At 43.0% G+C, this 72,089-nt stretch overlaps 1 pseudogene; it reads right to left on the reverse strand.

Moving 5' to 3' along the window:
* Nucleotides 1-14,271: 14,271 nt before the first annotated feature.
* On the reverse strand, nucleotides 14,272-27,693 carry LOC121578644 (annotated as a pseudogene).
* Between the last annotated feature and the right edge of the window lie 44,396 nt (nucleotides 27,694-72,089).

Here is a 72,089-nt window from a genome sequence, read left to right on the forward strand (position 1 = left end):
TAATCTTGATGCTTGATTGGCCTGACTGAAACATGGCTTAAGCCTGATGAATTTGCTGTGTTAAATGAGGCCTCACCTCCTGGTTACACTAGTGACCATATTCCCCGTGCATCCCGCAAGAGGCGGAGAGTGTTGCTAACATTTACGATAGCAAATTTCAATTTACAAAAAAAAATAACGTTTTTCATCTTTCGAGCTTCTAGTCATGAAATCTATGCAGCCTACTCAATCACTTTCTTATAGCTACTGTTTACAGGCCTCCTGGGCCATATACAGCGTTCCTCTCTGAGTTTCCTGATTCCTATCAGACCTTGTAGTCCACTAGCAGATCATATTCTAATTTTTGGTGATTTTAATATTCACATGGAGAAGTCCACAGACCCACTCCAAAAGTCTTTCGGAGCCATTATCGACTCAGTGGGTTTTGTCCAACATGTCTCTGGACCTACTCACTGCCACAGTCATACTCTGGACCTAGTTTTGTCCCATGGAATAAATGTTGTAGATCTTAATGTTTTTCCACAAAATCCTGGACTATCGGACCACCATTTTATTGTCGTTTGCAATCGCAACAAATAATCTGCTCAGACCCCAACCAAGGAGCATCAAAAGTCGTGCTATAAATTCTCAGACAACACAAAAATTCATTGATGCCCTTCCAGACTCCTTCTGCCTACCCAAGGGCGTCAGAGGACAAAAATCAGTTAACCACTTAACTGGGGAACTCAATTTAACCTTGCGCATTACCTAGATGCATTTGCACCCCTAAAAAGCGAAAAACATTTGTCATCAGAAACTAGCTCCCTGGTATACAGAAAATACCCGAGCTTTGAAGCAAGCTTCCAGGAAATTGGAGCGGAAATGGCGCCACACCAAACTGGAAGTCTTCCGGCTAGCTTGGAAAGACAGTACCGTGCAGTACCGAAGAGCCCTCACTGCTGCTCGATCATCCTACTTTTCCCAAATTAATCCCGGGGAAAATAAGAACAATCCAAAATTTCTTTTTTTGATACTGTTGCAAAGCTAACTAAAAAGCAGCATTCCCCAAGAGAGGATGGTTTTCACTTCAGCAGTGATAAATTCATGAACTTCTTTGAGGAAAAGATCATGACCATTAGAAAGCAAATTACGGACTCCTCTTTGAATCTGCGTATTCCTCCAGGGCTTAGCTGTCCTGGATCTGCACAGCTCTGCGAGGAGCCTGGGATCGGGAGAGACACTTAAGTGTTTTAGTACTATATCTCTTGACACAATGATGAAAATAATCATGGCCTCTAACCTTCAAGCTGCATACTGGATCCCTATTCCTACTAAACTGCTGAAGGAGCTGCTTCCTGTGCTTGGCCGCCTCCTATGTTGAACATAATAAACAGCTCTCTATCCACCGGATGTGTACCAAACTTCACTAAAAGTGGCAGTGATAAAGCCTCTCTTAAAAAAAGCCAAACCTTGACCAGGAAAATATTAAAAAACTATCGGCCTATATGAATCTTCCATTCCTCTCAAAAATTTTAGAAAAAAGCTGTTGCGCAGCAACTCCCTGCCTTTCTGAAACAAACAATGTATCCGAAATGCTTCAGTCTGGTTTTAGACCCCACTAGCACTGAGACTGCACTTGTGAAGGTGGTAAATGACCTTTTAATGGCGTCAGACCGAGGCTCTGCATCTGTCCTCGTGCTACTAGACCTTAGTGCTGCCTTTGACACCATCGATCACCACATTCTTTTGGAGAGGCTGGAAACCCAAATTGGTCTACACGGACAAGTTCTGGCTGGTTTTAGATCCTACCTGTCGGAAAGATATCAGTTTGTCTCTGTGAATGGTCTGTCCTCCGACAAATCAACTTAATTTCGGTGTTCCTCAACCGTTTTAGGACCACTATTGTTTTCACTATATATTTTACCTCTTGGGGATGTTATTCGAAAGCTATAATGTTTAACTTTCACTGCTATGCGGATGACTACACAGCTGTACATTTCAATGAAGCATGGTGAAGCCCCAAAAATTGCCCTGCTAAAGCCTGTGTTTCAGACATAAGGAAGTGGTGGCTGAAAACTTTGACTTTTAAACTTCGGACAAAACAGAGATGCTTGTTCTAGGTCCCAAGAAACAAAGAGATCTTCTGTTAAATCTGACAATTAATCTTGATGGTTGTAAAGTGCGTCTCAAATAAAACTGTGAAGGACCTGGCGTTACTCTTGACCCTGATCTCTCTTTTGGCGAACATATCAAGACTGTTTCAAGGACAGCTTTTCCATCTACGTAACATTGCAAAAATCAGAAATTTTCTGTCCAAAAATGATGCAGAAAAATTGATCCATGCATTTGTTACTTCTAGATTGGACTACTGCAATGCTCTATTTTCCGGCTACCGGATAAAGCACTAAATAAACTTCAGTTAGTGCTTAATACGGCTGCTAGAATCCTGACTAGAACCAAGAAATTTGATCATATTACTCCAGTGCTAGCTTCCCTACACTGGCTTCCTGTTAAGGCAAGGGCTGATTTCAAGGTTTTACTGTTAACCTATAAAACGTTACATGAGGCCTCCTACCTATCTTTCCGAGTTGGTCCTGCCGTACATACCAATACGTGCGCTCTACGGTCACAAGCACGCCCAGGCCTCCTATTTGTCCCCAGAATTTCTAAGCAAACAGCCCGGGAGGCAGGGCTTTCTCCTATAGATCTCCCTTTTTTATGGAACAGTCTGCCTCCCATGTGAGGCGCGGACTCGGTCTCAACCCTAAGTCTTTACTGAAGACATCTCTTCAGTGGGTCATATGATTGAGTGTAGTCTGGCCCAGGAGTGTGAAGGTGCAGCGGAAGGCTGGAGCCAAAACAGCCCTTGCTGTCTCTGCCAGGCCGGTTCCCCTCTCCACTGGGGTTTCTCTGCCTCTAACCCTGTTGCAGGGGCTGGGTCACTGGCTTGCTGGTGCTCTTTCATGCCGTCCCTGGGAGGGTGCGTCACTTAGTGGGTTGAGTTACTGGCGTGATCTTCCTGTCTGGGTTGGCGCCCCCCCCCCTTGGTTTGTGCTGTGGTGGAACCCTGTGGGCTATGCTCGGCCTTGTCTCAGGATTGTAAGTTGGTGGTTGGGGATATCCCTCTGGTGGTGCGGGGGCTGTGCTTTGGCGGAGTGGGTGGGGTTTATATCCTTCCTGTTTGGCCCTGTGGTTTCTTCGGATGGGGCCACAGTGTCTCCCGGACCGCTCCTGTCTCAGCCTCCAGTATTTATGCTGCAGTAGTTTTGTGTCTGGGTGGGGTTAGTTAGTTATACCTGGAGTACTTCTCCTGTCTTATCCAGTGTCCTGTGTGAATTTAAGTATGTCTCTCTCTAATTCTCTCGTTCTCTCTTTCTCTCTGAGAACCTGAGCCCTAGGACCATACGTCAGGACTACCGGGCATGATGGCACCTTGCTGTCCCCAGTCCGCCTGGCCTTGCTGCTATTCCAGTTTCAGCTTGTTCTGCCTGCGGCTCCGAAACCCCTACCTGTCCCAGACCTACTGTTTTCAACTCTAAATGATCGGCTATGAAAAGCCAACTGAGAGACCTGAGCCCTAGGACCATGCGTCGGGGCTACCGGCCCGTGGTGACTCCTTGCTGTCCCCAGTCCGCCTGGCCTTGCTGCCTATTCCAGTTTAAACTGTTCTGCCTGCGGTTATGGAACCCTACCTGTCCCAGACCTGCTGTTTTAAACTCTAATGATCGGCTATGAAAAGCCAACTGAGATTTATTCCTGATTATTATTTGACCATGCTTGTCACTTATGAACATTTTTGAACATCTTGGCATGGTTCTGTTATAATCTCCACCCGGCACAGCCAAAGAGGACTGGCCACCCCTCATAGCCTGGTTCCTCTCTAGGTTTCTTCCTAGGTTTTGCCTTCTGGGAGTTTTTCCTACCACGTGCTTCTACACCTGCATTACTAGCTGTTTGGGGTTTCGCTGGGTTTCTGTACAGCACTTCGAGATATTAGCTGATGTAAGAAGGGCTATATAAAATAAAATTGATTGATTGATTAACAAATACATCTTCAAAGGCTGTTCGCACGCATACTGTCCCACATGTTCCAATTGGGCCTTTAGTGAGAGGGGGACAGTTCGACCCGGAGGGCACGGCGTGTGTACAGAATACCAGGACAACAGGAGGGTTAACCCAACCCCTCTGAATCAGAGAGGTTAAGGGGCTGCCTTAACCGACGTCCACGTCATCGGCGCCCGGGGAGCAGATGTTGTTGGGGGTTAACTGCCTTGCTCAAGGGCAGAATGGCAGATTTTTCCACTCAGGGATTTGAACCAGCGACCTTTTGGTTACTGGCCCAAATATGAATATGTCATTTTGAGCACTGCCAAAGGTCTGTGCACGGCCCTGCACACACACACAGCACAGCACACCAGGGAAAAACAAAAATATTCTACTAATCTGTACAAAATGGAACTGTACTGAGTACTCTGTCGGTTTGCTGTCTTGTCTTTAGACCAGTACACTGTGGTCTACTACACACTTAAAAAGAGAGGTTGTGTGTCTGTAAGCATGACTTTTGTCAGAGAAAGAGACAGAGACAGAGAGGAGTCCTGGTAACAGATGGTAAACATGACTAATCTCTCTCTCTCTCTCTCTCTCTCTCTCAATTCAAATCAATTTCAATTTCAATTCAATTTAAGGGCTTTATTGGCATGGGAAACTTATGTTAACAATGCCAAAGCAAGTGAAGTAGATAGTAAACAAAAGTTAAATAAACAATAAATATTAACAGTAAACATTACACTCAGAAGTTCCAAAAGAATGAATACATTTCAAATGTCATATTATGGCTATATACAGTGTTGTAACAATGTGCAAATAGTTAAAGTACAAATGGGAAAATAAATAAACATAAATATGGGTTGTATTTACAATGGTGTTTGTTCTTCACTGGTTGCCCTTGGCAATAGGTCACAAATCTTGCTGCTGTGATGGCACACTGTGGTATTTCACCCAGTAGATAAGGGAGTTTATCAAAATTGTGTTTGTTTTCTAATTCTTTGTGGATCTGTGTAATCGTAGGGAAATATGTGTCTCTAATATGGTCATACATTTGGCAGGAGGTTAGGAAGTGCAGCTCAGTTTCCACCTCATTTTGTGGGCAGTGTGCACATAGCCTGTCTTCTCTTGAGAGCCAGGTCTGCCTACGGCGGCCTTTCTCAATAGCAAGGCTATGCTCACTGAGTCTGTACATAGTCAAAGCTTTCCTTAAGTTTAGGTCAGTCACAGTGGTCAGGTATTCTGCCACTGTGTACTCTCTGTTTAGGGCCAAATAGCATTCTAGTTTGCTCTGTTTTTTTGTTAATTCTTTCCAATGTGTCAAGTAATTATCTTTTTGTTTTCTCATGATTTGGTTGGGTCTAATTGTGTTTTTGTTGTTGTCCTGATGGCTTTCTTATGGAAGGTTTGGGAATCGCTTATTTTTAAGTGGTTATAGAATTTAACGGCTCTTTTCTGGATTTTGATAATTGGCGGGTGTTGGCCTAATTCTGCTCTGCATGCATTATTATGTTTTTCGTTGTACACAGAGGATATTTTTGCAGAATTCTGCATGCAGAGTCTCAATTTGGTGTTTGTCCCATTTTGTGAATTATTGGTTGGTGAGCGGACCCCAGACCTCACAACCATAAAGGGCAATGGGTTCTATAACTGATTCAAGTATTTTTAGCCAGATCCTAATTGGTATGTCGAATTTTATGTACCTTTGATGGCATAGAAGGCCCTTCTTGCCTTGTCTCTCAGATCGTTCACAGCTTTGTGGAAGTTACCTGTGGTGCTGATGTTTAGGCCGAGGTATGTATAGTTTTTTGTGTGCTCTAAGGCAACGGTGTCTTGATGGAATTTGTATTTGTGGTCCTGGCAACTGGACCTTTTTTGGAACACCATTATTTTTGTCTTACTGAGATTTACTGTCGGGCCCAGGTCTGACAGAATCTGTGCAGAAGATCTAGGTGCTCTCTCTCTCTCTCTCTCTCTCTCTCTCTCTCTCTCTCTCTCTCTCTCTCTCTCTCTCTCCCTCCCTCCCTCCCTCTCTCTCTCTCTTGATCTTCTTCCTCTCTCTCCCTCTCTCTTCCCCCCTCCCTCTCTTTCTCTCCCTCCCTCTCTCTCTGTCCGCTCCTGTGCTTTGTTATTGATTGTAAATGCGTGCGAACACACCCACGCCACTCATTCTCCCACGCAGCTTCCTGCAGTGTAGCAGCCTCCCTTTCCTTCTCTCTCTCTCTCTCTCTCTCTCTCTCTCTCTCTCTCTCTCTCTCTCTCTCTCTCTCCCCATCTCCGTCCCTCCCTCCCCCTCTCTCTCTCTCTTCCTTTCTCTCTCGGCTGGGGACATACCAGTGAGCACTGCAGCAGAATTAATGTCTACTTTGAAGTTTCATCATTCGGCATAGCTCCTGCGATGTCCACAAAATCACAGCAAATAACTACACATCCTGACACATACACCCACTACTCAAATACATTGGAACATTTCAACCCCACTATGCATATGTTTATGTGATTTATTTTATGGAAATTGTTGATTAAGGTGATACAGTTTATACAGTGCAACAGATATTCTGTATGCAGGCCTGTGATATGTGCATTTGTGTCTGTGTGTGTGTCTGTGTGTGTGTGTGTGTATGTGTGTGTGTGTGTGTGTGTGTGTGTGTGTGTGTGTGTGTGTGTGTGTGTGTGTGTGTGTGTGTGTGTGTGTGTGTGTGCGTGCATGTGCATGTGGATGTGTGTGTTTATATATTGTAATTGTTGCATGTGTGTGTATATGTGTGGGAGGGTAGGGGCTAACTTGCCAGTGTAATTTTAAGAGGGAGGCTTGACTCAATTATTTGATGGCTCTGGGCAAGCTGGAGCACAGAAAGCAGGATGTATACACACACACATGCAGGACTGCGTATAGCTGTACACCCCCGCACATTATGCACCTGTGCACTGCCATACACGCTCTTGCATATCCATCCCTTTCCCCCTCCATCCCTCCGTCTCTCCCTCCATCATCTCTCTTCCAGAAATGAGTGGGAGGGGAGCCGCCGGGTCCTCCCAGTGCAACGATCGATGGATGAGCAGAGAAAACAAGGTCACCTTCATACAGAGAGACAGAGAGAGAGCGAGCGAGAGAGAGAGAGAGAGAGAGAGAGAGAGAGAGAGAGAGAGAGAGAGAGAGAGAGAGAAATGTAAGCGGGTAGAGATGGGGAAGATGGGGGATAGAGGGAGGAAGGAGAGGAGGAGAGATGAGGGCTGTGATAGAGAGAGAGGGGAGGCAGGAAGAGAGAGAAAATGAAAATTGAGAAACATGAGTCAGGGTTTAAGAGAGAGGGAATTGGTGCTGGTGATATGGAGCTAAAAGAGAGAAGGAAAGAAAAGAGAGAGAGTGGGTGACAGAAGGGAGTGTAGAGGGGAGTGACAGAGGGAGGGGAGAGGGAAGAGAGTGAGGTTGGGATGTTGGAAAGTGGAAGAAGAAAAGAGAGAGAGAGGGAGAGAAATGGAAGATACAGAGAGAGCGAGGGAGAGAGAGAAAGCAGTGGTAGAGGAATGGAGTTGATATTCCTTCAGAAAGCAGTGGTAGAGGACTGGAGTTGATATTCCTACAGAAAGCAGTGGTAGAGGACTGGAGTTGATATTCCTTCAGAAAGCAGTGGTAGAGGACTGGAGTTGATATTCCTTCAGGCTACACAGAAATACTTTGGTGTGTTGATTGTTTACAGCCCACCTCGTCTTTCTCTCCCTCCTCCGCTCTTTCACCCCAACTTTTCATGTTTCAATTAGTCACTGATGTTTAGGCTTCAAGCACCCCACACATCCCTCTACCCTGTGTGTGTGTGTGTGTGTGTTAGGAGAAGGGGAAGAGATAGAGAGACCTTTTCACACATTTGTATTCATCAGGTGAGTCATGAGCAGCGCCTGCCAGAGAGGTTACAGAAGTGTCAAACTAGAGAGAGAGAGAGAGAAAGAGAGAGAGAGAGAGAGAGAGAGAGAGAGAGAGAGAGAGAGAGAGAGAGAGAGAGAGAGAGAGAGAGAGAGAGAGAGAGAGAGAGAGAGGAGGAAGGAGAGAGAGAGAGAGGTGGTGGGGGGATATGGGGATGGAGATAAGGAGCGAGGGGGATGAGAGAGAGAGGGCGGGGGAGAGAGAACAATTATTGAATTGAACTGAGAGGTTGAGAGAGGTGAAGGAAAATAGAGAAAAAGAGAGTGAATGAGAAAGATGCCGGATGCAATAGTGAGTGTGTGGTTTTGTGGACGTGTTTATTTTATACTTGAGGGGACCCCCCACACACACACACTGCCGTCGCCACTTTTCATGGTTTAAACATTAGTACACTTACCCTCCCACACACACACCCCCCACCTATTTCCCACCTACGCTTGCACACCCACACTGATACTGTACACACACTGGCGTGATAAAACAGTGATTTTTTAATTGGGGCTATGACAGTCTATTACAAATCAGTCTGACAGTACTTTTGACAGTATTTCAATCTGACGGAAGTATGGTTTGAAGTGACTGAAATGTATCAGAAAGGTATTGGGAAGTTCAGAAGATCATCAGGCAATAATTTTGTATGATCTTATGTGTAGAAAAGAACATCATCATTGATGATGTTCTTTTCCCCCCAGGCTGATTTAGTGCCTGGTCTTGTCCACTCTGTTCTAATGAGGCTTGTGGGAATTGTAGAGGGAAATAGAAGACACATACTGTATGTCTTCCTGAGAGTCTTATTTTGTAACTTAAACCGTTCAAAAGATAGAGCCACATTTGCAGGAAGAAAACAGAAACCGCACTGTTTGTTACAACCGCATCTAGCGTTCTCTGAACCAAGCGCAATTTTATTCATTTTTTTCACAGACAAATCAGGCGACCCCACAAACATTCCTAATGGTACACCCAATATGGAGGCTAGTCCACACATCTCAGAACACTGCTTTGAATGGAAATGTATTTTCTAACAAACAGTTGTGCAGTTCAGTTGGGTCGCTAGCCAGTAACCACCATTCAGAAAACATGGGGAAAGATCACCTCCGTGTGGTGAGTTAATCTGCACCCAAGCGGAGAGGCCAGTTCACACAAACGCTCAATACCAAATACCCCTCTACTCATTAATTATGTCTAAAGGAATTGGAGGGGGGAGGGGGTCATTGCATTTTAGGGGACTTGATTAGATGCCTCTATCCCAAATAATTCATCACTCCAGCAATGTGTTCCAGAACTGTATGAGAGCAGGCAGGCAATAGAGAGATGGAGAGAAAATAAAGATTAGGAGAGGTGGGAGGAAGGGGATCCCCTTCTCAGTTAAAACTGAGACAGATATGAAAAAATAGATATAAGAATGGAGCTAGAGAAAACATCCTTATCAATGTGGAGGTTATTTGCATAGGCTCCTGATAGATTAAAACAAGGCTTTAATTTCCCTCACCACTTGGCCCTCTAACACCACCTTCAGCAGCATTTGGTCTCCCATCCAGGAACCAACCAGAAACCACCCTGCTTAGCTTCAAAGGCAAGCCAGCTACAGACGCTGGGTGGTATGCATAAGAGTTGTAATTTGGGTGAACTACCCCTTGCTGTTTAGAGAGGAAGTGACATAGATGACACATAAATAAGAGGGGGGCATAAATGGTAGTAGAGGGAGAAAGGGAGGGAGGAATAGATTGAGGGATATATGATAAGTGTCACGCCCTGGCTCTGGGGACTCTTAAATGTTGAGCCAGGGTGTGGAGTTTCTGTTACATTTTCTATGTTTTCGTTCTAGATCGTTTAGATCTATGTTGGCCAGGGTGGTTCCCAATCAGAGGCAGCTGTAGCTCGTTGTCTCTGATTGGGGACCATACTTAGGCAACCTGTTTTCACTAGTTTATTGTGGGATCTTGTTCCGTAGGGTTTTGTGTATAACCTAGGACTTCACGTATCGTTTGGTTTATTGTTTTGGTTCGTGTGTGTACACAAATAAAGTATGTACGCCTATCACGCTGCGCCGTCTGGTCCGAGTCTTCATGTAACGATCGTGACAGAAGATCCCACCACCAGAGGACCAAGCAGCGTGCCCAGGAGGAGAAGTTGGCAATTTCCCAGGTGGGCGAATGGTGGTCTTGGGAGGACATATTCGCGGGCAGAGGGCCATGGGCAAAAGTAAATGCCCAGGCAGGAGAGGAGAAACGGCGCCAACCGTGCCGACGACGGACACGCGAGAGGCAACCCCAAGTCATTTTTTTGGGGGGGCACATGGCGTGGACGACGGGGCTGCTGGAGGCAGCTACAGGGCGAATCGGCGGACTAGGAGAGGAGGCCACCAGGTTTGGGGGGCTGGAAGGGTGGTTGGCAGAGCCTAGAGGTAGAGCAGAGCCAACTCCCCGTACTCAGGCTAGGCAGCGTGAGACTGGGCAGGTTCCGTGTTATGCGGAGCCACGTACTGTGCCGCGAGTGTTCCGGCACAGTCCTGTACGTCCTGTGCTAGCACCACGCACGTGTCGTGCTAAGGTGGGCATGCAGCCAGGATGGAGTGTGCCGGCTCAATGCTTGTGGCCTCCAGTACCCCTCCTCGGTCCCGGATATCCTGCGCCAGTGCCACGTGCTGTAGTGCCAGTACGAGTGCACAGCCCTGTACGTCCTGTGCTGATGCCTCACACAGATTGTGTGGAAATAGGCATTCAGCCAGGACGGGTTGTGTCAGCTCTCCGCTCCAGACCTCCAGTCCGTCTCCACAGTCCAGCCCGGCCTGTTCCTGCCCCTCGCACCAAGCCTGTGGTGCACGTCGCCAGCCCGGTCCGGCCCGTTCCTGCTCCCCGCACCAAGCCAGTGGTGCGCGTCGCCAGCCCGGTCCGGCCTGTTCCTGTCCCTCGCACCAAGCCTGTGTTGCGCGTTGCCAGCCCGGTCCGGCCTGTTCCTGCTTCCCGCACCAAACCAGTGGTGCGCGTCGCCAGCCCGGTCCGGCCTGTTCCTGCTCCCCGCACCAAGCCAGTGGTGCGCGTCGCCAGCCCGGTCCAGTCTGTTCCTGTCCCTCGCACCAAGCCTGTGGTGCGTGTCACCAGCCCGGTCCGGCCTGTTCCTGTCCCTCGCACCAAACCTGTGGTGCGCGTCGCCAGCCCGGTCCGGCCTGTTCCTGCTTCCCGCACCAAACCAGTGGTGCGCGTCGCCAGCCCGGTCCGGCCTGTTCCTGCTCCCCGCACCAAGCCAGTGGTGCGCGTCGCCAGCCCGGTCCAGTCTGTTCCTGTCCCTCGCACCAAGCCTGTGGTGCGCGTCGCCAGCCCGGTCCGGCCTGTTCCTGTCCCTCGCACCAAACCTGTGGTGCGCGTCGCCAGCCCGGTCCGGCCTGTTCCTGCTCCCCGCACCAAGCCTGTGGTGCGCGTCGTCAGCCCGGTCCGGCCTGTTCCTGCTCCCCGCACCAAGCCTGTGGTGCGCGTCGTCAGTCCGGCACGGCCCGTGCCTGTTCCACCGGTGCCTGGTCCGGCACCGGGCAGCTGCTCCACTCCGGAGCCAGAGCAATCCGCTCCACCGGTGTCCAGTCCAGCTCCGGCCAGCGTAGACCAGATCAGGGGCGATACGGGGGGGTGGAGAGAGAGTGGTGGTCACGCCCGGCCCCTACCCTCTTGTGTTTGGTTGGCGCGGTCGCAGTCTGCACCTTTGGGGCGGTACTGTCACGCCCTGGCTCTGGGGACTCTTAAATGTTGAGCTAGGGTGTGGAGTTTCTGTTACATTTTCTATGTTTTCGTTCTAGATCGTTTAGATCTATGTTGGCCAGGGTGGTTCCCAATCAGAGGCAGCTGTAGCTCGTTGTATCTGATTGGGGACCATACTTAGGCAGCCTGTTTTCACTAGTTTATTGTGGGATCTTGTTCCGTAGGGTTTTGTGTATAACCTAGGACTTCACGTATCGTTTGGTTTATTGTTTTGGTTCGTGTGTGTACACAAATAAAGTATGTACGCTTATCACGCTGTGCATTGGTCCGCTTCATCTGTCGACGATCGTGACAATAAGAGATTGAAGGACTGTGAGGAAAATAAAATGGAGGTGTGTATTCTGAGTTAGAATGATTATTGTGTTGACTACATGAAAAAGATTAGTAGGCTACTGTGGGTATAGTGTAATATGACCTAAAACAAAGGCTTGGCACAGCACTGTCAAATATTAACCAAGGTCTTCTTACCACATACAGCTAATATGGAAATTCAGTTACTAGAGAGAGATCCACCACTGTAAAGATCTGATCACCATATAGTTTGCAATTCTTATAAGTACTGATAAGTAAGCATTTCACGGTATTCGGCGCATGGGACAAATAAAGTTTGATTTGATATAACTAGTACGTATGGCATCAGTCTCTTTGCATAGCTAGCCCCCTATGCACTATGCACTTGTGGAGCGCTGAGAGGATTGGGGAGGTGAAAGCACTTTGGCTGAATTTCCTAGCCTATTCTATCAGAAGGAAAAGTGGAGCTATACCACATTGTCAGATCTCCACACATGCATAGGGGACTGGGATTGGGATATGTTTCTCTCTGACCTCACTACAGTTTTATTCAACACATCCCAGTGATGAGATAATCAATGGAAATCAAATGACAAAAACAACATTGATCTGCTTGGCTACTCATTTGGCTACTCTACCTTACAGTGAATTATCTAATATACTGTACATTTACATTTTAGTCATTTAGCAGGTGCTCTTATGCAGAGTGAATTACAGTTAGTGCATGCATCTTGCTGTTCCGTAGGCAAGTACCGTGGTCTTGTAGTTCATGCAAGCTTCGACTGGAAGCTAGTGTGCGGAGAGTGGGGTGACATGGGAGAACTTGGGAAGGTTGAACCACTGGATAAGTTGCAGGGGTTTGATGGCACAAGTGGGGAGCCCAGCCAACAGTGAATTGCAGTAGTTCATACGGGAGATGACAAGTGCTTGGATTAGGATCTGCGCCGCTTCCTGTGTGAGGTAGGTTCTTATATGAACCTGAAGGAGCGAGTCACTGCTTTCATGTTTGCAGAAACGACAGGGTTTTGTCAAGGGTCATGCCAAGGTTCTTTGCACTCTGGGAGGGGGACACAATGGAGTGATGGAGAGGATTTGAGCAGGCAGGCCTCCCCCGGGAGGAAGAGCAGCTCCGTCTTGTCAAGGTTGATCGTGAGGTAGTGGGCCGAGATCCATGCTGAGATATCTCCCAGGCACGCAGAGATGCGTGTCGCCACCGGGGTGTCAGAAGGGGGAAGGAGAAAAGTAGTTGAGTGTCATCCGCATAGCAATGATAGGAGAGACCACGTGAGGATATGACAGAGCCAAGTGACTTGTTGTATCGAGAAAAGAGGCCTAGAATCGAGCCCTGAGGGACACCAGTAGTGAGAGTATGTGGTGCAGACACAGATCCTCTCCACGTCACCTGGTAGGAGCGGCCTGCCAGTTATGATGCAATCCATGAGTGTGCAGAACCTGAGATGCCCAGCCCTGAGAGGGTGGAGAGGAGGATCTGATGGTTCACCATGTCAAAAGCACCAGATAGATCTAGGAGGATGAGAACAGAGGAGAGAGTCAGCTTTGGCAGTGCAGAGCTTCTATACCACAGAGGATAGCAGTCTCGGTTGAGTGACCCGTCTTGAAGCCTGACTGGTTAGGGTCAAGAAGATGGTTCTGAGAGAGATAGCGACAGAGTTGGTCATACAGCACGCTCAAGTGTTTTGGAAAGAAAAGAAAGACACGGGAAGTTACGATTAAGGAGCAGGTTTTATGTTTTAATAGATTAATTGATATTGTTGATAAACAAACAGGCTTAATAAGTCACAGTGCTTTTTATTATGGTCGACCTATCATTAAGAATGACAATATCATTGTGAGGTGACACATGTTTTCAGTAGGCAAGAGTAGCAGACACACAGACAGTCCATACAATGACAGCTGTTTTTCTCTCCCCAGGTTGGATTTCAGCAGGATAGATCTCTGTCAGGTACAAGCAGACAGCACTTCATTGATTGGGCGATCTGCCAATCAATCATTAAGTCAGGACAGAGATTTGTCTCTGGCTGAGGACAGCCTCTTACAGGTGTGACATCACAGGTGTCTCAGGATTCAGTCGGCAGCTAACGTTAAAGAGATAGTGAACCTAAATATAATGAACAGCTCACCCCTTCCCCATCCTCCCTTCCTCCATCCCTTACCCTCATCTCTGTCTTTTGAATTGTTTTATAATTGAATACCTTCTCTTCCCTCTTCCCCCCTCCCTCCCTCATCTCTTCCTCTCTACCCCCCTCTTTGCAGAGCCCCTCCATTCCTACCTCCATGCCCCCCCATGTTCCCTCAATGCACCCCCTCAGTGACTCCCGACAGGCAGGCGAGTCAGGCAGATGTAGGAGGAGGCGTACAGGTTGATGTTGATGGGATTTCCGTCCAGCCTGATGTCTTCCATGGAGCGTCGTATGTAGTTACGGTCATGGCTGTTACAGAACGTGTCCACGGGGAGAGTCTGGATATTGTTGTTCTGGTGGAGAGAGGAGGGGGGACAGAGAGACAGAGAGATAACGAGACACAGAGAGAGAGAGGGAGGGTGAGAGAGGGAGAGAGAGAGACAGAGAGGGGAGATAGAAAAACAGAGAGGGGGGTTGTGTGTTACTATGATGAGGTAATTAAACTGGATTAAGCAGAGACATGATTACAGACTTCATTAAATTAATTCACAGACTCCCCAGCTAGCACATTTTGTTCCTTGGAAGTTGTGGGAATGTATGTTTTTGGTTTCACATTGGTTGTGGGAACAAAGCCATATGTTTCCTGACCGGTAAAACTGAATGTTTTCTAAACATTCTGAGAACCAAAGTGAAAATGTTGCCTGTTCTGGGAACGTTTATTTTTAGGTTGCAGGGAGGTTCTGAGAATGTTTTACTCTGGTTCCTTGAACGTTTTCCTGGGAGGTTTTATTAACGCTCTGAGAACTGAAATTATTTGGAGGTTTTTGAATAACTTCCTTAAAACTTTCACTTAATGTTTTGATAAGATTTTTAATAACACTGCCATCTTATTTTGGGTTAACTATTCTTAACACAAGCAGCCCAATTCTGATCATTTTTCCCACTAATTGGTCTTTTGACAAATCACATCAGATCTTTTTCAGAGCTGATCTGATCGGTCAAAAGACCAATTAGTGAAATAAATGATCAGAATTGGGATGCCTGTCTAAACGCAGCCATGGAAATTAATTTATTTTGGCATTAATCATGCAAACACATTTATTTTTTATTGTGACACGGCATCAGTGAGAGTCAAACCTATAATCTTCTGTTCTCTATCCATGTAATTAATCCACTGCTCCAGCAGCATGGTGCTTGCACTCCATGTTTTTTACGCATATAAAGCTGTTCATTTTAGTCTATTCAAATAGACCCCATTTCAAAGGAAACAAACACACATTAAGATCAGGTGTGGCCAATTAATGAACACACTAAATAGAGGATAGAGAGAGTTTTGTTGATGCTGTGAACAGAATGTATATGTTTTAAATAACATTATTAGAATATTCTCATAACATTACTAAAGTTTTCCTGTGGTTTTTATGGAAAGTTTCCTTAACGTTCCCGGAACAATTTGAGAACATTACTTTAAATAAAACCATGAGGAAACCTGCAGGAAACGTTATGCTGAAGTACTGAAATTCCCACAGAAGAACGTTTTTTTCTTAACGTTCTCTGAACTATTTGAGAACATTCCCAATGTCAAACCAGTTGGAGAACATTTCTAGAACCTTTCCAAAATTGAAATGAAATATAACCTTGTTTGAACTTATCGGAAACGTTCTGTTAAAGTAATTAAATACCCAAAATATAATGTTTTTTGTCAAGTTCCTTAAATGTACTGAGAATATTCCAAAGCCAAGCAACTATTTTTCTTTTTTTCTCTTTTTTTTCTTTCACCTTTATATAATCAGGTAAGCCAGTTGAGAACAAGTTCTCATTTACAACTGCGACCTGGCCAAGATAAAGCAAAGCAGTGCGATAAAAACAACAACACAGAGTTACATGTGGGGTAAACAAAACATAAAGTCAAAAATACAAACAGAAAATATATATACAGTGTGCGCGAATGTAGTAAGTTATGGAGGTAAGGCAATAAATAGGCCATACTGCAAAATAGTTACAATTTCGTATTAACACTGGAATGATAGATGTGCAAAAGATGATGTGCAAATAGAGATACTGGGGTGCAAATTAGCTAAATAAATAACAATATGGGGATGAGGTAGTTGGGTGGGCTAATTTCAGAATGGCTGTGTACAGGTGCAGTGATCGGTAAGCTGCTCTGACAACTGACGCTTAAATTTAGTGAGGGGGATAAGAGTCTTCAGCTTCAGAGATTTTTGCAGTTCGTTCCAGTCATTGGCAGCAGAGAACTGGAAGGAATGGCGGCCAAAGGAGGTGTTGGCTTTGGGGATGACCAGTGAGATATACCTGTTGGAGCGCAGACTACGGGTGGGTATTGCTATGGTGACCAGTGAGCTAAGGTAAGACAGGGATTTGCCTAGCAGTGATTTATAGATGACCTGGAGCCAGTGGGTTTGGCGACGAATATGTAGTGAGGGCCAGCCAACAAGAGCGTACTGGTCACAATGGTGGGTAGTATATGGGGCTTCAGTGACAAAACGGATGGCACTGTGATAGACTACATCCAATTTGCTGAGAAGAGTGTTGGAGGCTATTTTGTAAATGACATCGCCGAAGTCAAGGATCGGTAGGATAGTCAGTTTTACGAGGGCATGTTTGGCAGCATGAGTGAAGGAGGCTTTGTTGCAAAATAAGAAGCCGATTCTAGATCTATCTTTTGATTGGAGATGCTTAATGTGAGTCTGGAAGGAGAGTTTACAGTCTAACCAGACACCTATGTATTTGTAGTTGTCCACATACTCTAGGTCAGACCCGCGGAGAGTAGTGATTCTAGTCGGGTGGGCGGGTGCAAGCAGCGTTCGGTTGAAGAGCATGCATTTAGTTTTACTAGTGTTTAAGAGCAGTTGGAGGCTACGGAAGGAGTGTTGTATGGCGTTGAAGCTCGTTTGGAGGTTTGTTAACACAGTGTCCAATGAAGGGCCAGATGTATACAAAATGGTGTCGTCCGCATAGAGGTGGATCCGAGCTTCACCAGCAGCAAGAGCAACATCAATGAATAACACATAGAATAGAGTCGGCCCGAGAATTGAACCCTGTGGCACCCCATAGAGACGGTCAGAGGTCCAGACAACAGGCCCTCCGATTTGACACATTGAACTCTATCTGAGAAGTAGTTGGTGAACCAGGCGAGGCAATCATTAGAGAAACCAAGGCTATTTAGTCTGCCAATAAGAATTCAGTGGTTGACAGAGTCGAAAGCCTTGGCCAGGTCGATGAAGACGGCTGCGCAGTACTGTCTTTTATCGATCGCGGTTATGGGCAAGTTGCAGCAGAGGGTGCAGAGCTGGTGGCAGGGGTAGTGGTAGCCAGGTGGAAAGCATGGATTATTGTAGATTTATCGGTGGTGACAGTGTTTCCTAGCCTCAGTGTAGTGGGCAGATGGGAGGAGGTGCTCTTATTTTCCATGGACTTTACAGTGTCCCAAAACATTTTGGAGTTAGTGCTACAGGATGCACATTTCTTTCTCCCTAAAACTTCTAAGTTTTAGGGAGCGTTTGACAGTGATGAGGGGTGGTCGTTTGACCTCGGACCCATTACGGACGCATTATCCTGCACAATTCCCAGGAATTTGTGGGAAGGTTGTAAGCTAAATAACCACAGGACAACCACGCTCACACCAAGCTCTAAGAAACATATGGTTCTCAGAATGCTATGTGCTAGCTGGGACCACTCCAATTTGAATGTGTGCCAGTTATGAATCCATTGACTGCAGAGGAGAGGAGAGAGAAACCAGGCTATAATGGGGCTGAAAAAGTATGCGGGAGGGCCTGAGGATTGGAGTAGAGCTGTGGGGCTGAACAGTTAGTCTCACACATTTGCAGCCGTCATAGAATACTAGGTTTGAGACAGTGCCTTTAATATGTGCAGGGCTGGTTCTAGGATGATATGTCTGGGCAGGCAGTCAGACAATTTTTTGGCTGTTTCAAAGCTATAAGACTGCTAAATAGCCATAAGACTGCTAAATTGTTAATTAAATGGTTGCCCAGACTATCTGCACTGACCCTATCTTGCACTGACTCACAAGACTATATATACACACTCACTCACAGACACTACACTGACACTCTCACACAAAACCCACACACATTCACATACACTACACATACACCAGTGGAGGCTCCTCAGAGGAGGAAGGAGAGGACCATCCTCCTCAGTGAATTTCATAAAAATAAAAATAGTGAAACATTAAAAAAGTTATCCTTTTTAGAAAAAACTATACTTAATATATTCACGTCACCAAATAATTGATTAAAGCACACAGTTTTGCAATGAAGGTCTACAGTAACCTCAACAGCTCTCTGTAGGGTAGCACCATGGTGTAGTCGGAAGACAGCTAGTTTCCGTCCTCCTCTGGGTACATTGACTTAAATACAAAACCTAGGAGGCTCATCGTTCTCAACCCCTTCCATAGACATACACAGTTATTAGGATTTCCTTCAACCTATCAGAGCTCTTGCAGCATGAACTGACATGTCCACCCAATCAAAGGATCAGAGAATGAATCTAGTACTGAAATCATAAGCTACAGCTAGCTAGCACTGCAGTGGATAAAATGTGGTGAGTAGTTGCCTCAAAGAGAGAGAAAGACAATAGTTGAACAGTTTTGAACAAATTCATTTCTTTAAAAATGAAGGCGAATGCAGCTAGCTTGATCTGGTACTGGTACTCCCTGTATGAAAATCAAATCAAATTTCATTTGTCACATGCGCCAAATTCAACTGGTGTAGACCTCACCCTGAAATGCTTGCTTACAAGCCCTTCCCAATGATGCAGAGTTTGAAAATAATCATACAAATAATAGTAGTAACACAAGAGGAATTAAATAAAATACACAAGAATGGAGCTATATACAGGGAGTACCAATACCAGATCAATGTGCAGAGGCACAAGGTATTTGAGGTAGATATGTACATGAAGGCAGGATTAAGTGACTAGGCATCAGGACAGTACCTGAAGAAAGTATTCATACCCCTTGACTTATTCCACATTTTGTTGTGTTATAGCCTGAATTCAAAATGGATTCAAGTGATTTTTTTAACACCCATCTATACACAATACCCCATAATGAAAAAGTTTAAACATGTTTTTAGACATGTTTGCACATCTATTGAAAAATAAATACAGAAATATCTAATTTACATAAGTATTCAAACCCCTGAGTCAATACATAACAGAATCACATTTGGCAGCGATTACAGCTGTGAGTCTCTGGGTAAGTCTCTAAGAACTTTGCACACCTGGATTGTACAGTAATTGCACATTATTATTTTTAAAATTCTTCAAGCTCTGTCAAGTTGGTTGTTGATCATTGCTAGACATCCATTTTCAAGTCTTGCCATAGATTTTCATGCCGATTTAAGTCAAAACTGTAACTAGGCCACTCAGGAACATTCAATGTCATTTTGGTAAGCAACTCCAGTGTATATTTGGCCTTGTATTTTAGGTTATTGTCCTGCTGGTGAATTAATCTCCCAGTGTCTGTTGGAAAGCAGACTGAACCAGGTTTTCCTCTAGGATTTTACCTGTTCTTAGCTCCATTTCATTTATTTTTATCCTGAAACACTCCCCAGTCCTTAACGATTACAAGCATACCCATAACATGATGCAGCCACCACCATGCTTGAAAATATGGAGAGTGGAACTCAGTAATGTGTTGTATTGGATTTGCACCAAACATAACACTTTGTATTTGGGACAAAAAGTTAATTTCTTTGCCACGTTTTGCAGTATTACAGTAGTGCCATGTTGCAAACAGGATGCATGTTTTGGAATAGTTTTATTCTGTACAGACTTCCTTCTTTTCACTCTGTCAATTAGGTTATTATTGTGGAGTAATGACAATGTTGTTGAGACATCCTCAGTTTTCTCCTATCACAGCCATTAAACTCTGTAACTGTTTTAAAGTCACCATTGGCCTCATGGTGAAATCCCTGAGCAGTTTCCTTCCGCTCCAGCAACTGAGTTAGAAAGGACGTCTGCATTGTTGTAGTGACTGGGTGTATTGATACATCATCCAAAGTGTAATTAATAACTTCACCATACTCAAAGGGATATTAAATGTCTGCTTTTTTATTTTTTAACCATCTACCATTAGGTGCCTGCCCTTCTTTGCGAGGCAATAGGAAAACCTCCCTGATCTTTGTGGTTGAATCTGTGTTTGAAATTCACCGCTCGACTGAGGGACCTTACAGATAACTGTGTATGGGGTACAGAAATGAGGTAGTCAATCAAAAATCATGTTAAACACTATTATTGCACACAGAGTGAGTCCATGCGACTTAATATGTGACATGTTAAGCACATTTTTACTCCTGAACTTATTTAGGCTTGCCATATCAAAGGTGTTGAATACTTATTGACTCAAGACATTTCAGCTTAAAATGTTGTATTGATTTGTAAAAATGTCTAAAAACATAATTCCACTTTGGCATTAAGGAAATATTGTGTGTTGGCCAGTAACACAAAATCTAAATTTAATACATTTTAAATTCAGGCTGTAACGCAATACAATTTGAAAAGTCAAGGGGTGGGAATACTTTCTGAAGGCACTGTAGATAATAATAAGAGTAAAATAAAGAAAAGAGTAACAGCAGCAAATGTTTAATGTGTCTGTATATGTGTTTGCGTTGTGCCAATATGCATGTGTGTGTTATGTGTTTGGGTTTTGTGTGTGAGTGTGTGTGCGTGTGTATATATACACTACCAGTCAAAAGTTTGGATGCACCAACTCATTCAAGTTTTTTTTTTTTTTTTTTTTTTTTTTTTTTACATTGTGGAATAATAGTGAAGACATCAAAACTATGAAATAACACATATGGAGTCATGTAGTAACCAATAAAGTGTTAAACAAATCAAAATATATTTTATATTTGAGATTCTTCAAATAGCCACCCTTTGCCTTGATGACAGCTTTGCACACTCTTGGCATTCTCTCAATTTTTTACTCATCTATTTTTTACTTAACACTTATTTTTCTTAAAACTGCATTGTTGGTTAAGGGCTTGTAAGTAAGCATTTCACTGTAAGGTCTACACCTGTTGTATTCGGTGCATGTGACGAATACAATTTTATTTTATTTTATTTGATCCTTGATGAAAACCTGCTCCAGAGCACTCAGGACCTCAGACTGGGGCAAAGGTTGCCCTTCCAACAGGACAACGGCTCTAAGCACACAGCCAAGGCAACGCAGGAGTGGCTTCAGGACAAGTCTCTGAATGTCCTTGAGTGGCCCAGCCAGAGCCCGGACTTGAACCCGATCTAACGTCTTAGGAGAGACCTGAAAATAGCTGTGCAGCGACTGTCCCCATCCAACCTGACAGAGCGTAAGAGGATCTGCAGAGAAGAATGGGAGAAAATCCCCAAATACGGGTGTGCCAAGCTTGTAGCGTCATAACCAAGAAGACTCGAGGCTGTAATCGCTGCCAAAGGTGCTTCAACAAAGTACTGGTTCTGAATACTTATGTAAATTTAATATTTCAGTTTTTTATTTGTAATACATTTGCAAAAATGTCTAAAAACCTGTTTTTGCTTTGTCATTATGGGGTAGTGTGTGTAGATTGATGAGGGGAACAAAACTATTTAATCAATTTTAGAATAAGGCTGTAACGTAACAAAATGTGAAAAGGGTCAAGGGGTCTGAATACTTTCCGAATGCACTGTATATAATACATTACCCTGACAACCTGTCCCTCATTTTATGGCTAAACATACTAGTACACCACAGAGTATGTGTAATATCTGCATAAGTACAATGTAATTAGACTCCAGAGCCCTTTATTGCAGAGTTATGTCAATGAGTTGGATGGTTTTTAATTGGCTAACACTTATCACGTGGTTTGTGCAGGCTGAAATATGGTGCGTTGGGATACTATCGGAACGTTTTACATTTGTAACAAGCATGGTAACGAGCATTAATTGTTACACCTCTGTAATTGCATACTGCAATTACCACCAGTTACATAATAATATAATATAATAATAATAATAATAATATAATAATAATAATAATATAATATGATATGCCATTTAGCAGACGCTTTTATCCAAAGCGACTTACAGTCATGCGTGCATAGTTTTTTTTTTTTGTGTATGGGTGGTCCCGGGGATCGAACCCACTACCTTAGCGTTACAAGCGCCGTGATCTACCAGCTGAGCTACAGAGGACCATAACATAACATGTTGTTATTACAGTGTAACTATGAATTATTACAATTAATTACAAATCTTGTTACAGTATAATTACATATTTACATATTTAATTACACTGTCTTTAATAAGGACCCCTTAAAATGAAGTGTTACCAAAAATAATAATACAAATAAAAAGTGTTACCTTATTTTTTAACTCTGAATTGTTGGGAAGGGATCATAAGCAAGCATTTCCCGGTTCACGGTTTCAAGTATACACCGGTTGTATTCGACGCATGTGACAAATTACATTTGATTTGTTCCAGGAATAAATACAGTAAAGTACACACACTTAAGGGTAAATAAATACGTTTTGAGCAAATGTGTGTTTTTTATACACAATTGCGATATTCAAAGGTTTGGTAATTCAAGGAGTTTGTCTGATGCACTCTGATCTCATCGGCCTCCACCCTTGCTTGCGGGAACAATAGAGGACAAAATGAGGAAAGGCCCACACCTCACTTATGCCATGTCAGAGGACATCTGGACCACCTATTGAGATGTGCCTTTTGTTAAGTAAATCAGGTGATAAAATAGGTTCTATGGAGGCTGGAATGGGTCTTTAAATGTATGTAGAGTCTGGATGTGTAAGGAGTGTGAAATGTGTATATGAGATCCATGAGCGGTGTGTGTACATGCGTATTGATACCTGCAGGTGTAAGTACTCTGAGGCTCTCAGGCAGTGGGATAGGGATGTAGTCCAGCTCGTTATCAGACAGATACAAGAACTCCAGCTGGCTCATATCCTGTTCAGGCCAGATGGAGAAGAAAACCTCTATAAAGGCCACCAGAGGGAACTCCATCTCTATTCAATCCAGAGAGGCTGTATCCTACAGTCCTGCTTCAGCTACTAGGTATGTACTGTTCAATTCTGTGCTAACAAAGAATGCCCTCTGGCACTTCAAAGAATTCATCACAATTATAGCTAGTGTGTGTGTTTGTGTGTGTGTGTGTGTACATATGTGTGTACGTAGGTACGCATGTGTGTGTTTGTATGTACCTTGAAGCCCTCTTTGTGTAGTCCTTTGCTGATCAGTCTGTTGTTGCGCACATCAACATATCTGAGGGTGGGTGGGAGCTCTGGCAGCGCCTGCAGGTTGTTATCAGCCAATAGGATGTCCTGGAGCTGTGGCAGGGGGCGGAACGCATCCTCATCCAACCCAGAGATCTGGTTCCCTGTCAGGTCGATGCGCTTCAGCTTGTCTGGAACACAGGGGGTGAGGTAAACTACTGTATCACACAGACCAGGGGGTGAGGTAAACTACTGTATCACACAGACCAGGGGGTGAGGTAAACTACTGTATCACACAGACCAGGGGGTGAGGTAAACTACTGTATCACACAGACCAGGGGGTGAGGTAAACTACTGTATCACACAGACCAGGGGGTGAGGTAAACTACTGTATCACACAGACCAGGGGGTGAGGTAATCTACTGTATCACACAGACCAGGGGGTGAGGTAAACTACTGTATCACACAGACCAGGGGGTGAGGTAAACTACTGTATCACACAGACCGGGGGTGAGGTAAACTACTGTATCACACAGACCGGGGGTGAGGTGAACATATACTGTATTGTCAGTTATTATTATTTTGGCCCTATCTAGCCCCTGTATTATTGGTCTCTAAAGGGGGATATTAGGTTGTGTGGCCAGTAGTGTGTGTGTCTGTCTGTGTGTGTGATTACATGTAATCTGTTACTCCCCAACCCTGTGTGTGCCTGTGTGCATGCATGCGTGCATGGGTGGGTGTGTGTGTCAGAGGAGGCTGGTGGGAGGAGCTATAGAAGGACAGGCTCATTGTATTGGCTGGAATGGAAAAAAATTGAACGCAGTCAAACACTTGTTTTCCATATGTTTGAAGTGTTTGATATAATTCCATTTATTCCATTCCAGCCATTACAATGAGCCCATCCTCCTATAGCTCATTTCACCAGCCTCCTCTGGGGTATGTGTGTGTGTGTGTATCTTACTGAGGTTGATGAAGTCAGTGTTTTTGACGTGTCTGATCCTGTTGAAGCGTCCGTAGAAGTGTGTGGTATCTTTAGGCAGCGGGGGAATCTGCTCCAGGTCAGCATCATCACAATACACACTTCCACTGATACACACACACAGCAAACATACCTGCACAGAGACAGAAAGAATATCACACACACATACACACACACACACACACACACACACACACACACACACACACACACACACACACACACACACACACACACACACACACACACACACACTCCTCCCTCCGGCTCTTTGTGACTCACCGTGGCCATTTTCTGGTCCAAACAGACCTGGTCCTTTTAAGTCCTGAGTTACGGGAACAGGTGAAGGGGTCGGCCTTAGGGACAGGGTCACCTCCTTCTCATACTCAGGAGGGGGCATGTTGGTGGGTGGAGGGGTCTCAGAAACAGGGGGTGCAACCATCCCCACCTCGATCTGCTCTCACAGAGAGGAGTACATTACGTTTTCTATTTATTATTGGTGGATGGGGGGATTATTATTATTATGGGGGGATTATTATTATTAATGCTTTTATTTATACTTTTTTTTACATTAGTAGATTTACCAATTCATATCCCTCCTCCTCTCTCGACCGTTTTCCCTCTCCTTTCCCTTCTCCCACTCCTATAATTCATTCCCTTCCCTCTCACACTCATTCCTTTCTCCCCAATTGTCCAGTCTTACTTTTCTTCTCTCTTCATCTTGCCTCTCCTCTATCGTTCCCTACTCTTATGTTTCACCCTCCACTTCTCTCTCTTTTCCTCTCCTCTCCTTACATTTTTTTTTGCAGTGGTAGAAAAAGTACCCAATTGTCATACTTGAGTAAAAGTAAAGATACTTTAATAGAAAAGGATGCAAGTAAAAGTGAGTCACCCAGTAAAATACTACTTGAGTAAAAGTCTAAAAGTATTTGATATACTTACAGTGAGGGAATAAAGTATTTGATCCCCTGCTGATTTTGTACGTTTGCCCACTGACAAAGAAATTATCAGTCTATTATTTTAATGGTAGGTTTATTTGAACAGTGAGAGACAGAATAACAACAAAAAAATCAAGAAAAACGCATGTCAAAAATGTTATAAATTGATTTGCATTTTAATGAGGGAAATAAGTATTTGACCCCCTCTCAATCAGAAAGGTTTCTGGCTCCCAGGTGTCTTTTATACAGGTAACGAGCTGAGATTAGGAGCACACTCTTAAAGGGAGTGCTCCTAATCTCAGTTTGTTATCTGTATAAAAGACACCTGTCCACAGAAGCAATCAATCAATCAGATTCCAAACTCTCCACCATGGCCAAGACCAAAGAGCTCTCCAAGGATGTCAGCGACAAGATTGTAGACCTACACAAGGCTGGAATGGGCTACAAGACCATCGGCAAGCAGCTTGGTGAGAAGGTGACAACAGTTGGTGCGATTATTCGCAAATGGAAGAAACACAAAATAACTGTCAATCTCCCTCGGCCTGGGGCTCCATGCAAGATCTCACCTTGTGGAGTTTGCAATGATCATGAGAACGGTGAGGAATCAGCCCAGAACTACACGGGAGGATCTTGTCAATGATCTCAAGGCAGCTGGGACCATAGTCACCAAGAAAACAATTGGTAACACACTACGCCATGAAGGACTGAAATCCTGCAGCGCCCGCAAGGTCCCCCTGCTCAAGAAAGCACATATACAGGGCCGTCTGAAGTTTGCCAATGAACATCTGAATGATTCAGAGGAGAACTGGGTGAAAGTGTTGTGGTCAGATGAGACCAAAATCGAGCTCTTTGGCATCAACTCAACTCGCCGTGTTTGGAGGAGGAGGAATGCTGCCTATGACCCTAAGAACACCATCCCCACCGTCAAACATGGAGGTGGAAACATTATGCTTTGGGGGTGTTTTTCTGCTAAGGGGACAGGACAACTTCACCGCATCAAAGGGACGATGGACGGGCCATGTACCGTCAAATCTTGGGTGAGAACCTCCTTCCCTCAGCCAGGGCATTGAAAATGGGTCGTGGATGGGTATTCCAGCATGACAATGACACAAAACACACGGCAAAGGCAACAAAGGAGTGGCTCAAGAAGAAGCACATTAAGGTCCTAGAGTGGCCTAGCCAGTCTCCAGACCTTAATCCCATAGAAAATCTGTGGAGGGAGCTGAAGGTTCGAGTTGCCAAACGTCAGCCTCGAAACATTAATGACTTGGAGAACATCTGCAAAGAGGAGTGGGACAAAATCCCTCCTGAGTTATGTGCAAACCTGGTGGCCAACTACAAGAAACGTCTGACCTCTGTGATTGCCAACAAGGGTTTTTCCACAAAGTACTATGTCATGTTTTACAGAGGGGTCAAATACTTATTTCCCTCATTAAAATGCAAATCAATTTATAACATTTTTGACATGCATTTTTCTGGATTTTTTTGTTGTTATTCTGTCTCTCACTGTTCAAATAAACCTACCATTAAAATTATAGACTGGTCATTTCTTTGTCAGTGGGCAAATGTACAAAATCAGCAAAGGATCAAATACTTTTTTCCCTCACTGTAAGTATCAAAAGTAAAAGTATGAATCATTTCAAATTCCTTATATTAAGCAAACCAGACGGCACAATGTTCTTGTTTTTATTTTATTTACAGATAGCCAGGGGCACACTCCAACACTCAGACATAATTTACAAAAGAAGAATTTGTGTTTAGTGAGTCCACCAGATCAGAGGCTGTAGGGATGACCAGGAATGTTCTCTTGATTAGTGCGTGAATTGGACCATTTTCCTGTCCTGCTAAGCATTCAAAATGTAACAAGTACTTTTGGGTGTCAGGGAAAATGTATGGAGTAAAAATAAATCTATTTTTGTAGGAATGTAGTGGATTAAAGCTAAAGTTGTCAAAAATATAAATAGTAAAGTAAAGTACAGATACCCCAAAAAATGACTTAACTAGTACTTTAAAATATTTTTACTTAAGTACTTTACACCACTGCATTTTAGTCATTCAGCAGACGCTCTTATCCAGATTGACTTACAATTAGTCAGTCTCCTCCCCTACCTTTCCCTCCCATTTTCTTCACCACTTGGTCTAGGTCTTCATAGTCATAGTTTTCTCCATTGAGGTCCAGGTTTTCCCAGTCTGTTTCTCCATTCAGCTCCAAGTCCTCCAGGTCATAGGGCTGTTTGTCAGGCTCCAGGCCCCCCTGAGGGGCACACACACTGGGGCAGGGACCAAGAAGCACCAGGGACAGGGCCACAACCACACACAGCAGTGCCATCCTCAGGTTACACACGGAACTAACTGTGTGTGCAAAGGGTTATACACTGAGTGTACAAAACATTAGGAGCACATTCCTAATATTGAGTTATACCTCCTTTTGCCCTCAGAACAGCCTTAATTTGTTGGTGCATGGACTCCACAAGGTGTCGAAAGCGTTCCACAGGGATGTGGCCAGTGTTGACTCCAATATTTCGCACAGTTGTGTCAAGTTGGCTGGATGTCCTTTGGGTGGTGGACCATTCTTGATACACACGGGAAACTGTTGAGGGTGAAAAACCCAGAAGCGTTTCAGTTCTTGACACAAACTGGTGTGCCTGTCACCTACTACTCAAAGGCACTGAATGGCACACATACACAATCCATGTCTCAATTGTCTCTAGGCTTGAAAATCCTTCTTTAACCTGTTTTTCACAATTCCTGACATTTAATCCTAGTAACAATTCCCTGTCTTACGTCAGTTAGGATCACCACTTTATTTTAAGAATGTGAAATGTCAGAATAATAGTAGAGAGAATGATTTATTTGAGCTTTATTTCTTTCATCACATTCCCAGTGGGTCAGAAGTTTACATACACTCAATTAGTATTTGGTAGCAATGCCTTTAAATTGTTTAACTTGGGTCAAACGTTTCGGGTAGTCTTCCACAAGCTTCCCACAATAAGTTGGGTGAATTTTGGCCCATTCCTCCTGACAGAGCTGGTGTAACTGAGTCAGGTTTGTGGGCCTCCTTGCTCGCACAAACTTTTTCAGTCCTGCCCACACATTTTCTATAGGATTGAGGTCAGGGCTTTGTGATGGACACTCCAATACCTTGACTTTGTTGTCCTTAAGCCATTTTGCTACAACTTTGGAAGTATGCTTGGGATCATTGTCCATTTGGAAGACCCATTTGCGACCAAGCTTTAACTTCCTGACTGATGTCTTGAGATGTTGCTTCAATATATCGACATAATTGTCCTTTTATTTTTTAAATGTTTATTTTACCTTTATTTAACTAGGCAAGTCAGTTAAGAACAAATTCTTATTTACAATGACAGCCTACACCGGCCAAACCCGGACGATGCTGGGCCAATTGTGCGCCGCCCTATGGGACTCCCAATCACGGCCGGTTGTGATACAGCCTGGAATCGAACCAGGTGGTCTGTAGTGACGCCTCAAGCACTGAGATGCAGTGTCTTAGACCGTTGCCACTTGGGATATAGGACTCGTTCCTTCCTCATGATGCTATCTATTTTGTGAAGTGCACCAGACCCTCCTGCAGCAAAGCACCCCCACAGCATGATGCTGCCACCCCCGTGCTTCACAGTTGGGATGGTGTTCTTCGGCTTGCAAGCATCCCCCTTTTTCCTGCAAACATAACGATGGTCATTATGGCCAAACAGTTCTATTTTTGTTTCATCAGACCAGAGGACATTTCTCCAAAAAGTATTATCTTTGTCCCCATGTGCAGTTGCAAACCGTAGTCTGGCTTTATAATGGTGGTTTTGGAGCAGTGGCTTCTTCCTTGCTGAGCGGCCTTTCAGGTTATGTCGATATAGGACCCGTTTTACTGTGGATATAGATACTTTTGTACCTGTTTCCTCCAGCATCTTCACAAGGTCCTTTGCTGTTGTTCTGGGATTGATTTGCACTTTTCGCACCAAAGTACGTTCATCTCTAGGAGACAGAACGCGTCTCCTTCCTGAGCGGTATGACAGCTGCGTGGTCCAATGGTGTTTATACTTGCGTACTATTGTTTGTGCAGATGAATGTGGTACCTTCAGGTGATTGGAAATTGCTCCCAAGGATGAACCAGACTTGTGGTGGTCTACAATTTCTTTTCTGAGGTCTTGGCTGATTTCTTTAGATTTTCCCATTATGTCAAGCAAAGAGGCACTGAGTTTGAAGGTAGGCCTTGAAATACATCCACAGGTACACCTGCAATATACTCAAATGATGTCAATTAGCCTATCAGAAGCTTCTAAAGCCATGACATAATTTTCTGGAATTTTCCAAGCAGTTTAAAGGTACAGTCAACTTAGTGTATGTAAACTTCTGTTCCACTGGAATTGTGATACAGTGAATTATAAGTGAAATAATCTGTCTGTAAACAATTGTTGGAAAAATTACTTGTGTCATGCACAAAGTAGATGTCCTAACCGACTTGCCAAAACTATAGTTTGTTAACAAGAAATTTGTGGAGTGGTTGATAAACGAGGATTAATGACTCCAACCTAAGTGTATGTAAACTTCCGACTTCAACTGTATATTCAGCAGTCTCTGGTTGGTCACCGTACCAAACCAGCACTTGGTTCCAATTTATATTGTAACCAAATCACCTCTGAAGATGATCAGTTGTGATAAAGTGAATCATTTAGTATGAATTCTCTATGGTCATAATCAGTCATGGTGACCTGGTAGTAAACCCACATCTGCATGGTCATTGCTCTGTTTTTAATGGGGTTGTTATTCCAATGTTTGCCTGCCTCTGGGGTCCTCCTCTTTTTCTCTCCATGGCCCCCGGCCTGTCTAGCTCTAGTACAGCTGGAGAAATCTGTGTTCACACACACACACACTTCCACAAACACACACACACACACACACACACACACACACACACACACCTCCAGATGTCTACCGTCTCAGACACAACTACCTCCAGGGGAAAATCAAATGCCATGCTGGATATTTAAAATGATATACAGTGTTTTTTGGTAACATCTCCAAATGTGTGTGCTCTCCAAATGTGACCCTGTAGGTTTATTATTATTGTAATTTATTTTGCCCCTCAGATCTGACCTCAGAAAAGACGTAAGGTTCCCCAGGGGTCACATCTAGGATCCTTGTTGATTTGGAACCAAGGCAGCATTGTTGAGTTGTTGGTAAGAATGCAGATGGAATGTTTGCTCTGAAAGCTGACAGGAGTGTGTGAGTCTGGTTCTGGGTTGGCCTGGTGCCAATAGAACGTAACAAAAGTCACACAAAACTGGATTCTGTACCAAAAGTTAAATATTATTTGATGACCGATAACATCTTTTCAATAGAATATTGAGATGACAGATGTTATCAACAAACTATGTCAGTATTGTACTAGTCAAGCCACAGCTACTGAAACAGCAGGAATGCGTTTCAATGGATGTCCATTGACTGACCGAAACATATGTGCATAGATAGGAATTACATTGTATGTTATGAGTCAGCAAAATCACAGTACCGCCAATAAGACAAATATCCAAATCACACTCAGGGACATGACATTAACAAAAGTGTCATTACACCGCTTCATGATGATGTGTCGCAATTGTCAGTTTGTAGTCCACTATATTAGTCCCCTAATAAAACGGAACCCCATTGGCCTTTAAGTAATTCCCTAGTGACAGTGGGGTTTAGCAGCACTTAAGAGTATGCTTACAGAGAAAAACAACAACACTTTATAATCATAAAATGGAACTCACCAGTCTCAGGAGTGAACTAACCCCACTCTCTTGTCCTGTCTTCTCCTTCAGAGTGCTGGACTAGCAGGGTGAGCCAGTGGAGGAATGGACCCCTGTTGTCCAGTTTGCTGGGGAAAGACATGAACAGACAGAATGGGTCATTATTAAGCGAGGGACATGGGGAGAGAAGGGGAGGGAGGGGGAGTAAGGTTTGAGTTTGGGGGAAGGTGAGGTTATTTAAGTCAATGTGTACTGAGCTGTTACTAATGACCCCCCCAACCCTTACCCTAAACCCTAACTCTAACCCGTAACCCTAACCCAAAACCCTAAAACTAACTCCTAATCCTGATCCTAACCACTAAATCAAAACCCTAACCCTAATTGTAACCCTAACTCTAATTCTAACCCTAACCCTAAACCTAACCCCTAAGATTATAATATCCTTTGTCCTCATTGGGACTTGGGAAAAATTCCCCACGAGTGAGAATTTTACTTGTTTTACTATCCTTGTGGGGACTTTTGGGGATTTTAGGTCCCCACAAGAAATGTACTATTTTCCCTCACCTTAAACCTAACCCTAACCCTAACCCTAAACCTAACCCTAGCTCCTAACCCTAACCCTAACTCTAAAACTGATATAGAAATTAAAATATATACAGGTTAAAAGTAATGACTAAATGTTCCACCCTTAAATATAGTTGTGAAATGTTCTTGTTTTAAGTATAATTAGTACTTTCTTAGTAGTGACTAATTATTACACTCCGAAACTGTGTGAGATGTGTTAGAATCTACTACCTGGTAATGTGAGTGTAAGACCAGTAAAGATTATGACATTGTGTTACTATTTAGCAATGTGAGTAGGAGTTAGACCGGACGGCGAAGAAGAAGGAAAACTGTTAAACATGGTGCAGGATATTGTGAGGACAGCGATAACTGAGGAATGCAGGGAGTAGACTATGATAAGAACATGTGTGTGTATGTATGTGTGTGTGTGTGTGTGTGTGTGTGTGACCAGATCGTCAGGAGAGCAGTTTTCAAGTGGAAAACTACAACCCGCCTAAAGAGGGGTGGGATTTTTGTATGACGTGTGTGTATGTAACAGTGTTGCTTCCGTCCCTCTCCTCGCCCCTACCTGGGCTTGAACCAGGGACCCTCTGCACACATCGACAACAGTCACCCTCGAAGCACCGTTACCCGTCGCTCCACAAAAGCCGCGGCCCTTGCAGAGCAAGGGAAACAACTACTTCAAGGTCTCAGAGCGAGTGATGTCACCGAATGAAATGCTACTAGCGCGCACCGCTAACTAGTTAGCCATTTCACACCGGTTACATGTATAAAAGATGGACTCTGAAATTGTGATAACAGAATTCTCAATGAATAAAAGGCCTGACTATGCAGACCGGGACTCTGTCTGTTTCTTGACCCAAAAGCATTACAACCTTTTGGGAGACGCACAGAGACACTGAAATAATTAGTAAATAAATTATCTTAACAAAAACTAACCCTATCTCCGAACCCTAACACTAATTCTAACCTTAACCCTAAACCCCGTAGAAATAGCATTTGACCTTGTGGGGACAAACAAAATGTCCCCAGTTGGTCAAATTTCTCTTGGTTTACTATTCTTGTGGGGACTTCTGGTCCCCAGAAGTACAGTGGGGAAAAAAAGTATTTAGTCAGCCACCAATTGTGCAAGTTCTCCCACTTAAAAAGATGAGAGAGGCCTGTAATTTTCATCATAGGTACACGTCAACTATGACAGACAAAATGAGAAAAAGAAATCCAGAAAATCACATTGTAGGATTTTTAATGAATTTATTTGCAAATTATGGTGGAAAATAAGTATTTGGTCAATGACAAAAGTTTCTCAATACTTTGTTATATACCCTTTGTTGGCAATGATACAGGTCAAACGTTTTATGTAAGTCTTCACAAGGTTTTCACACACTGTTGCTGGTATTTTGGCCCATTCCTCCATGCAGATGTCCTCTAGAGCAGTGATGTTTTGGGGCTGTCGCTGGGCAACATGGACTTTCAACTCCCTCCAAAGATTTCCTATGGGGTTGAGATCTGGAGACTGGCTAGGCCACTCCAGGACCTTGAAAAGCTTCTTACGAAGCCACTCCTTCGTTGCCCGGGCGGTGTGTTTGGGATCATTGTCATGCTGAAAGACCCAGCCAAGTTTCATCTTCAATGCCCTTGCTGATGGAAGGAGGTTTTCACTCATAATCTCACGATACATGGCCCCATTCATTCTTTCCTTTACACGGATCAGTCGTCCTGGTCCCTTTGCAGAAAAACAGCCCCAAAGCATGATGTTTCCACCCCCATGCTTCACAGTAGGTATGGTGTTCTTTGGATGCAACTCAGCATTCTTTGTCCTCCAAACATGACGAGTTGAGTTTTTACCAAAAAGTTATATTTTGGTTTCATCTGACCATATGACATTCTCCCAATCCTCTTCTGGATCATCCAAATGGACTCTAGCAAACTTCAGATGGGCCTGGACATGTACTGGCTTAAGCAGGGGGACACGCCTGGCACTGCAGGATTTGAGTCCCTGGCGGCGTAGTGTGTTACTGATGGTAGGCTTTGTTACTTTGGTCCCAGCTCTCTGCAGGTCATTCACTACGTCCCCCCGTTCTTGTGATCATTTTGACCCCACGTGGTGAGATCTTGCGTGGAGCCTCAGATCGTGGGAGATTATCAGTGGTCTTGTATGTCTTCCATTTCCTAATAATTGCTCCCACAGTTGATTTCTTCAAACCAAGCTGCTTACCTATTGCAGATTCAGTCTTCCCAGCCTGGTGCAGGTCTACAATTTTGTTTCTGGTGTCCTTTGACAGCTCTTTGGTCTTGGCCATAGTGGAGTTTGGAATGTGACTGTTTGAGGTTGTGGACAGGTGTCTTTTATACTGATAACAAGTTCAAACAGGTGGCATTAATACAGGTAACGAGTGGAGGACAGAGGAGCCTCTTAAAGAAGAAGTTACAGGTCTGTGAGAGCCAGAAATCTTGCTTGTTTGTAGGTGACCAAATACTTATTTTCCACCATAATTTGCAAATAAATTCATTAAAAATCCTACAATGTGATTTTCTGGATTTCTTTTTATCAATTTGTCTGTCATAGTTGACGTGTGGGAGAACTTGCACAATTGGTGGCTGACTAAATACTTTTTTCCCCCACTGTATTAGGAGATAGGTCATTCCATCAATTTGGTGCCTTTTGAAAATGTTGGATTTCACGTAATTTTGACATTCTGTTATAAAGAGCACATGTTTAAAAAAATACTATAGTAACTGCCTATTAAGTGCCAAATAAAGTAACAGGGTTGACCATAACAGGGTTGACAATTTCATATTAAATCAGCCATAAATCCCCTTGTGACAGGGGGAATGGAAGCTTGTTGTGTGCAACAGGGAGGGATATTGAATGCAAAATAATTTAATTGTTATAACCGCTCAGTTTTCCACCACAAAACACCAGAAAACGGCCCAAAAGAGTAGAACCAGCCAGAGGCTTCATGACCATATGGGGCACAGAATTAAACTTTTTTTTGTCAGTTTGTTTCTCTTTAAAACTACCAGCCACCTAGCAATTTTATGAAATTGGCTTTAGCTAGCCCAGTTAGGTTCCCAATCTCCCAACCTCATATCTAGCTACCCAGAAGCCATTTCAGGCTATCAATCAAGTTAGAGTAGCTAGCTTGTCTAACTATCTTAGCTGGCATGCCTGCTGGCAAGGTTGGTAGACTTTAGAACAGCAAGCAATAACTAAATGTACTGAATAATACTCACATTCCTTTAAATAATTTACCCAGATTTGTGCAGTTTCTTTAAAAAAGAATCACCAGTAAGGAGGATACAGACAGCTCAAGAGGTATGCTTAGATATGCAGAAAAATATACATATCTTCGACTTAGAATTAAACATAATGATTATGGCTCTAGATTGCAGGAAAAAGCTGTTTCAGGTGTTTGAAAAATACAAAATTATCTAACTTGCGGACAGGGGGCATAGCCCCCCTTTGGACCACCCCCCAGCCATCCTCACGCACTTTCTGCCCCCTCAGATTTTTGGGGTGCATGAAGCCCCTGGAACCAGCTCACCTACTTTAACACTATGAGTTGACTATTAGATGTTCAATGTTACTTAAATTAAGATTTAAAAAGGAATAGTTTTACCATATTAAAATGAGAGTTCAGTTCACGTAACAGGGTTGACCTTAAAATGAGAGACAGATGTAAATTAATAAATAATCACATGAAATAAATAATAATCTTTATAAATGACTTTGTCAAAGCAACATATTAACTATATATTTGCAGTGAATGGGAAAACTTTTAGAAATGTTGGGGTTAAGTGGGTTAGAATCTTCCTATAAGTCACAAAGGCTGCACGGCGGGTCATGTCAAAATGCTGAATCCTATCTAGGGGATTTAAGGATCTTACCTGGGGTCGTTCCATCCAAGAATGATATCATCTAAAGTACAATATCTTTGAATGGTACCATGGATGATAAAAGGCTTGGGTGTGGAGCTCCTCGTTTGATCACGGCCAATTTTAGCCAAGGAACTACCCCAGGTAAGATCCTTGAATCCCCTAGATAGGATTCCTGGATACTATTATGGGATGTCCCAGATAGCATTCTTGGACCTTAAGGAGGGGTCCCAGATATCATTCTTGAACCTTCAGAGGTTGTGTCCGGATAGCATTTTTGGTAATGCATTCATTTATGGTAACACAATTCATGCATGCAAAATGTTTTTATAACAGCTTTATAAGACATTATAACATTTGTTAGAAGCTGTCATAAGTAGTTTTAAATAGTTGTGAGTAATGGCATAAAATGTTATAAAACGAATTATAATGGGTGTTATAGATGACTGTTCATCCTGTTGTCATATGCTCTAATGTCAACTGTTAATAATAACTGCTATTACAGAGCGCATGCAAAACAATTAATCTTCATAGTACTACTAGTGTTAGGCTAGCTTAGGTAAGCTAACTGGCTACCTACAGTGGCTAGCTGAGCTAACGAACTCATTAGCTAGGATAGAAAAACTGCAGTGTCAAATAATACGGTTACTTTTTCTGGCGAGTGGGAGTAACTTATCGTTGTCATCGATGAACCACCAAAGGCAGACCCCATTTCTATTTTTAAATTGAGAAAGAGGCGGAGTTTGACAGTTTTTCGTTCCCAAAGTCGACCTTTAATATCACAAGATGAGTTGAGAGCATCACAAAACCATTCAGGATATCCAAGAAACATGGACAAGCACAGGTATTTAGGAATTATGTTTCTGGGACAACAACCAAAACAATAAACTGCTCTGACGCACAACAGGATTTGTGACAGCTGTGAAAAAAGGAAGTTGTGCAGGCTACAGTAACAATTACATAAATGGGTAGTTAGGGACAGATTGATATTTACAGAATAGTTATCCAGAGGGAAATGGAGGAAGGTCATGCTTTTTCAATTTAAGTCAAGGGGAGGGCTTAGTATTTTTTAAAGATAGTCCAGGGGAGGGTTATGTAATTAGTAATTGTTGAAATTTCAATATTTCTCAGTGTTTTAGAATTAGTTGCTTATTAGGATATATATCGACATTTGCCTGATGCCGCCCCTCATCTCTGATTCTCCGCTAGTCGCGCAATATCAATTGTGCCTATAAGCTATTTAGTGTGGTCTCAATCAAATGATCCATAGCCCATAGGCTATATACGAAGTGCATGCTCGGAGAAGCACAAAGCAAAGTTATATTTCTAAGATAGCTGCTGGGATGGCGTAAATAAAACAAGGCTGCATTACACACTGCAATGGTTATTCCAATCCTGAGCCCATGCCTGCTCTGCCCTTGCTGATCAAAAACGTTTTTTTGTACTGCTTAACCAATGGCTGTGCTGTGTAGGGCTATGGTGTTAGTTCAGGAGAGTAAAATGTTTCTTCCGAATTTTTGTTGTTGATTAGGCCTAGTCCTTTAGGGCGGACTATGTGATCCATAGCCTATAGGCTATTTAGTGTGATCCATAGCCTATAGGCTATTTAGTGTGATCCATAGTCTATAGGCTATTTAGTGTGATCCATAGCCTATAGGCTATTTAGTGTGATCCATAGCCTATAGGCTACAGGCTACGAAGTGCATGCTCGGCGAAGCAAAGAGCAAAGTTATATTTCTAAGATTCCTGCTGGGATGATGTGAATACAACTAGGCTGCAATAAACACTGCAATGGATATTCCAACTCTGAGCCCTGGCCTGCTCTGCTCTTGCTGATCAAAAACGTTTTTGTGTGCTGCCTAACCAATGGCTGTGCTGTGTAGGCCTATGGTGGCAGTTCAGGAGAGTCAAAGGCTTCTTCCGAAAATAATTTTTCATTAGGCATAGTCTAAAAAGTGTGAGGACTAGCCTATAGCCTGTGTTCTGTTCAGTTTGAGAAGGAGAGCAGGAAGATGAGTAGGAGGACCGGAGGTCAACTTTGATAGCTTGCTACTACTATAATTGAATTGATTAAAAACAATATATTTATTTCCTGTGATGTATTTATCAGAGTTATTGACCTCACAATAAGCCAGATTCGAGTAACTTACATTGGTGCTGAAACTTGAATCAATCAAAAATGGACAGCTCAATCGGAAATGGACAGCTCATGGTGCTGAAAGTAGTCAAATTAGAGAAGCCTAGGCATAATTAATTTAAACTGTCTTCATTTTAATTATACTTTACTAACAAGAGGGTTTTGATTTGGAGCCTATATCTTCCTAGTTAAGAAATAAGACGTAGGCCTACCTGTTTAACAGACGAAATTAGGCTATAGGCTGCTATATCCATAGATTTCTCTGCCAATTCCTCCACCCACCATGCACTCTTTAAATAGCCTACCTCCGTGTCAGTGAAGGGCTATTAAGTTAAAACAAACACTCGAAATGAGGGGGTATGAGAGGGTAGTCCATAGGCCTAACATTTATGAAAGAAAATTACATAAATAAAATAAAACGGATCCGATTATATAAAGTGATCTACAACAGCGCTTTGGTCCGTGATGCTTTATGCTAGAAAACAAGAAGTAAAAAAACAGCTGTAAAAGATGTGACTCCGATGCATATGGGATATCATTGTTTTCGTTTCTTTGACAGTCATAGGCTGACTTTAATTGGGCAGTAATCTAATTCTGTCACTATCAATTGATTAAGCTATTCACTTTCTGTATAATAGAAGATGTTTAAACCCAGACAGCTTTTAGCGAAACACTTGTGACCTTCTCTCATTGGGTTAAGCCACATAAGAAGAGTAGCCAACAGTTAAAGCTTAAATGTTTCTGCGTCGGTAGGCCTACTCTGTCTGGAGTGGAAAGGTAGGCCTAACTTTTGAAAGTACCATGCTCCGATTCCTAATTTCTACTCAGATTTTATTATTTGCAAACAGGGACAATTTCACAAACAAGACACATTGATTTGGGATGGGAGAAATATGATAAGATGAACACATAGGCGTATCTCTCTGTCTATTCTTAGCCTGTAATTCCGGTAGTTTGTGTGGTATAAAAAAATTATTCAGCTAATATGTAAAATTGCCCTTACGAAAAAGATTGCAGTCAGGGTGCAGTATAACTGCAGTATAACTGCAGTTAGAGTGCAGTATATCTACTGTATGCTGCAAATACTGCGTCCAAAATAACACTTTTTTTTTTACTGCAGTAATTTTGCAGTGTAAATACCACAGTCGACTGCAGTTAATGCACTTTTACTGCAGTTTTAAAACTGCAATCTTTTTTGTAAGATTTCCATGACATTTTTTATAAAAGGCACTTTTTTTTCTTGGACCTGCAAATACGATGATAGATTCATGCAATGCTTTTACTATAAAAGGAGATCTTTCACCCCTACTCTTGTCCACAGTGGTCTGTGAACCCACAACCTTCTGGCCCGCAGCCCTGTGCGCAATCAAAATCAAGAGTTGCCATGTAATGCTGACAGGACTGAAGAACAGTTTCTAAAACTCCATATCGAAGGCTCTGGTCTGTCCAAGAAGTGAGGGTAAATGGTATACATGTTCTCTGCTATCCACTTTGTTTTAATTATTATTTTGGGTATAGGAGAGGGTCACTTGTTTTTTTTTCAAGCGTTCAGGGAGGGTTTAGGTCAAATATATTTTGCTGAAGGGAGGGCCATCCATTTTCATTTCAGAGAAGTTCGATTTTCTCCATGTAACCCTTACTATAAATAACGTTCACTCCCTTAGTCAAGTAGCTAGCTCACTAAGTAATTGCATCATGTAGCTCTCTGGGAACAGGGTTGGAGAGCCCTGCTCTACACAGTCCAAACAAAGTGTTTTGTTTGACAGTAATTTGACAGTATAGCTAGCCATTCACCCGTAGGGCCACAAGATGAGCACGAGCAGCCCCATCTTGCCACCATCGGTGCATAGCTAGCTAGCTAGGTAGAGCTAGTGCTAGCTAAGTTGCAGAAAACATTCTCTTTCACATACACTTTAAACGCATTTGCTTTTTCATCTTAATACCATTTTTTAAAACTAACATTATCTTCCATGTTCTTTGCTGTTGGTTTGCCATGGGCTGAAGTTCTGACTAGAGGGAGTACAGCTACGATCGGAAGTGGATGGATCACTATTTAATTAAATATCTCGATTTGTACCTAACTTTCAAATAATTAACCGTGGGGATCGAACTTTAGAGCCCAAACTAATTTTAGAGCCCAAAACGTCCATTTAGATTTGTTTTGTTTGGTTGTTCTGGTGATCGTAATTTACATAGGCTTTCTAGGGCAGACCAGGGCTTTTGGCACCGCTAGGTTGCTACGCAGTAGCCAACCAGATGAGCTTGTAATTTCACACTCCAGACCGGACATTCGGGCCTGGGCAGAACAAGCAAGGAGGTGGGCAGAGCCAAACAAAAGCTAACGAGATCCTTTTGGCACATTCTGGCATGTATTTCCATATTTCCGTTAGGGAACACCTTGTCTGTGAAGTATGCGTGTGCAATAACTCAATTCAACCTTGCACTCCTTGTAAACAATGCCATTTTTTACAACTTTGGCAAAGGCTCACGTCTACAAAACTTTGTGCACTCTGTTCATAACAGATTCTAGTTTTGGAACAGGAAACTGTATTGAGATCTGGATTTTCTTTGATGAGAAAATCAGCAGAATGTCGGCCCAGTTCCACCTCGCTCCATGTTCTCCCACTGCCCACCACTGGGCTTCCTCTCCTCAACATATTCCAATTCTAATGTATACATCCGGTGAAATGTCTAGCTCCTTGTTCTATCTGTGAGGTAGCTAGCTAGCCATCGGTGGGTTGACGAAATTTTGCAAATGTAATTCCAACGATTAACTACCTAGCTGGCTAGTTACCTGACTAACAATAATGTCTTTTCATAATATAGCTGTCATTGTCACTGTAGCCTGCACATCCTCCTTTTTTCACAGCTTTCACAAATCCTGTTGTGATTTTGTTATAAAATTATATTTGCATTCATTTAGTAAAAAAAGAGGTGCTTTTTGGCAAGTTGTTAATAATGTATCTTTTTTCTATATGCCGTGGTTCAATTTGTACAACTCTGCATTTTTCTTGGAGATCCTGAATAGTTTTGTGATACTCTCAACTCTCTGTGGTATTAAGCACATTCATAACTGTTTTATAACACCAAATTAATGTTACTTTACTTAAGGTGTCTCTGCACACTCTATAACGGTTATGGTTATTACAGTTCCATTCACTGTAATAATGTGACATAGAGGTTGGTAAATGACATAATACCCTGTTCAAACATCTGGTATGTATGACATATGACATAAATTGTCATACAGACTGTGTAATAGTAGTTGTTATTAACAGTTGACATTAGAGCATATGAACAGCAGGATGAACAGTCATCTAGCTTATGACAAATGCTTATTACATTTACATTTACGTCATTTAGCAGACGCTCTTATCCAGAGCGACTTACAAATAGGTGCATTCACCTTATAGCCAGTGGGATAACCACTTTACAATGTATTTTTTTTTTTTGGGGGGTGTTGGAGTAAAGGGGGGGTAGAAAAATGTTTATGACAAATGTTGTAATGTGTTATATAGCTGTTATAAAGGCTTTATGAATGCATGAATAAGGACACCTACAGTAAAGTGTTACCATATTTTTTTACCTCCTGGATAAGATTTTTTTATTATCACAGCCGGTAAATGGTAGTCCATCTCTGATGACAAAAATGATATTTTTGTCCTATTTTGCCGACTAAATGTTCCATCTATCCCAAACTTGTTGCAATGGGTCAGATGGTGACACTGTACAACCTCATTGAGGTTTCAAACATATTATGGTATGTGACCACATGGGTCCCCCCAAGGGTTAGGGTAAGGGGAGGGGAAGGGAAGGGGTTAGGGTTATGGTTAGACCTGAAACTGTTAAAAAACATCTCTCCTCATAAACTTGACCCAGGTCACCAGCCTAACACTAACTCCAGACAGGTGAAACCATTGTCCCCCCAGTGCAAGATTTCTCTTTCATTTCGTTCTCTTTGAGAAAACCGCTGGATGACATTGGATGAGTAGTGGATGGTGGTGTATGACGTTATTCCCCTCTCTTTCAATATAATGCACTTTAAGCTGTCCTGTGGTCACTGGTCAATGCTCAAAGGTCACCGGTCAAAGGTCACTGGTCAAAGGGGTTGGCATCTATCCCAAGTCCATTCATCTATTTCAGACAATATGCAGTGTGATTTATTTCTACATTCAGTCAAGGGGGTCTCCCAATATTTTACTTTTAAGACTTTTCAATTAATCAACTTCATTTAGTTTTCTGTTTCAGTTTCTGCTTCACTTGCTGAAAGGAAACAATGTCACAACACATTTTAGTTCCTCTTTGCTTTCCATCTGTTTGGCTGCTGTAATTTGCAATTCACTACCTCTGCATTCCCACATAATTCCACTAATTTCCCATGTTTAGCATAGCAGCAAAGCACCTGGAAACAAAGTAGAAGAAGTGGGCCAATATGGTATTAAGAGGAGAGGGAGATTGAGAGAGACTGTGTCAAGGCCTACACTGATTCATCAAATGTACTGTTACTGATTTCATTAACTATTTCAAGAGTGTGTCAAATACATTACTATTACAGCGTATTTGGAAAGTCATTATCTCTGTTTACATCATATCTGCTTGCTATCTGAATGTTCTAATGGTGTCTTACCTTGAATTGATCCTTTTTGTAAGTTTTTCCATACAAGCTTGTTATTGTTCCTCGCAGACTGTTTACTTGTATTTTATTTGTATAGTATGTTATTGTCTTCTATATTGTGTGTTGACCGAGGTTGGGGATGTGTGTTAAACATGGAGAAAATAAAAACGTTGTTTTGTATTGATTGTATTGCCTTTGATGTGATCCATAAAAAAACAATTGTTCACAAAAAATACAGTGTTTAGTGCCTATATAAAGTAGGTCTGTCTATAGGCCAGAGCAGACTGCTGTCCAGACCATAACCCTCAGGCCACAGCTCCAGACCTGACCTCTACATGCTCTCTTTCTCTCTCTCTCTTTCTTTCTTTCTCTCTCTCTCTCTCTCTCTCTCTCTCTCTCTCTCTCTCTCTCTCTCTCTCTCTCTCTCTCTCTCTCTCTCTCTCTCTCTCTCGCTCTCTCTCTCGCTCTCTCTCTCGCTCTCTCTCTCAATTCAATTCAATTTCAATTTAAGGGCTTTATTGGCATGGGAAACATATGTTAACATTGCCAAAGCAAGTGAAGTAGATAGTAAACAAAAGTGAAATAAACAATACAAATTAACAGTAAACATTACACTCACTTAAGTTCCAAAAGAATAAAGACATTTCAAATGTCATTTATGTGCAAATAGTTAAGGTACAAATGGAAGATAAATAAACATAAATATGGGTTGTATTTACAATGGTTTTTGTTCTTCACTGGTTGCCCTTTTCTTGTGGCAACAGGTCACAAAACTAATATGGTCATACATTTGGCAGGAGGTTAGGAAGTGCAGCTCAGTTTCCACCTCATTTTGTGGGCAGTGTGCACATAGCCTGTCTTCTCTAGAGAGCCAGGTCTGCCTACGGCGGCCTTTCTCAATAGCAAGGCTATGCTCACTGAGTCTGTACATAGCTGTACAAAGCTTTCCTTAAGTTTGGGTCAGTCACAGTGGTCAGGTATTCTGCCACTGTGTACTCTCTGTTTAGGGCCAAATAGCATTCTAGTTAGCTCTGTTCTTTTGTAAATTCTTTCCAATGTGTCAAGTAATTCTCTTTTTGTTTTCTCATGATTTGGTTGGGTCTAATTGTGTTGTCATCCTGAGGCTCTGTGGGGTCTGTTTGTGTTTGTGAACAGAGCCCCAGGACTAGCTTGCTAAGGGGACTCTTCTCCGGGTTCATCTCTCTGTAGGTGATGGCTTTGTTATGGAAGGTTTAAGAATAGCTTCCTTTAAGGTGGTTGTAGAATTTAACGGCACTTTTCTGAATTTTGATAATTAGTGGGTATCGGCCTAATTCTGCTCTGCATGCATTATTTGGTGTTTTACGTTGTACACGGAGGATATGTTTCGCAGAATTCTGCATGCAGAGTCTCAATTTGGTGATTGTCCCATTTTGTGAATTATTTGTTGGTGAGCGGACCCCAGACCTCACAACCATAAAGGGCAATGGGTTCTATAACTGATTCAAGTATTTTTAGCCAGATCCTAATTGGTATGTCCCAAAAGAAATTGATGGCATAGAAGGCCCTTCTTGCCTTATCTCTCAGATCGTTCACAGCTTTGTGGAAGTTACCTGTGGCGCTGATGTTTAGGCCGAGGTATGTATCGTTTTTCGTGTGCTCTAGGGCAATGGTGTCTAGATGGAATTTGTATTTGTGGTCCTGGCAACTGGACCATTTTTGGAACACCATTATTTTTGTCTTACTGAGATTTACTGTCGGGGCCCAGGTCTGACAGAATCTGTGCAGAAGATCTAGGTGCTATTGTAGGCTCTCCTTATTTGGGGACAGAAGCCTCAGATCATCAGCAAACAGTAGACATTTGACTTCAGATTCTAGTAGGGTGAGGCCGGGTGCTGCTGACTGTTCTAGTGCCCTCGCCAATTCGTTGATAAATATGTTGAAGAGGGTGGGGCTTAGGCTGAATCCCTGTCTCACCCCACAGCCCTGTGTAAAGAAATGTGTGTGTTTTTTGCCCATTTTTACCGCACACTTGTTGTTTTTGTACATGGATTTTATAATGTCGTATGTTTTTCCCCAACACCACTTTCCATTAATTTGTATAACAGACCCTCATGCCAAATTGAGTCAAAAGGTTTTTGGAAATCCACAAAGCATGAGAAGACTTTGCCTTTGTTTTGGTTTGTTTGTTTGTCAATTAGGTTGTGCAGGGTGAATACGTGGTCTGTCGTACGGTAATTTGGTAAAAAGCCAATTTGACATTTTCTCAGTACATTGTTTTCACTGAGGAAATGTAAGTGTCTGCTGTTAATGATAATGCAGAGGATTTTCCCAAGGTTGCTGTTGACGCATATCCTACGGTAGTTATTGGAGTCAAATTAGTCTCCACTTTTTTGTGGATTGGGGTGATCAGTCCTTGGTTCCAAATATTGGGGAAGATGTTAAAGAGTTTAAAAATAGCCAATTGGAATTTGTGGTCTGTATATTTTATCATTTAATTGAGGATACCATCAACACCACAGGCCTTTTTGGGTTGGAGGGTTTGTATTTTGTCCTGTAGTTCATTCAATGTAATTGGAGAATCCAGTGGGTTCTGGTAGTCTTTAATAGTTGATTCTAAGATTTGTATTTGATCATGTATATGTTTGTTCTTTGTTAAAGGGCCAAAAAGATTGGAGAAGTGGTTTACCCATACATCTCCGTTTTGGATAGATAGCTCTTTGTATTGTTGTTTGTTTAGTGTTTTCCAATTTTCCCAGAAGTGGTTAGTCTATGGATTCTTCAATTACATTGAGCTGATTTCTGACGTGCTGTTCCTTTTTTTCCCATAGTGTATTTCTGTATTGTTTTAGTGATTCACCATAGTGAAGGCGTAGACTCAGGTTTTCTGGGTCTGTATGTTTTTCGTTGGATAGGTTTCTCAATTTCTTTCTTAGGTTTTTGCATTCTTCATCAAACCATTTGCCATTGTTGTTAATTTTCTTTGGTTTTCTGTTTGAAATGTTTAGATTTGATAGGGAAGCTGGGAGGTAAAATATACTGTTTAGGTTTTCTACTGCCAAGTAGAAGAAACATTTTGTCCAGGAAGTTGTCTAAAAGGGATTGAATTTGTTGTTGCCTAAATGTTTTTTGGTAGGTTTCCACACTACTTTCCTTCCATCTATAGAATTTCTTAATATTATTCAGTTCCTTTGGCTTTGATGCCTCATGATTGGGTATTGCTTTGTTCAAGTAGACTGTGATTTTGCTGTGATCTGATAGGGGTGTCAGTGGGCTGACTGTGAACGCTCTGAGAGACTCTGGGTTGAGGTCAGTGATAAGGTAGTCTACAGTACTACTGCCAAGAGATTAGCTATATGTGTACCTACCGTACGAGTCCCCCCGAAGCCTACCATTGACTATGTACATACCCAGCGTGCGACAGAGCTGCAGGAGTTGTGACCCGTTTTTGTTGGTTATGTTGTCGTAGTTGTGCCTAGGGGGGCTTTTCGTGGAGGGAATGCTGTCACGCTCTAACACCTCTTTGTGGTGGGTCGGGCGCCTGCAGGCTGACTTCGGTTTTCAGTTGAACGGTGTTTCCTCCAACACATTGGTGCGTCTGGCTTCCAGGTTAAGCGGGCGGGTGTTAAGAATTGCACTTTGGCGGGTCGTGTTTTGGAGGATGCATGACTTGACATTTGACTCTCCCAAGCCTGTTGGGGAGTTGCAGTGGTGAGACAAGATTGAAATTGGGGTAGAAAATTAAATAAATAAAAATGTTCAGAAATTGTGTGATGGGTTTTATTGGTTTTCTCAAATGTATGTTTTTCCCTAGGGGGGTTGAGACCTCTCGTTGTTTGGACTTGAACCCAATTGAAAACCTATGGTTTGAATTTAAGAGGGCAGTCCATAAGCGCAGACGAAGGATATCAAGGATCTGGAAAGATTTTGTATGGAGGAATGGTCTAAGATCCCTTCCTATGTGTTCTCCAATCTCATACAACATTTTAGAAAAAGGCTCAGTGTCATTATCCTAACAAGGGTAGGGTGCTGGAGTACTGAAAGGGTGCTGGAGTACTGAAAACAGGGTTGGCAATCATTTTGACCACAATCTTCTGTAGATTTTTTTAATTACTTGTTAAACGAAATGTTTTTCTCTGAGCAATTGGATTAAAATAATATAATAAATAAAATAAAAATAGCATGCAATATAGCTCAGTATATGTATTATTTATTTTATACAGTCTTTTTAGCTCATCTTTATCAAGGGTGCCATTATTTATGGACCTGACTGTCTGTTTACAGCGCCTTTAGAAAGTATTCACACCCCTTGACTTTTTCCACATTTTGTTGTTACAGCCTAAATTCAAAATTGACTAAATATATACTTTTTTCTCTCACCCATCTACACACAATACCTCATAATGACAAAGTGAAAAGAAGTTTTTTTAAATACAGTATCAGTCAAAAGTTTGGACACAGCTACTCATTCAAGGGTTTTTCTTTATTTTTACTATTTTCTACATTGTAGAACAATAGTGAAGACATCAAAACTATGAAATAACACATATGGATTCATGTAGTATCCAAAAAAGTGTATTTGAGATTCTTCAAAGTAGCCACCCTTTCCCTTGATGACAGCGTTGGCACCTACTACCATACCCTGATCAAAGGCACTTAAATGTCTTGCCCATTCACCCTCTGAATGGTACACATACAGAGTAGGTTTGTATTGTCGGTAACTACAATGTTGTTGATCCATCCTCAGTTTTCTTCTATAGCAGGCATTAAACTCTGTAACTGTTTTAAAGTCATCATGGTCATCATGGTGAAATCCCTTCCTTCCTTTCCGGCAACTGAGTTAGGAAGGAAACCTGTATCTTTGTAGTGACTGGGTGTATTGATACAACATCCACAGTGTAATGAATAACTTCATCATGCTCAAAGGGATATTCAATGTCTGCTTTTGTTTATTTTATTTTACCCATGTACCAATAGGTGCACTTCTTTACGAGGCATTGGAAAACCTCCCTGGTCTTTGGTTGAATCTGTGTTTTCGAAATTCACTGCTTGACTGAGGGACCTTACATATAATGTGTGTGTGGGGTACAGAGATGAGGTAGTCATTTCAAAAATCATGTTAAACACTATTATTGCGCACAGAGTGAGTCCATGCAACTTCTTATGTGACTTGTTAAGCAAATCTTTACTCCTGAACATATTTAGGCTTGCCATAACAAAGGGGTTGAATTATTGACTCAAGACATTTCAGCTTTTCATTTTTAATTAATTTGTAAAGATCTCTCAAAACATAATTCCACTTTGGCATTAAGTGACCTAGCCATGGTGAAAGGGAACCAATAAAAGCCACAGGGTACTGGCTACTGGTACTGGTAGTACTGGTTTGAGAGATAGGGGACTCAAATATATTATGATGAATTATAGAGCTTGATTTTATTTATTGAACCTTTATTTAAACAGGGTGTCACATTGAGATTAAAAAGAGAGCACTGTGTACATTACAATAAAAACAGAATAATAAAACAACATACACAAATATGTGTATAAAACAATATCATTCAGCACACAATTACAAAATATACATATTTAATAAAAACAATCACATTCAACTACATAGACGTCCTCAATCAATAATGTCAACTGCCTGAGTGGCACCAGCACCTCTAACTGCAGTGAACTCTGCAGATTGTTCCAAAAATTAGGATAAAAAAAACTAAACACAGATTTTCCCAAATCTGTGGAGACTAAAGGGATCTCTAGTGTTATCCATTCCTGAGAACGGGTTTGGTAACTTATGATTCTTAACTTAATTAATGAAGTTACATATGAAGGGAGTTTCTGTAAGATTGCTTTGTAAATAAATAAAAGAGAACACGGCTCTCTTCTTACAGACAGAGAAGTCCATCCCACATTTTTATACAGACTACAATGATGAGTCCTAAAATTGTCCCCTGTGATAAAACGTATTGCGGAATGGTAGACTGTGTCCAAGGGTTTCAAAACAGAGGTTGCCGCATGCATGTAAACAATATCACCAAAATCCAATACAGGGAGAAGCATTGTTTGAACAATCTTTCTCCTATTTTCAATACTGAGGCATGAATTATTTCGATATAAAAAACAATCTTGGATCTTAGCTTCTTAGTCAGATTTTCTATATGCGTTACGAAGGACAACTTGTCATCAATCCAGACACCCAGGTATTTATATTGAGAAACAAGCTCAATTTGGGCTCCATTTGTAGAGCAAATATGTAGGTCCTTAGGGTCAACATTTTGTGACCTAGAGAACAGCATGAGCTTGGTTTTACTTATATTTAACACTAACGTAAGATCTGTAAGAGATTTCTGAATTGAGTCAAAGTCATACTGAAGTTCACGAATGGCCTGCTGCACTGAGGTGGCACAGGAATACAAAACTGTGTCATCTGCATAGAGATGAATGTTAAAAGTATTAACAGTGTTTCCTATGTCATTATTATACAAGGTGAACAATAATGGACCCAAAATCAAACCCTGAGGAACACCATTTTGAATCTCAAGAAATTCAGATTCAACCCCATCTGTCAAGATGGCCTGAGTTCTGTCGCCAAGATAATTCTGAAACCATAAAGAGCATATCCCAGGCCTATTCTTGATAACTTCTTCAGCAAAACAGAATGATCAAAAGTGTTGAATGCCTTTGACAGGTCAATAAACAAGGCAGCACAGCTCTTTTTAGCATCCAAGGCATTGACAAGATCATGAACCTCTTAAGGATTGGACCCTTTTTTTCAATTTTCGCCTAAAATGACAAACTCAAATCTAACTGCCTGTAGCTGAGGACCTGAAGCAAGGATATGCATATTATTGATACCATTTGAAAGGAAAGACTTTGAAGTTTGTGAAAATATGATATTAATGTAGGAGAATATAACACATTAGATCTGGTAAAAGATAATACAAACAAAAAAACATGCGTTTTCTATTTATTAATTTTTTTCATCATCTTTGAAATGCAAGAGAAGACCACAATATAATATTCAAATGTAAGAACTGGGTTCTACAGTTTGAACCCCTGCTGTCTCTGGCTCCACACCCACCCCGCCCGGCCATCTAGATGTGTGAAAGTTAGTGTATAAGCTAATGATCCATCTCCTGGGAGTGTGTAAACTTACATTTTGTATTACCATATCATTTTTGTATGTTCTCTATAGTTATGTATCAATTGACCAATTCGGCACATTTGGGCAGACTTGATACAAAATAGTCCAGTATTGCAATGCTTCACTGGATCAATCTGAAACTTTGCACACACACTGCTGCCATCTAGTGGCCAAAACCTAAATTGTGCCTAAACTGCAATATTATAATGTGGCCTTTCTCTTGCATTTCAAAGATGATGGAACAAAACAAATAATAGAAAACAAATGTTTTTTTGTTTGTATTATCTTTTACCAGATCTACTGTGTTATATTCTCCTACATTAATTTCACATTTTCACAAACTTCAAAGTGTTTCCTTTTAAATGGAATCAAGAATATGCATATCCTTGCTTCAGGTCCTGAGCTACAGGCAGTTAGATTTGGGTATGTTGTTTTAGGCGAAAATTGAAAAAAAAGGGTCTGATCCTTAAGAGGTTACAGTTGAAGTCGGAAGTTTACATACACATAGGTTGGAGTCATTAAAACTTGTTTTTCAAGCACACCACACATTTCTTGTTAACAAACTATAGTTTTGGCAAGTCTGTTAGGACATCTACTTTGTTAATGACACAAGTAATTGTTCCAACAATTGTTTACAGACAGATTATTTCACTTATAATTCACTGTATCACAATGCCAGTGGGTCAGAAGTTTACATACACTAAGCTGACTGTGCCTTTAAACTGCTTGGAAAATTCCAGAAAATTATGTCATGGCTTTAGAAGCTTCTGATAGGCTAATTGACATCATTTGAGTCAATTGGAGGTGTACCTGTGGATGCATTTCAAGGCCTACCTTCAAACTCAGTGCCTCTTTGCTAGATATCATGGGAAAGTCAAAAGAAATCAACCAAGACCTCAGAAAATAAATTTGTAGACCTCCACAAGTCAGGTTCATCCTTGGGAGCAATTTCCAAACGCCTGAAGGTACCACGTTCATCTGTACAAACAATAGTACGCAAGTATAAACACCATGGGACCACGCAGCCGTCATACCGCTCAGGAAGGAGACGTGTTCTGTCTCCTAGAGACTAACGTACTTTGGTGCGAAAAGTGCAAATCAATCCTAGAACAACAGCAAAGGACCTTGTGAAGATGCTGGAGGAAACAGGTACAAAAGTATCTATATCCACAGTAAAACGAGTCCTATGTCGACATAACCGGAATGGCCGCTCAGCAGTAAAGAAGCCACTGCTCCAAAACAGCCAGACTATGGTTTGCAACTGCACATGGGGACAAAGATCATACTTTTTGGAGAAATGTCCTCTGGTTTGATTAATCAAAAATAGAACTGTTTGGCCATAATGACCATTGTTATGTTTGGAGGAAAAAGGGGAAGGCTTGCAAGCCGAACAACACCATCCCAACGTGAAGCACGGGGGTGGCAGCATCATGCTGCTTTGCTGCAGGAGGGACTGGTGCACTTCACCAAATAGATTGCTTCATTAGGAAGGAAAATTATGTTGATATATTGAAGCAACCTTTCAAGACATCTGTCAGGAAGTTAAAGCTTGGTCGCAAATGGGTCTTCCAAATGGACAATGACCCCAAGCATACTTCCAAAGTTGTGGCAAAATGGCTTAAGGACAACAAAGTCAAGGTATGGAGTGGCCATCACAAAGCCCTGACCTCAATACTATAGAGACTTTGTGGGCAGAACTGAAAAAGTGTGTGCGAGCAAGGAGGCTTACAAACCTGACGCAGTTACACCAGCTCTGTCAGGAGGAATGGGCCAAAATTCACCCAACTTATTGTGGGAAGCTTGTGGAAGGCTACCTGAAACGTTTGACCCAAGTTTAACTATTTAAAGGCAATGCTACCAAATACTAATTGAGTGTATGTAAACTTCTGACCCACTGGGAATGTGATGAAATAAATAAAAGCTTAAATAAATAATTCTCTCTACTATTATTCTGACATTTCACATTCTTAAAATAAAGTGGTGATCCTAACTGACCTAAACAGAGAATCTTTACTATGATTAAATGTCAGGAATTGTGTGAATTTTCATTTCTCAGTTTTTTAAGGGGAGCATGTTTATCTACAATTGAAAACATTTGATTAGTGGTTCAGAGCCAACTCTGGGTCAGGTATAGATGCAATACAATCAATGTCACCAAAATAAAGGTCACAAAAAAGGCCTGTTACTTGAAATGTTTAAAATTCCTCTTGTTGATAAAACAAGGTTTGGATCTAGATATCCGTATATCCTTGACACAATGGGACAGTGGTCACTAATATCCAAAGCAAATACCCCACTCCAAGCATATTTCTCTGCTGTATTTGTAAATATGAGGTCAATCAAAGTTGACTTCGTAGGGTTCTTTAAGTTTGGATGAGTAGGTTTTGTAATCAGCTGGGTCAAATGTAGATAAGTACAAAAATCCTTTAAACAGTCAGCATCCTGCGTTCCCCATGCAAGATTAAAATCTCCAGCAATCAATACCTCTGGGGTAGTAAAAATTGCAAATAAATCAATTTAGTGCACACTTCTTGGTGGAGGGTGGACGATAGATTCCTATAACTGTTATTTTTGAGTTTGAACCCAACTGAAGACTTAAAGCCAACAATTCAAATTGTTTAGGACTGGAGGTAGCCTTTAACAGGGACACAGAAAGAAGAGTATTTGTGTAAATAGCAACACCACCACCTTTGCCTTTCCTATCAGCCCTAAACACATTGTAACCATCCATAGCAACCTCAGAGTCCAGGGTTTTATCAGTTAACCAGGTTTCAGATCAAATAAAAATATCAGGGTCTGCCTGAGAGGCCCAGATCTTGAGATGATCCATTTTAGGTAATAAACTATGAATGTTATGATGTAAACATTTCTAACCTTTTCTGCATTTAAAATCACATGGAGTTTCAATACAAGTCAGATTACTTTGAGATTTCAGAACAACAGGAGACTCAAAGATTGGATTACACCTATTAGGAAAATAAAACAAAGTAGGAATAGCAATTGTATTTCTCCGGTTAGCACCCTTAGGCATGTCATCACTTTCCGATACAACATGTGGAACTCTCACAGTGACCAAAGAGGAGATGGTAAAAACTGACTTACATGTAATGCTAATATTGTCCTCATGTCAATTTAGTTGACCAAGAACCTTTCCAATGTTTGATTACATTTTACATTTTAGTCATTTAGCAGACGCTCTTATCCAGAGCGACTTACAGGAGCAATTAGGGTTAAGTGCCTTGCTCAAGGGCACATTTACGTCATTTAGCAGACGCTCTTATCCAGAGCGACTTACAAATTGGTGCATATTGATGACAACAGCCGGGAGCCATTTTTACCCAGGTGAATTCCGTCTTCCACAAAGTAGCCCAGAAGGAGTCCAAGTTGTTGACGAAGGACATGCCCAAGTCCTTGGTCAGACGCATTAACCACTGGTGAAGAGACCAAAGACGGCTAAAACACTCAGTCCCACAACGGCGATGAGATGGAATTGGGCCTGAGACAATTATATGTTCTTCTAATTTATGAGCATTCTCCAAGAGCTGTAAGAAATTGTCTCTTAGCTTTACAGATTTCACACGTATAATATCATTAGACCCAATATGCAACACAACTGTTTTCAGAGCAGGAATCTGTTTCTTGATGGTGGGCATGACTTCTGATAACTCCAATACCCTAGCTCCAGAAAAACAAAGTGTACGGGTATTTCAGACTTCCACCAATCTAACCATGGAGCTTCCCATAATAATGGTTGATGGCTGTTGTCCATTTCGAGCCGGAGCCCTCAGCCCAACCCTAGCCCCACTAGGGGCTTCTCTAACTTGCCCCCACAAATGACAGGAATAGCACCGTAGACCCCGGTGAAGCAGAACCCACCTTAGACCTCGGCGATGCCGTCACAACGTTGGCCAATATGGAAGGAACCTCCGACGCTCCATGAGAAGATTACGCCGGGACATCAGGCTCCAGAGCAGCGAAGCTTTTTGATGTCGGCAGCCTATTCATGAATCCCGTCACTGCAGAGGGCTCAGAAAAGAGGAGGACGCCGCCCTCGACTTCAGCGATCACATCTGCGATGAATGTCTCCCTGTCCGGCCAGGAGAGGATCATCCCGCGATTCAGCAGCAAAGGTCCCGCCGACTCCATTCTACGTCGGTGAGAGGTTACGTGAGGGAAAACACACACACATTTACAATAGACAATTTGTAGGGGGTCACACTCACACACACACACACATATATTGTTTGTTTCATTTACATAAACAAAACAACAACCCTTTTTCCTATTGGCGAGCAGCTGGCACATAAAGTCAAATCTTCACAAATAAAATATTTATTGGATATCTCATGACAACACCTAGGAAGACGCCCAGGACCAGGATATGGCCAATTTGGCCATATGTTCATTCCACAAGTAATGGTGGTGTATACATTTTTTATCATGTCAGTTTTCCAAGACAAATGGAATTCAATCGAGTACAGGCTTAACTGAATGAACAACAGACAGATAGCAATATGGAAATTTATTAAATAGTTTGGGGTACGGCCTTGTTTCCGAGGAATGTTCCTCAGAGCCAGATGCTGTTGACAGATAGCCCTTTACTGGGCAGCTGGCATCGAACCAGCTAGTGGTGGTGGGGAGGTGGATGGTTGTCAACAACTGTTGCTTAAAAAAAGTGAGAGAGCATGGGTAAGTTGACATATAAATACATCCCAAGATTTACGCCCATTGGTTGAGAGAGAGGAAGGTGATAATTGCAATAGGTTGAACAGCAATCATGAGGTATGTGCATTATTGTGCTGTACTTATAGGCTATAAGGTAAATAGGTGAATGACATTCTGCACATGGCTTAGAGTAAAGAAGAGAAGAAGCAAGACGCTATGCTGATGATACCTTTGTATTCATTGGCACTATGCCCGTATAATAGGAATCGAAGTGAATTACTTGATGAAGTTAACCGAGCATTCAGACCAGCCTTCCTGTTAGAACTTTCATAAACAATATTATAAATCAAGGCCTACAGAAGCGATGAGCTGGTCCTCTGGAGAGGTATTTTTCCAGGATCAGGACAGCTCATACGGTCCTAAAGCCCCTTAATGGACCCATCAGGAATTGGCCAGCTCAGAGGGGAGCTTGACGAAACCTACTGCTGTGATATGATACTGTGTATGAATAACAAGTCAGATCAAACAGGTCCCTTCCATCCATCATCCCTTCCCTAAGGGGAAAAGGCCTAGCCATCCATCCAGGAGACAAACAACCCTCACACAGAGTCCACCGTTATACATGCAGTACAAAGTAAAGGACTGAGCTGATAAGTTCCTCCAGGTCTAAGGGGTCTAGCTACTTCAGGAGGAGAGGGGATGCTTCACCTTTAACCTGCACAACTTATAAAACCCTGGGATCTCTCTCTTCCCATTGGTTCCCCTGTAACTGTATTATCTTCCTCACATCTCACTGGGCACAGAGAGACAGACAGATGGACGGACGTACAGACGGACAGAGATGGACAGAGATAGACAAACAGACGTGCAGACAGACGGGCAGAGACAGACAGAGTCAGACAGATGGATGGACAAACAGACAGGCAGACAGGCGGACAGAGACAGACAGAGTCAGACAGACAGACATACAGACAGACAGACAGATGGCTCTGAAGACCTGTACTGTATAGACCGGTGGGTCAGTCGGTGCTCCTCTCTGGAGACTCTCCCTTCAGCCTCTGGGTCTAACACTTCCAAGAGCCTAGGAAGAACTCTGGGAATCTGAACTGTCACTTGATGTGATTTATTCCCTGCCTCAAACACATGGATGTATTTAAAGGGCAGTGGGGTGACCGAGAACAACATGTGGGAACAGATATGAGAAACGGTCCAGTCTTTTTTTCTCCTTAATTCAATGAATTCCCCCTCGCTGGTTGAGATGTGTAACGTAGCTCTCGTGTAATGTGATATACAGTACAGCTAGGCTATCGCTAGCACCCGTGGCCAAACTGCATCTGAGGCTCGCTGTTTCTCATTGAAGACATGTACTGGTCCTGGGTATTTATATTATCCCCCGAGGATTAATGCTTGGGTTGTTTTTTTAAAAGAGCTAAAGGCCCAGTGCAGTCAAAAATCGGATTTTCCTGTGTTTTATATATCCACGCTATGAGGTGGAATAATACTGTGACGGATTACCAGGACGTGTACTCCGAGCATGTGCTGACCAACTGGCAAGTGCCTTCACTGACATTTTCAACATGTCACTGACTGAGTCTGTAATACCAACATGTTTCAAGCAGACTACCATAGTCCCCGTGCCCAAGGACACTAAGATAACCTGCCTAAATGACTACCGACCCGTAGCACTGATGTCTGTAGCCATGAAGTGCTTTGAAAGGCTGGTCATGGCTCACATCAACACCATTATCCCAGAAACCCTAGACCCACTTCAATTTGCATACTGCCCCAACAGATCCACAGATGATGCAATCTCTATTGCACTCCACACTGCCCTTTCCCACCTGGACAAGAGGAACACCTACGTGAGAATGCTATTCATTGACTACAGCTCAGCGTTCAACACCATAGTGCCCTCAAAGCTCATCACTAAGCGAAGGATCCTGGGACTAAACACCTCCCTCTGCAACTGGATCCTGGACTTCCTGACGGGCCGCCCCCAGGTGGTAAGGGTAGGTAACAACACATCTGCCATGCTGATCCTCAACACGGGGGCCCCTCAGGGGTGCGTGCTCAGTCCCCTCCTGTACTCCCTGTTCACCCATGACTGCATGGCCAGGCACGACTCCAACACAATCATTAAGTTTGCCGACGACACAACAGTGGTAGGCCTGATCACCGACAACGATGAGACAGCCAATAGGGAGGAGGTCAGAGACCTGGCCGTGTGGTGCCAGGATAACAACCTCTCCCTCAACGTGACCAAGACAAAGGAGATGATTGTGGACTACAGGAAAAAAAAGAGGACTGAGCACACCTCCATTCTCATCGACGGGGCTGTAGTGGAACAGGTTGAGAGTTTCAAGTTCCTTGGTGTCCACATCACCAACAAACTATCATGGTCCAAACACACCAAGACAGTCGTGAAAAGGGCATGACAAAGCCTATTCCCCCTCAGGAGACTGAAAAGATTTGGGATGGGTCCTCAAATCCTCAAAAAGTTCTACAGCTGCACCATCGAGAGCATCCTGACTGGTTGCATCACCGCCTGGTATGGCAACTGCTCGGCCTCCAACCGCAAGGCACTACAGAGGGTAGTGCGTACGACCCAGTACATCACTGGGGCCAAGCTTCCTGCCATCCAGGACCTCTATACCAGGCGGTGTCAGAGTAAGGCCTTCAAAATTGTCAAAGACTCCAGCCACCCTAGTCATAGACTGTTCTCTCTGCTACCGCATGGCAAGCGGTACCGGAGCGCCAAGTCTAGGTCCAAAAGGCTTCTCAACAGCTTCTACCCCCAAGCCATAAGACTCCTGAACAGCTAATCATGGCTACCCGGACTACTTGCACTGCCCCCCCACCCCCACCCCATCTTTTTACACTGCTGCTACTCTGTTAATTATTTATGCATAGTCACTTTAACTCTACCAACATGTACATATTACCTCAACTACCTCAACTAGCCGGTGCCCCCGCACATTGACTAGCCGGTACCCCCCTGTATATAGCCTCCCTACTGTTATTTTATTTTACTTCTGCTCTTTTTTTCTCAACACTTTTTTGTTGTTGTTTTATTTTACTTTTATATTAAAAAAGAAATGCATTGTTGGTTAAGGGCTGTAAGTAAGCATTCACGGTAATGTCTACACCTGTTGTATTCGGTGCATGTGGCAAATACAATTAGATTTGATTTGATTTGAAACTGTGAAAATGATGATAATGCCCTTTTAGCTTAACAGCTGTTTCAAAAGACTTTCTGAAATTTCAGGCTGTTTTGGTGGGATGGAGTTTTGACCAACCCGGTGACATCACCAGGTGGTAAATGAGTTAATAGACCAATAAGAAAGAGAGTTCCAAACCTCTCCATCAATAACAGCTAATTTTCTGTTTTCTCTTCCCCACTCAGACCATTCCCAGACAGTCCTAGCAAAATTTTTGCTTGAGAAATTACTCTTTGCTAAGAAGCTATTTTTGTTTCTTTTTGACCATTTTAATTGAAAACAATCACAGTAAGGTACTTAATTGTTAACCAGCAATGATTTGAGATAAATATCAATATTAGGAAGGTGTTCTTAATGTTTTGTACACTCAGTGTACAGCTTGAAGTAGAATGCGTTGCTCAGTTGATTGATAGGTGTAGGCCTAGGCTACTGTAGAACGATAAACTTTCCTCCGGTGTGGATGCTCATACTAAGCTAACATATGAAATTGTTTTAAGATGGTCAAGGCTGCATTGATACAATGACTTAGCAATGACCCAAGCCCAGCTCAGCTAATCCCTACCATTGTGACACAGTGTTGTCAAAATGCTTCAGCAAATGTACATTACATCAGGGGCATTGGTAGACACAATATTAATAACCAAATGTATGTCCCTCTAACTGCCCTGAATGCCTCTGCTGATCCTACAGCTATTGTATGCAGTAATCATGTGCCTAAGAACCAGATTTATACTGTTAGCACTGAGCCGGTGTGCCCGAGGAGGAAGTCCACTGTGTGCAGCTCACCCTGCACTAACATAAAGAACACGAGCACATCTACTGCTGCTAAGCTTCCCAGTAAAGCAATAAAAACAAGTAAGCATCCCTGGAGAATGGACACCAAATTAGAACGGATACATTTTGGTCCGTGGTCCATGCGCGTGTGGAGTGTGTGACATATAAAATTCCCTATTTTCTAATTGGCTAAACAGATGGTTTTGTATCTGTCGCCCCGTCAAAAGTTCAACTCGTGAACTTTTTGTCCATGAAAATGGATGGAAATTGTATGGATATGGATGTGTCATCTTCGATGACCATAAACGTACTACTCCTATTGAGAAAGCATTGGAAATCACGGATACGGATCAAATCAACAGGCCAGTCTGGCCTCGCCTTTACTCATGAGAATGTCTGGTTGGGATGTTTGACAGGTCTGTGATATTGGTTGGAAGGGAGTGTGTTCCCCGCAGGCTTACTAAATAGGTTAACAGTGAGTCAACACTAGTCTGAAGTGGTTTCTCCATGTCCACTAACGATTCAGCAGGAAAAGAAAGGTCTAATGCAAGGAATACACTGTGCATTTTTAGATACTTCACTGTACAATATAACCAGGGTTGAAAGTAAACCGGTACGGTCCGGCATGGAGTACAGTACCAGTAAAATAAATAGTGGCGGTACGCAGTACCAGTAAAAGATTAGCCTATCACAATAATTAGATAAAAAATGTCAACAAAACCTTAGGCTTCTACACTGTAATTATCAGGTCAGCCACAATTTTTTTTTTTTATGGACAAAGGTGGTATACGTTCCAAAATGCGGTGTGGGTTTGTCTCGACAACAAGAACATGGTGAAATTTTCCACGGCAAAGATGACATGCCGAGACCAAGACACCAGCGGACAACAGAGGACAGAGGATGTATTTTTCCATTCATCAAATGGCTGGTGCGCTGTTGGATGCTGGAAATATTTTAGAGTGGATGAATGTGCACAGGTAGCCTAAGAAGCATTTCTGTGGGGAAATGTTGTTGCAGTGTCATGTACACGTTTAAGGTGGCGTTTTAAATACAAAACAAATTGACAATACAACTTTTATAACAGGTACATACCAATAAAAAGAGACTAGCCTGCTGGCTTACTGGGTCGATAGGAACATTAGCCCGAGCTGTTTAGGAGGGATATCACACCTGGCACAAATTATTGTCTAGTTCTGTTTTTCCTACCGAGGCGTGCCCTATACCTGCACCCAGAGGGGAGTAGTTCAAAGTTCGGGTACAGCGGGTGGCTTTGGTCTAAAATGATTTTGTGAGCCTTGCGGAGGGCCCTGACCTTAAAGATCTTATCCAGACCTGTCTGTTTGATTCCAAGTACCTTGCTTACTGTGGTGATAATCCTTCTCAGCAATTTTCTCTGGCTGACAGTGGCATTGCCAAACCAACAAACAATACAAAAAGTTAAAATACTCTCAATGAAATATTTGTAAAACAGAGTCTGTATAGTACAGTCAACACTAAAAGATCCCAGCTTTTAAAGTACAGTCTCTGTTGACTCTTTTTGTAGATCAGGTCAGTACATTTACTCCACTGAAGCTTATTGTCCAAGAGGACACCCAGATATTTGTATTCCTCTACAATCTCTATGTTCTGACTTCTGATAGATGTTGCAGAGGTAGGTGTTGTACACTTCCTGAAGTCTGTGCACATCTATTTGGTCTTGTTGGTATTGAAGACCAAGTGTGATTTGTCACACCACTCTACAAAGTCATTTAGGACCAGGCCATGGTGTTCCTCGTCATCATGCAACAGGCTGATCAAGGCAGTGTCATCAGCGAACTTAACGAGGTGTCTGTCAGGATGGGAACTAGTACAACTATTAGTGTACAAGATGTACAGGAGTGGGGACAAAACACATCCCTGAGGAGAGCCTGTGTTGGTGGTGCGTATGTCCGACTACTTTGACCCTCTGTGACCTCTGGCTCAGGAAGTCCAACAGCCACAAAACCAGCCCCCCATCTAAGGAGAAGTCCCTAATGAGTCTCTGTGCCAGAATGTAAGGCTGGATTGTGTTGAAGGCAGAAGAAAAGTCAACAAACAGAACCATGACATGGGATTTGGCGCCCTCTAGATGTCTATAGACCATTTTGAGGAGAGTAAGAATGGCATCATCAACTCCTCTGCTGGGCTGATAGGCAAACTGAAACGGGTCAAGGAGCTTCTGGGTGGCGCTGAGAATATGACTTTTCACAATTTTCTCAAAGCATTTCATTACTAATGATGTCAAGGCAACAGGGCGGTAGTCATTCAGCACAGAGGATTAGATGATTTAGGAATGGGTATCATTATTGAATTTTTCCACAATACTGGCACGTTTTGCTGGTCGAGCGAGGATTGGAAAATGTCTGTAAAAACACCAGCCAGTTATTCAGCACAGTGCTTAACACATGTCCACTTATTTTGTCTGGGCCTGGGCTTTTGTGTGAATTATATCCCCTGAACAACTTCAAAACATCAGCCTGTTTAACAACAACCCTCTTAAACATTTGTAATGATGCTTCCATTTGTTTTACCTCAGACACAAAGTCGTCAGACTCAAATCTTGAAAAGAAAACATTCAGTTCATTAGCTATGTTCTGGCCTCAAGGTCAGCATTTGTTTTTCCCCTACCTACAGTTGAAGTCGGAAGTTTACATACACCTTAGCCAAATACATTTAAACTCAGTTTCACAATTCCTGACATTTAATCCTAGTAAACGTTCCCTGTCTTAGGTCAGTTAAGATCACCACTTTATTTTAAGAATGTGAAATGTCAGAATAATAGTAGAGAGAATTATTTATTTAAGCTTTTATTTCTTTCATCACATTCCCAGTCGGTCAGAAGTTTACATACACTCAATTAGTATTTGGTAGCATTGCCTTTAAATTGTTTAACTTGGGTAAAACGTTTCGGGTAGCCTTCCACAAGCTTCCCACAATAAGTTGGGTGAATTTTGGCCCATTCCTCCTGACAGAGTTGGTGTAACTGCGTCAGGTTTGTAAGCCTCCTTGCTCGCACACGCTTTTTCAGTTCTGCCCACAAAGTCTCTATAGTATTGAGGTCAGGGCTTTGTGATGGCCACTCCAATACCTTGACTTTGTTGTCCTTAAGCCATTTTGCCACAACTTTGGAAGTATGCTTGGGGTCATTGTCCATTTGGAAGACCCATTTGCGACCAAGCTTTAACTTCCTGACAGATGTCTTGAAATGTTGCTTCAATATATCAACATAATTTTCCTTCCTAATGATGCCATCTATTTTGTGAAGTGCACCAGTCTCTCCTGCAGCAAAGCACCCCCACAGCATGATGCTCCCACCCCCGTGCTTCACGGTTGGGATGGTGTTCTTCGGCTTGCAAGCAACCCCCTTTTTCCTCCAAACATAACAATGGTCATTATGGCCAAACAGTTCTATTTTTCTTTCATCAGACCAGAGGACATTTCTCCAAAAAGTACGATCTTTGTCCCCATGTGCAGTTGCAAACCGTAGTCTGGCTTTATAATGGTGGTTTTGGAGCAGTGGCTTCTTCCTTACTGAGTGGCCTTTCAGGTTATGTCGATATAGGACTCGTTTTACTGTGGATATAGATACCTTTCTACCTGTTTCCTCCAGCATCTTCACAAGGTCCTTTGCTGTTGTTTTAGGATTGATTTGCACTTTTCACACCAAAGTACGTTCATCTCTAGGAGACAGAACGCGTCTCCTTCCTGAGCGGTATGACGGCTGCGTGGTCCCATGGTGTTTATACTTGCGTACTATTGTTTGTACAGATGAACGTGGTACCTTCAGGTGTTTGTAAATTGCTCCCAAGGATGTACCAGACTTGTGGAGGTCTACAATTTCTTTGCTGAGGTCTTGGCTGATTTATTTAGATTTTCCCATGATTTCGAGCAAATAGGCACTGAGTTTGAAGGTAGGCCTTGAAATACATCCACAGGTACACCTCCAATTGACTCAAATTATGTCAATTAGCCTATCAGAAGCTTCTAAAGCCATGACATCATTTTCTGGAATTTTCCAAGCTGTTTAAAGGCACAGTCAACTTAGTGTATGTAAATTTCTGACCCACTGGAATTGTGATACAGTGAAATATAAGTGAAATAATCTGTCTGTAAACAATTGTTGGAAAAATTACTTGTGTCATGCACAAAGTAGATGTCCTAACCGACTTGCCAAAACTATAGTTTGTTAACAAGAAATTTGTGGAGTGGTTGAAAAACGAGTTTTAATGACTCCGACCTAAGTGTATGTAAACTTCCGACTTCAACTGTATATGGGGGGCACTAGCCATGGATTTAATCCCTTGCCAGGCCACCCTTGAGTTTCCTGAGGAGAGGGTCCTCTCCACCCTTTGTCTGTATGCCTCCTTGTCCACCAGTATCTGTCGTTTAATCTCACGTTGTACATCTCTTAAAGCCTGTCTATTACCCTCAGCATAAACTACTTTCTTCCTATGTAGTTATTTTAGATTGTTTGATACCAAAGGCTTATTGTTAGGGAAGATTTTACAGGTTTTAGTAGGCACAACTGACTCAACACAGAAGTTTACATAGTCTGAAATAACATATGTGAGTTCATCAAGATCAGAGCTGCTGTCCTCAAATATCTCCCACATAGTACAGTCAAAACACCCTTGGAGACGAGTGATACTATTGTCGTTACAGATCTTGACAGTTTTAACTGTAGGTTTCTCCCTCTCCAGGAGCCGACAGTAGGTTGGCCGGAGGTAGACAACATTGTGGTCTGATGTACCCAGGGGAGGTCTAGTGGTGACAGAGAAAGCATTTGGTATTGTCCAATAGCACAAATCAAGAGACTTATTTTTCCTAGTGTGACATTTCACATACTGGTGGTACGTGCGCAGGACCTTGTGCAAAGTACAGTTGTTAAAATCCCCTAAAATAAATGTGGGTGCGTCGGGGGATATAGATTCCAGTTTCTGTGACAGATTCTAAATAATCTCTGATGCATTTACTATATTAGCTTTTGGTTGAATGTACACAACAGTAACAAACAATTGGGGGAACTCACGGGGCAGATAGTAGGGTCGCAGTGACACAGAAAGCAGTTCAATGTCGGGGGTACAGAGTCTCTCTCTCTTACCAGGATATTTTTCTGATTCCCCCGCTTTTTCCACATTTGCATTTGGGTTTGTAATCCACTCGCAGACAATCGGAGATGGACCATTGGGATATCCATCATGTTCGTGTTTGAGTTGCATTGTAGTAGGAACTTTCTACTGTATTGTAATCCACTGCCAGCAGCGTTTTCATAAGTTAGTCCGTTTGTAGCGGGTATGTACATGATCAACAAGATCAGTCCAACACCCCACCACGGTAAAGCCATCGTTGACAGATGATTTACAAACAAAGTGTACAAATTAAAAGCATAAAAGAACGCCACACCAACGTCACACACACTGCGGGAGACAACAGAGCCGCGCCCCGTCATCAGCACCTTGACGTCAGCTTTGGTAAGCCAAGCGCCACGTCCTGCGAGCTTTATCATCGAAATGGTCTGGTTGACTATGTGGTACTCAACAGAGATGTTTTGACTGGGAATTAAGCTGTTAATACTAGGGATTGGCTGTTGCGGGGGGCAGAGAGGTCAATTATGATTTGTTTCTTTCTGGAGTACTTACATGTAGCTATCCCTATGGGGCTGATCCTGTAGATGGGGAAGGGTGGTGATGAGAAGGGGCAGATCATGAATCCTTCCTTGATCTCCTTGGCAAGAAGGGTTTCCAGTTTCCACTGCTTCCGGTTCTGTGATTGCAGTCTGGAGCTTGGGGCATGTGAAGGATGATTATGGCAGGGTGATGAGGCTGGGGGAGAAACTGTGGGTGAGGCCGTTGAGGAGGAACTGGACGAAGGGGGTGGGGTGAGATGAGAGTTCGGCTGCCATGGCTGGGATGTTGATGGGGGTAGAGAGGAAGCTCTACCATCTGGAGACTGGTGGGACGTGAGGTCATCGTCGGAGGTCGGGGGTTCGGCGCTGGCAGCTGTGGACGTGCTAGCGGGGCCCTCTCTGCTGAGAGAACTGGAGTAGATCGAAAATACTAGAGCTTTGGAATCTACCCAGCAAAAAACAGATTTCCCGCCTGCGGATGAGCCTCTGGAGGCCGACCACCAGTGATGGCTAGTGGCTTGGACTTGTTGCCGCTGTAGGCTGTGCGGAGAGATCTATATGTCTCCCAGTGTCTGTCGGAGTGACGTGGGCAGCAGGGGATGATTGAAGCTGCTGGCTCAGTCTGATAGAACGCTGTAACGGGGTATCCGTGAACAGGTCTTCGTCGAATAAAGAGAACATGAGCTGTTCGATGGCGGAGGTGGTGAGTAGCAAAACTAATACCCTATCGGTAAAGTGGATAGTTGGCAATAGCAATAGCGATAGCAAAAGCTGGCGATCAAGCAAGAATAGCGAACTACGAAAGCGTGCTACGCTTAGTGTAACGCAGAGAGCAAATACTAGTGCTGAAAGATTAACCGAAATGTCATTTTTGGGGGGTTATTAAATAACTAAATAGACCCACATCATTTCAATTACTTCAATTCCATTTAGTTCCATTTAGTTCAGAAATCAAATCATTCACGAGAGAAATTTTGTCAAGAACTATGTGTGACGATATGCTCATTGGAAGTTGTAGTTTTCATTAGGCAAATATTCAACCTAGTTCAGCGCAGAAAAGTGGTAATTAACTACAATGACCATAATCCACATCACCTGTTCTTCCTGGCCCCGGACAGAGGTGGATACATACAGACCATATGAGACCGTATGAGAGAGGAATGTACACAACACAGAGATGAGAGGGATAGAGTCAGTTTGTGAGGTAGATCTACCCAATTGATAGTTGTAGTAGTTGGTAATAAGCAGCCTAGCTAAATAGGATGACTCGTTCAATGAGGAGCACAGAGATAAGATTAGATGGTTGTCTGGCTGGCTGCTACTGCATGAGCAGAGATGAGATGGTGACTTTAAGGAATGAAAAATGAAAAAGTAATCAAATAAAAACTAAGTAATATATACAACTGAAATATTTGATTAAAGTAAAGTTAGTAATGTGAATGATGGTTAATAAGTGATACGCAGTAATGGGCATTCACTACCATCATGGGGCTCTTATTCATTGTTTTATTCTGTGTTGTTACAGTATTCAACCCACTGTCAGTGTCAGGAAAAAGGCAGGTGATGGCTGAGGGAAGCTCTAAAATCATTTTAATGTCATTATTTCATCATGCATTTATTTAAATAGTGGGCACAGTGAGACCCGGATTAAGAGGCTGATTCATTAAACAGATGATAAAGAGGTGGTAAAAAAATGAAATGAGATTGTGTGTTCTATGGTTGAAGCAGGGGATTAGGAGGGCCTTCATAAATTAACTAGGATTATCTGTTCTACCCATAAATCAAATTCCAGAACACACACTAGAATTCCAGATCTATCCATTGAAGGTCCTCAGAGTAGTTGAAGTGCATGTGTTGTTAGGAAACCCTGGCATCCCTCAGGTCACTCAGGACAAGGAGAACGTCAATGGGTCAATGAGGACAAGAGCTACCAGCATACACTATATATACAAAAGTATATGGACACCCCTTCAAATTAGTGGATTCGGCTATTTCAGCCACACCTGTTGCTGACAGGTGTATAAAATCGAGAACACAGCCATGCAATCTCCATAGACAAACATTGGCAGTAGAATGGCCTTACTGAAGAGTTCAGTGACTTTCAACGTGGCATTGTCATACCATGCTATCTTTCCAACAAGTCAGTTCGTCAAATTTCTGCCCTGCTAGAGCTGCCCCGGTCAACTGTAAGTGCTGTTATTGTGAAGTGGAAACGTCTAAGAGCAACAAAGGCTCAGCTGCAAAGTGGTAGGCCACACAAGCTCACAGAATGGGACCGCCGAGTGCTAGAGCGCGTAAAAATCGTCTGTCCTCGGTTGCAACACTCACTACCGAGTTCCAAACTGCCTCTGGAAGCAACATCAGCACAATAACTGTTCGTCTCATGAAATAGGTTTCCATGGCCGAGCAGCCTAAGATCACCATAGCAATGCCAAGCGTCGGCTGGAATGGTGTAAAGCTTGCCGCCATTGGACTCTGGAGCAGGGGAAACACGTTCTCTGGAGTGATGAATCACACTTCACCATCTGGCAGTCCGATGGACGAATCTGGGTTTGGTAGATGCCAGGAGAACGTTACCTGCCCGAATGCATAGTGTCAACTGTTAAGTTTGGTGGAGGAGGAATAATGGACTGGGGCTGTTTTTCATGGTTCGGGCTAGGCCCCTTAGTTCCAGTGAAGGGAAATCTTAACGCTACAGCATACAATTACATTCTAGACAATTCTGTGCTTCCAACTTGGTTTGTCGAGATCGGTGTGGAAGAACTTGACTAGCCTGCACAGAGCCCTCATCTCAACCCCATCGAACACCTTTGGGATGAATTGGAACGCCACTGTGAGCCAGGCCTAATCGGCCAACATCAGTGCCCGACCTCACTAATGCTCTTGTGGGTGAATGGAAGCAAGTCCCCACAGCAATGTTTCAACATCTAGTGGAAAGCCTTCCCAGAAGAGTGGATGCTGTTATGGCAGCAAAGGGGGGATTAACGCCATATTAATGCCCATGATTTTGGAATGAGATGTTCGACGAGGATACTTTGATCATGTAGTGTATGTATCTTCTATGATCAGCAGATGGTAGAGTTGTCATATAGAACCTGTCTGAATGGGGAGTGAGATGCTGCTAAAAGCTACCCATATTACTCTGAGGAAGCCGCAGGGTCAGCTAGCTAGACAATGCACCCCTCTACGGGACAAAAGAGGGAATGGTTTACTCCATGTACTAAGGATCAGACCCTTTTTTTCAATTTTCGCCTAAAATGACATACCCAAATCTAACTGCCTGTAGCTAAGCACCCGAAGCAAGGATATGCATATTCTTGATTCCATTTGAAAGGAAACACTTTGAAGTTTGTGGAAATGTGAAATTAATGTAGGAAAATATAACACATTAGATATGGTAAAGATAATACAAACAAAAAAACATGTGTTTTCTATTAATTTTTTTGTTCCATCATCTTTGAAATGCAAGAGAAAGGCCACAATATAATATTGCAGTTTAGGCGCAATTTAGATTTTGGCCACTAGATGCAGTGTGTGTGCAAAGTTTCAGATTGATCCAGTGAAGCATTGCAATACTGGACTATTTTGTATCAAAATGTGCAGAATTGGTCAATTGATACATTTTCAAGTACATAACTATAGAGAACATACAAAAATGATATGGTAATACAAAATGTAAGTTTACACACTCCCAGGAATGTCACACATGATGGATCATTAGCTTGTACACTAACTTTCTCATCTAGATGGCCAGGTGGGGTGGGTGTGGAGCCAGAGACAGCAAGGGTTCAAACTGTAGAACCCAGTTCCTACATTTGAATATAAAAATGGATTTTATCAAACCAAACTATGCTGCATTTTATCTCTGGGACCCTCAGGATGACAAATCAGAGCAAGATTACTGACTGTAAGTACATTATTTACCTTCAGAGGTGAATGTATCAAACCAGTTGCCGTGATACGTTTTTTGCTGTTGTGCACTCTCCTCAAACAATAGCATGGTAATTTTTCAATGTAATAGGTACTGTAAATTGGACAGTTCAGTTAGATTAACAAGAATTCAAGCTTTCTGCCCATATAAGACATGTCTATGTCCAGGAAAGTTTGCTGTTACTTACAAAAGTAATGCTAATCACATTAGCGCATGTTAGCTCAACCGTCCCGTATACGGGACACCGATCCCATAGAGGTGTACATTATACAGGACGGTTGAGCTAATGTGCGCTAATGTGATTAGCATGACTGTTGTAAGTAACAGCAAACCATATGTAGCTTGTTTTTGGTCGCAGGTTCAGGAATAGCTGAAAAATTGCAACATTTACTTAGAACTAACTCTGCAAAAAGCACTGCTGGGTGATTTGAAATATCATAGTCAATCGATCAATATTTAATTGTTATTATTAGCAAAGGTGTTTATCTTTAATTTACAATATGTAGAAATTATGAGAATAGAAAGTTTCAGAACCTATGTGAATTATCACAGCACAGTGGAAAAATATATGACTGGATGGTCTCCAGAGATAGATGGGAGGGGTTGAGGGTAGCTGAAGGCTGGGACTAAAAACAAACAAAAGATAACTAATGTAAAATATACTGTCCATGAAATGTATGTAGTATGTATAAGCTGGAAGTGGAAGCCTAAGTATTGTTGCCCATTAGTTTACTCCAATTAGCGGATTGGTGGTAGGGTTAGGGGAAAATAATAAAGAAGGATAATATATTTAATTAGTTTACTCCAATTAGGGGAGTGGTGGTAGGGTTAGGGTAAAATAATAAAGAAGGATAATATATATATATTAAAAATAATATATATATTTACTAAAAAAGAAATATGTGGGATTGGAAATGATGCAGACAATTACATTGATAGAAGCCACAGTCTATCTGCAATATTAAAGCTGATAAATACATAGCAACGAATTCCAATGTGTTATAATGCCACTGGAACGACAAAGAGTTTTACAAATCTCTTTTGCAATATATCAAGTTTTGTAAATATTTGTAATGTAGTAATTAAGTTAAGGGCAGACAAAACCACGCGGGACAAAGTAGGCAAAGACAAAAGCACATCACGACAAGAGGGATATCACAATGCTACATGATGGGAGACCCACCACAACAATGCAAAACATTGCAACAGCAGGCAACAGCACAAGGGGCAATTAGGAAGAAAGGTATAACGGACAAATGGACAGCTGAGTACAGTGAGTTTCAAAAGTATTGGGACAGTGACACATGTGTTGTTGTTTTGACTCTTTACTCCAGCACTTTGGATTTGAAATGATACAATGAAGTGAAGACTGTCAGCTTTAATTTGAGGGTATTTTCACCCATACATTTACATTTGACATTTTAGTCATTTAGCAGACGCTCTTATCCAGAGCGACTTACAGTTAGTGAGTGCATACATTATTTTTTTATTTTTCATACTGGCCCCCAATGTGAACCGTTTAGAAATTACAGCACTTTCTGTACATAGTCCCCCCATTTTAGTAGACCAAAAGTATTGGGACAAATACATTTATATGTGTTGTCACGGTTTTCTAAGCCAGAACCCAGAAGCAGACCAGGACGAGGTGAGTTGAACGAAGGTGAGTATTTATTAACAGATTCAGAAAACGATGCAGAATAATCCAGGGGACAGAGCGGGCGGCGGAGATGAGTTGGTGGAGGTGAAGTGGCAGATCCAATGATGGCTCGGCAGCCGCCGACAACCAGGCAGGGGTTGGGTGAAGGTTCCGGGAGAATGACTGTAGATAGAAACAAATGGAGGTAAGTACACGGCAAGCCAACAAGGTGCAAAACAACAAAACTAACGCTAGTAACTCAGAGGCTGATACGCTGACAAACATACTGTTCATGGCTAATGATCCGGCAGGGAATGGATGTCAGGTCAGAGCTTATGAAGGGTGATGATCAGGACCAGGTGTGCAGATAGCTGATGAGATGCAGGTGCGGGTAATCGGGAGATCTCCCGCCTAGGAACGTCGCCCGGCAACCAGGCAGGGAGCGTTCAAGAACCTTCAGGAAACAGGAGATTCAGAGCAGAAAAACGGCAACACAGGCAGGAACCGACTCAGGACGCAGGGTTCATGACAGTACCCCCCCTCCGACGAACGCCACCGGGCGGACTACCCGGAGCGCCAGGATGGAGGCGGTAGAAGTCACGAAGGAGGTCAGCATCAAGGATCTGACGCCGAGGAATCCAACTCCTCCTCAGGACCATACCCCTCCCAGTCCACGAGATACTGGAAACCCCGGCCCCGCCGTCTGGAATCCATAATGCGGCACACCGTGTAGGCAGGACCACCTCCGATCATCCGAGGGGGAGGAGGAGGAGGCGGAGGGGGCAACAGAGGACTGAGGAGAACAGGCTTGAGGCAGGAGACATGAAAGGTGGGATGGACTCTGAGCGTTCTAGGTAACTTGAGTCGAACCGCAACAGGATTGATCCCTTTCTCCACCACAAACGGACCAATGAACTTCGGTGACAGTTTCTTAGACTCAGTCCGCAGAGGAAGATCCCGTGTAGCCAACCAGACCCTATCTCCGATGGTATAGGTGGGGGCGGGAATCCGGCGGCGATTCGCCTGGAGCTGATACCGGTCAGAAACTCTAAGGAGGGCCTTTCTGGCCCGATGCCAGGTCCGGTGGCAACGACGAATGTGGGCCTGAACAGAGGGCACTGAGAGATCCTTCTCCTGAGAAGGAAACAAGGGAGGTTGGTAGCCATACAGGCACTGGAAGGGAGACATCCCAGTGGCAGATGTAGGGAGAGTATTGTGGGCATACTCAACCCAAGGCAACTGAGAGACCCAGGAGGTGGGGTTGGAGGAGACAAGGCAGCGTAGCGTGGATTCCATCTTCTGGTTGGCTCTCTCCGCCTGACCATTAGATTGGGGGTGAAACCCAGATGTTAGACTGACTGTAGCTCCAATGGCCAAACAGAAGGACCTCCAGACAGCAGAGGTAAACTGAGGACCACGGTCGGAAACTATGTCACTGGGCAACCCGTGGACCCTGAAAACCTCCCTAACCAGGATCTCGGATGTCTCAGAGGCAGAGGGAAGCTTGGAAATGGGCACAAAGTGGGCGAACTTGCTGAATCTGTCCACGATAGTCAGAATGACCGTGTTCCCCTCAGAAGAGGGCAACCCAGTGACAAAGTCCAGGGCCAGATGCGAACATGGTCAACGGGGAATAGGGAGGGGGTGAAGAAGTCCATAGCTGGGCCGATTGGCACTCTTATTCTGCGCACACACTGGACAGGCATAACAAACCTCCGAGTATCTTCTCCCATGGCCGGCCACCAAAATCGTCTGCGAAGTAACGCCATCGTCCGAGCCACGCCAGGGTGACAAGCCATCTTGCTGGCGTGGGACCATTGGAGGACAGCAGAACGAACCAACTCAGGCACAAACAACCGACCGGGTGGACCGTTACCGGGACCGGGCTGTGTCCGAAGGGCCGCCATAACCTCCTCCTCAATCCTCCACATAACTGCTCCCACGACACAGTTCCGGGGAAGAATCGTCTCGGTCTTGGCCCCACTCTCCTCCCTGGCCTGACGGGAGTTGAGACGTCTAGCCGATTGCACGTAAGCAAGATTCTTGTGGTCAGTCCAGACAATAAACGGTTGCTCCGCCCCCTCCAACCAGTGGCGCCACTCCTCCAAGGCAAGCTTCACCGCGAGAAGCTCCCGGTTACCCACATCGTAGTTCCTCTCTGCAGACGAAAGACGACGAGAGTAGTAGGCGCAGGGATGGAGTTTACCGTCAGTGGAGCATCGCTGGGACAGGTTGGCGCCAACCCCCACATCAGACGCATCCACTTCAACAACGAACTGACGGGCCGTGTCAGGTTGAGAGAGAGAATCGGTGCGTTGGTGAATCGCCTCTTCAAATCCAGGAAAGCTCGGTCCGCCTCAGGATTCCAACTGAAGGTCCTGGTACTGGAAGTCAGGGCAGTTAAAGGAGCGGCCACACGGCTGTAATCCCGGATGAATCTGCGATAGAAATTCGCAAACCCCAGAAACCTCTGGAGCTGCAATCTCGTACCGGGCTGGGCCCAATCTAGAATCGCCCTAACCTTCTCCTGGTCCATCCTAATCTCTCCCCTGGAGATGATGTACCCGAGGAAGGATGTAGTGTGGGCGTGAAATTCACACTTCTCGGCCTTCACAAACAGGCGATTCTCCAGCAATCGCTGCAGAACCTGCTGGACGTGGCTGGGAGGTTCCTTCGAGAAGATAAGAATGTCATCCAGGTAAACAAACACAAAAAGACCGATCATATCTCTCAGGACGTCATTCACCATACTCTGGAACACTGCTGGAGCATTGGTCAGTCCAAACGGCATCACCTGATACTCGAAGTGACCCATCGGTGTATTGAAACCCGTCAACCACTCGTCCCCCTCTCTGATCCGGACCAGATGATACGCATTGCGTAGGTCCAGCTTG

Source organism: Coregonus clupeaformis, chromosome 12, assembly GCF_020615455.1.
Source record: "Coregonus clupeaformis isolate EN_2021a chromosome 12, ASM2061545v1, whole genome shotgun sequence".
NCBI classification, from domain to species: Eukaryota; Metazoa; Chordata; class Actinopteri; order Salmoniformes; family Salmonidae; genus Coregonus; species Coregonus clupeaformis.